The sequence below is a fragment of the Malaclemys terrapin genome, chromosome 7 (assembly GCF_027887155.1).
Source record: "Malaclemys terrapin pileata isolate rMalTer1 chromosome 7, rMalTer1.hap1, whole genome shotgun sequence".
Lineage (NCBI taxonomy): Eukaryota > Metazoa > Chordata > Testudines > Emydidae > Malaclemys > Malaclemys terrapin.
Genome location: NC_071511.1, coordinates 28,960,921 through 29,033,009, shown reverse-complemented (window position 1 = coordinate 29,033,009; position 72,089 = coordinate 28,960,921). Strand labels below are relative to the sequence as shown.

General features: G+C 42.9%; 1 protein-coding gene across 2 annotated transcripts; it reads left to right on the top strand.

Annotated features, from left to right (window-relative positions):
- Positions 1-32,032: 32,032 nt before the first annotated feature.
- On the top strand, positions 32,033-67,326 carry NINJ1 (ninjurin 1). 2 transcript variants are annotated; one of them, XM_054035409.1, is made up of 4 exons: positions 32,087-32,486; positions 50,555-50,768; positions 59,208-59,373; positions 65,144-67,326. In XM_054035409.1, the coding sequence occupies exons 1-3, from the start codon at positions 32,409-32,411 to the stop codon at positions 59,360-59,362; spliced, it is 447 nt and encodes a 148-aa protein (XP_053891384.1). In that variant the 5' UTR covers positions 32,087-32,408; the 3' UTR covers positions 59,363-59,373; positions 65,144-67,326. The 2 variants fall into 2 exon arrangements, with proteins under 2 accessions (XP_053891385.1, XP_053891384.1); XM_054035410.1 differs by lacking the exon at positions 65,144-67,326 and having other exon boundaries at positions 32,033-32,486; positions 59,212-59,300.
- The last annotated feature ends 4,763 nt before the right edge of the window (positions 67,327-72,089 follow it).

Below are 72,089 nucleotides of genomic sequence, written 5' to 3'. Positions count from 1 at the left end.
CGTATATTTAGGGCCCTACCAAATTCATGGCTGTGAAAAACGCATCACGGACAGTGAAATCTGGTCTCCCCCTGTTAAATCTGGTCGTTTGTGTGCGTTTACCCTATACTATACAGAGTTCACGGTGGAGACAAGTGTTTCTCAAACTGGGGGTCCCAACCCAAAAGGAGGCTGGAGGGTGTCACACGGTTATTGTAGGGGCTCGCGGTATTGCTACCCTTTCTTCTGCGCTGCCTTCAGAGCTGGCTCACCAGAGAGCGGCAGCTGCAAACCGAGGGCCCAGCTTTGAAGGCAGGAGCACAGACGTAAGGGTGGCAATACTGCAACCCCCTTACAATAACCTTGCGACCCCCACCCATGGCCTCCTTTTGATTCAGGACCCCTACAGTTACAACACAGTGAAATTTCAGATTTAAATATCTGAAATCATGACATTTATGATTTTTAAAATCCTATGACCAAGAAATTGACCAAAATGGACCGTAAATTTGGTAGGGCCCTACTTATATTTGTTTAGATGCTCAGCTGGTATAAAAGGAAAGGACCTCAAACCATTTGTGGGTAGTCTGCTCCAAGGACCTCAGGTTTTTATACCCCAAAAATACAAATAAAAGGGTCAGATTCTCAGTTGGTGCAATGAACTATGTGGAGGAGGTTTGGAATTACTTTAAATTAAAGTTGCAGAAGCTATCTGAAGCCTGCATCCCAAGCAAGGGGACAAATTCATAGGGAAGGGTCACAGGCCAAACATCTCAGACAGGTTATTAAGAGAAAGCAGAAAGCCTATAAGGAATAAAAAATGGGAAGGATCAGCAAGGAAAGCTACTTCGTAGAGGTCAAAGTGTAGGGAGAAGTGACAACTTGCAAAAGCCAGTGGAGTTGGACATTGCAAAGGACATTAAAACCAATAGTAGAAGGTTCAATAGCCATATAAAGAAGAAAACAAGGAAAAAAGTGATATCACTAAGCACTGAGGATAGGGTGGAGATCAATTAATCTAGGCACGGCCCAACTGCTAAATGAACACAGCCTCAGCTTTTAATAAAGGCAATCAGGAGCTTAGGGGTAGTGGTAATATGGCTAATGGAAAGGAGGCTATGGAAGTAGAAGATTGCACATCTGAGGCGTAAGTCAAAAATCAAACAGCTTAATGGAACCAAACTGGGGGGGGGGGCAGGGGCTGGATAATCTCCATCCAAAAATATTAAAGGAACTGGCATATGAAATTGTAAGCCCAATAGCAAGGATTTTTAATCTGTAAATTTAGGGAGGGGGGGGGTCGTCACGCCCCATGACTGGAGAATTGCTAATATAGTAACTATTTTTAAGAAAGAGGAAAAGGTGATCCAGGAAACTACAGGCCTGTTTGACTGCAATTGTATGCAAAGTCTTGGAACAAATTTTGAAAGAGAAAAGTAGTTAAGGACAGAGAGGTAAATGGCAACTGGAATAAAATACAACATGGCTTTACAAAAAGGTAGATCATGCCAGACCAACCCGATTTCTTTCTTTGAGAAGATAACCCGTTTTTTAGACTAAGGAAATGCAGTCGATCTAAATCTACCTGGGTTTCAGTAAGGCATTTGATTCAGCTCCACATGGGAAGTTATTAGTTAAACTGGAGAAGATAGGGATTAATACAAGAATTGAAAGGTGCACAAGGAACTAGTTAAATGGGAGACTACATTGGGTCATGCTGAAAGGTGACCTCTCAGGCTGGAGGGAGGTTACTAGTGGAGTTCCTCAGGGATCAATTTTATTTAACATTTTCATTCATGACCTTGGCACAAGAAGTGGGAATATACTAATAAAATTTGTGGATGACACAAAGTTGGGAGGTATTGCCAATATGGAGGATGACTGGAATATCCTACGAGATCTGGAGGATCTTGAAAACGGTAGTAATAGAAATGGGATGAAATTTAATAATGGAAAGTGAAAGGTCACACACTTAGGGACTAACAACATGAATTTTTGCTATAAGCTGGAAACATATCAATTGGAAGCAACAGAGGAAGAAAAAGACCTGGGTGTATTGGTTGATATCTGGATAACGATGAACCACCAATGTGGTACCACTGTGAAAAAAAAGACAAATGCAATCCTAGGATGCATCAAGTTAGGTATTTCCAGCAGAGAGAGATAAGTGTTATTGCCATTGTACAAGGCACTAGTGAAACCTCAACTGGAATACTGCGTGCAATTCTGGTCTCCCATATTTAAGAAAGATGAATTCAAACGGGAACAGGTGCAAAGAAAAGCTACTAAGATGATCAGAGGAATGGAAAACCTACCTTATGAAAGGAGACTCAAGGAGCTTGGCTTGTTTAGCCTAACCAAATGAAGGCTGAGGGGAGATATGAATATCCCTCTGATATATTTAGAGACAGCAAATGCCAGGGAGGGAGAGTTATTTAAGTTAAGCTCCGATGTTGACACAAGAACAAGTAGGTATAAACGGGCCATCAACAAGTTTAGGCTTGAAATTAGACAAAGGTTTCTAACCATCAGAAGAATGAAGCTCTGGAACAGCCTTCCACGAGGATTAGAGGGGGTAAAAAACCTAACTTGTTTTAAAACTGAGCTTCATAAGTTTATGGAGGGGATGGTATGATGAGATGTGCCACATGACATTGTAGGCAATCTGTGACTGCTAGGAGTAAATATTCCCAATGGCCGTGAGGGGACACTCGGTGGGGAGGGATGAGTTATTACAGAGAATTCTTTCCCAGGTGTCTGGCTGATGGGTCTTGCCCACATGCTCAGGGTCTAACTGCGTACCATATTTGTGGTCGGGAAAGAATTCCCCCCCCCATGTCAGATTGACACAGATCCTGGGGTGTGGGTTTTTGCTTTCCTCTGCAATGTGGGACACAGGTCACTTGCTGGCTTAAAGTGGAGTAAATGGTGGATTATCTGTAACTTGAAGTCTTTAAATCATGATTTGAGAACTTCAGTAACTCAGCCAGAGGTTATGGGCAGGGCCGGCTCCAGGGTTTTGGCCGCCCCAAGCAGCCCCCCCCCCCCCCCCCCCCCGAGCCGCGATCGCGATCTGCAGCGGCAATTCGGCGGAAGGTTCTTCGCTCGGAGCAGGAGTGAGGGACCGTCCGCCGAATTGCTGCCGAATAGCTGGACCTGCCGCCCCTCTCTGGAGTGGCCGCCCCAAGCACCTGCTTGTCAAGCTGGTGCCTGGAGCCGGCCCTGGTTATGGGTCTATTACAGGAGTGGGTGGGTGAAGTTCTGTGGCCTGTGATGTGCAGGAGGTCAGACTAGATGATCACAATGGTTCCTTCTGATCTTAAAGTCTATGAGGTGGCCCAAAGTATTCTAATACTTGCTTATGGAATCACAGGGATTTATTGGAACAGCCCAAGTGCCAACTCCAGTACACACAGGCAGGACTGAACTTGTGGCTAACCCCCCAGGTCAGATCAACTACTTAACATTAAGATAAGGATATAGCACCATCTACTGGTGGAGGTGCTGTCTACACTAAACATTACAGTATATAAACAGGGATCTTCAAACTGGGGGTCACAGGTTATTACCTGGGGGTCGTAAGCTGTCAGCCCCATGCCTGGCAGGGCTCCAGGAGTCAGTCCTGCTAGGCATGGGGTCACACTCAAAGGCTTGCTGTCTGACAGGGGTCACCAATACAAAAAAGTTTGGGAATCACTGGTATGTAGTATTATGACTAAAGGCCACCTGTGAATCCAACAGCTGGGGTGGAAGATACATACATTGGACACATGGCAAAGGTTCAGAAAAGGGCAACAAAAACGATTAGGGGTATGGAATGGCTACCGTATGAGGAGTGATTAATAAGACTGGGACTTTTCAGCTTGGAAAAGAGACGACTAACGGGGGATATGATAGAGGTCTATAAAATCATGACTGGTGTGGAGAAAGTAAATAAGGAAGTGTTGTTTACTACTTCTCATAATACAAGAACCAGGGGTCACCAAATGAAATTAATAGGCAGCTGTTTAAAACAAATAAAAGGAAGTATTTCTTCACACAACGCACAGTCAACCTGTGGAACTCCTTGCCAGAGGATGTTGTGAAGACCAAGACTATAACAGGGTTCAAAAAAGAACAAGATAAATTCATGGAGGATAGGTCCATCAATGGCTATTAGCCAGGATGGGCAGGGATGGTGTCCCTAGCCTCTGTTTGCCAGAAGTTGGGAATGAGCAGCAGGGGATGGATGACTTGATGATTACCTGTTCTGTTCATTCCCTCTGGGGCACCTGGCATTGGCCACTGTTGGAAGCCAGGATACTGGGCTAGATGGACCTTTGGTCTGACCCAATATGGCCGTTCTGATGTTCTTATGGCTTAGATCAGTGGTTCTCAACCTGCGTCCTGCAGGCTGCTTGCTGCCTGATCAGCACAGAGCTGTGGCCCATGTGACGTCCTCAGGGCCATAGAGATAGTATTGGATGCGGCCCACAATCAGGGCCGGCTCCAGGCACCAGTGAAGGAAGCAGGTGTTTGGGGCGGCCAATACAAAGGGGCGGCACTCCGTCCGCTATTGGGGCGGCACGTCCGGGTCTTCGGCAGGAATTCGGTGGTGGGTCCCTCAGTCCCTTTCTTCCTCTTTGAGCTGCCGCTGAAGTGCCGCCGAACAGGAAGAGAGGGAGTGAAGGACCCACCGCCGAACAGTCGCCGAAGAATGGAGCAGCACGATTAAGCTGCCGCCAAAGCGCTGATGATCGGCTCCCCCCAACTCCCCTGCTGCTGCCGCTTGGGGCGGCAGAAAACCTGGAGCCGGCCCTGCCCACAATGGTAAATAGGTTGAGAACCATTCACTTAAATTAAAGCAGGGCACCAAACAGGGCAGGGCAGCCTATCAACAACGTGGTACCCCAGCAACTCTAGCCAAATTGTTCATGTGAGACAGGAGTCAGTGGGGGTTGTTCAAAAAGAGAAGTATGAAATAAGGAAAAAGTAACATTTAATGCTGTCCACTCATCTACGTGTGATTCCTGGGAGCCCAACACACAGCTGAACGCATGCAACTACGGCAAATAACTTTGGCACGAGATATATCCATTAAGCAAAGAGTACAAAGCAGCAAATAATATCGTCTCAGGCATGCATAAAAATAGTACATACAGAAAAACCAACAGCACGGTGTAGATTCTTTGCCCAGCTCCCCAGGATCATCAGAGACTACTTATGTTTATTAATATATTGGGAAGGGGGAGGTCAAGATGGCTAACAAATATAGATCATGGCACCACTCGAAGTGATGTCCCTTCACGGCAGAGTATGAAACTCAGATGCTGCATGGTTATCTGGTGCAGCGTATCACTGTGTCTCACTGGTGGAACAACTCAGGAGACTGGATCAGCTTAAATCTGGAATGTGAACAATGAATGGAAAACGGAGCAAGCCTAATAGGAAGAGACTTGTAACAGAGAAAGAAGTCAAATGTGAAATGCATAATCCATAATAAGTACTGGGGCACTGTCTTGATCCCTAACTCGAAGGTGAATAGATTACTTACAAATGCATTATCATCCATCCACCAAAAACTACAGAGGATCTCCTAGCACCACCTCTAACAGCTGCATTTGGTGGTGGAAAAATAAGCCTTTCATTTCTGCCTTAGTCAGCCCTAAGTTACTCACCTTGCTTATGGAGGAAGAGATTCACACTGATCAGACCTTCTTTTCAAAATGCCACGCCCACTGTGTCTTCTAACACGCACAAGAGATGGACAACACATGCATCATTTTCTGTCCCTCCTCAATATTCTCAGTGTGGCAGCATCATGGTGAAATAGGTTTCCTGGGATTTTACTTTTTTTCTACCTGCTATGGCCCCACATGCTCACATTTTGATAAACACTACACATAATAGCTGCCAGTGAAGAAGGATGCTGTGGCATCAAACCAGGGCAGTCTAATTTAATTCCACATTGCAGGCAGAGAGGCAGATGCTCAGCTGGTGTAAGCTGTTATAGCTCCATTGACTTCAAGGGAGTTGTGTTTACACCAGCTGAGAATTTGCCCTTGTCCATTACACACTGGGAGTAGAACAGACTAATGGTCGTGCAGAACTTTTTTTCTGAAGAGTCATTTCCTAGCCGGAAGACAGTGTATAACTAAACATATTAAAATGTATGAACTATTTGGATTTTTAAAATAAACTATAGCACAGAAAAATATGGTGTCAGTGGAATTTTCTTTCCTTGCTATTTACTGGAAAATACTCATGGCTGCATTGGTTGATGGAGCAGCAGGATAGAGTATGGGTTCCTAATGACTGGAAATCTTTTTCTTAAAAAAAAAAAACCCTTCGCTTTTAAGAAGAGTTATTTCTTTAGCAGTTGCCAAACCATTCCTTGCCCTCCACCCACACAGAATCTTATGTCACACCTGCTTTTGCCAATGTCAATATTTTTACTGTACCTTTAAGAGACCAAGGTAATATCAAAACAAGTTCTCCACCCCATCTCTATTTATTTGGACAGTAACTTTTTCTTTTACGTCAACCCAGCAGTCTATCCTCTAACACATAAATAATGTAAAAAAAGGACTACATTTTCCTAGCATTCTCTTTTCATATGTGCTATTCCTACTGCTTAATGCAGCAAAATTATGCTAAAATACCCTGCCCCTAATTTCATTTAGTTCATTAAAAATGGACATCGTAGCATATAAACATGTCACAAGTATGACTGTCAAGCATCAGATACTTGCTTCAGCAGTAATATTGTGTTCAAAATTACTTGATGCCACTGAACAAAGCAAACACAAAAAGCTATGTGTAAGCCAAATGGCTCTGGAAAACACTCCTTGAAGTGTGAAAATACAAATATAGTCTCTTATACATGCACTTGTGTATACATCGTCCTCCCCTCCCACCGGCAAATAAATAAGCAGTGCTATTATCCTCGTTCTACATAGATTGTAGACTATTTCCTCCTTAGCTGCATGACTAAACAGGTTGAATCTTCGTCAACCTAAATGATATAAACATTAAAGAAATCGTCCTAAAATTGCCTAGAGATGTCAGAATTAACGTCATTTACCCTGGTCACACTTCTATGCCCAGTTTAGTTTATCTTCAAGGACAGAATTTTCTACATTAAGATTTCAACAATATTGCTGTTTGTTCTGTATTTAATTGAACTGTCTACCTGCCCAGGAGATTTATTGTCTCTTTATGTAGAATTAGACATGCTAGAGCAAGTACTGGAGTGGTCATTGCCCACACTGGCAAGAGAATAAATGTGGCTTGGTTTCCAGAAAATTCAGCCTGTACTAGAATGTCATCCACATTTTGACTTTTTTGTAAAGGAAGAAAGCATTTCCCATAAAGGTTGTCTAGTGCAGGATGATAAAATGGAGACGAGTCAGCTGGAATCACTGTGAACTGATCCCATTAAACCTCCTTTTTGAGTTCCTATTTAAGCTGCTATTTTGGTTTTATTCTCCCCCTTGACAGAGGCTGGAGGGCCAAAATGCCGGGGGTGAAATCCTGGCCCCACTAAAGTCACTGGCAATTGATTTCAATGTGGTCAGGATTTCACCCTGGGTCTTTTTTGTTGAATGGATTGAAAGAGTTAAATTCTGCATTCATGTCAAAGCAGTATGCAGGCACGTGTGGTGTTTGTGCCCACACGTATGCGGTGTGTATGTACATATCTAGACAGATTATTGATTGATTAAACATTTTCTTCCCATCACCCCCTCCCACTGTTAGCAGCATTGGAGAACAAATCCTGACACAGGAAACCTAAGAAGGAAGCACTTTCGTGATCCTTGTTGTTAATGAGACCGTCACTCTTCAGGGTATCAAGCCCCAGAAGGCTTGTTGCTAGGCAAAGGAACAAATTAGCTTTGTCACGTTGTTCCATGGATGAGTCTGAAGATCTGAGTATAAGCAAGCAGCTGAATTCCAGGCGTGTTTTAATATTTACTTCATTTAAAAACTGATATTTAGAATGAATTAAACCTTTAACTCATGTTATGTCCTACTATTGGGTTTTGGTGTTTGTTGTAGCACTGTCTCTGAAGACTTGCATTAAAATCCTTTTTATTAAAATAACGTTTGTAAAGTCTGGTTTTCTGGCTTCCATTTATATTAAATTTTACATAGTGAGTTTGCCATAGACATTATTATGCCATAATCTTTAACAGCATAAGGTATTCATTGTCTTGCATATATATAAATGTATCATCCTACCCTGAAATGGCCTTCAGACTTGCAATAGTATTGTGGTATCAAAACATCATCTCCATGGAATGAGAGCACTTTACAGTAAACTAGGAGTCTCCACAAATGCAACATCAAGTTGTGCTGCATACAGCATAATAATGTGATCTTTCTAGGCTTGTCTTGACACAGTCATGAGGAGACTGCTGTAATTTCTATTCTAGTGAATGGTGAACTAAGATTATTTTTTAAGAAAAACAAACCATGTAAAGTAGCTACTGTACAAACTTCACTGGTTTACTGTTTTGAGTTTAGGTAATTTGACGGTTTATTGCTGATAGCTGAAAAAATGGCCATCTGCGGGGCAGTGAAGCCTGGCAAAAGAGTTGTAATTGCAAAGTAGAATGAAATACCATGACCTAATACTGTGCTAAGTGATTGGCCATTTCCATTTATGTTCAGTACTCTGTTATTTCATTTCTGTTATCCAGCCAGCATAATTCTCTATAATACAAAACTTACAGTGGAAGCTATTTTTAAACAAGAGTTTTCATTTACCCACTGTTTCCAAACAGTGGTACGCAAGATACCAACTCTTAGTATAGGAAATGATTATCTGTTGGCAAAGGTTGATTTTTTAAATAGTGACCATGGCAGGTTATGGCTTTCATTAACTATAGGACTGAACTAAAAGCTTAGGTCCAAGCCTTGCCCTTGAATTGCCAAGGGTTAAATTTTAATCCACAATCCAAGTTTGCCCTAACAGATTTGTTCACGTCAAATCCAGACCTACAAGAGTCTTGTTTTCTGGATATAGTTTGCACTGACCCCAAACTCAAAATCTCTTGATAGCAGCTCTTGAGATTTTGGTTCAGCTGAATCTGAACCCCCAGTCCTAATTGGGATGAACACCAAACCTCATCCTAACCCCACTATGAATCAAAGCCTTTCATGCACATATTTGTCAAATGTGAGAGAATTGCTGGGGGTGGACGTACCCGGTCCCCTGTGCGTATCACTCCCATCACTAATCAACCCTTCCTGCATCTACTCCCCATATCACTCCTGCATGTACACACACACACACACAAGTCTGCCTAAGCTCCTGGACTCTCTCCCCACCAATGGAGTGAGAGGCAGTGAATTAGAGAGCCCTGTCAGCAGGAAATCTTTACTCCCTTTTGTCAAAACCCAGGAACCACCCTCATTGCTATAGTGGGGGTAGGGCAGGAGGGATGAAGGAAAAGGATGAAGAGGGAAGAGGCAGAATCTTCACTTCTCTTCAGCCTGGGGAGAGAGACAGGCACCACTGGAACTTAAGCTGGTAGTTCACAGTGAGTGCCTGCAGCATCAGTGGCATTACCAATTCCCATTACCAAGGCTTTTTCTCTCAAGCTCTCTAGAGACAGGTAAGTCTTCCTGTGTAGGTGCTGCCTCTTCACCTGCTTCTTGCCATCATTTCACGGAGCTGAGACCATGTGACATTGGGATGCCACTTATGACCACACATTTCCATGACTCTTCTGCAGTTTTAGATTCTATCAGCACAGACTGCATCATGCTCATTATTTAGCTGGAAGCCTGAGGTGTACGTCTACCTCCTCTGTTTGCCCCTCGATAGGTTAGCATCACTGGTTCAGAATCTGAAAGACAGCATTTCCCCCCCAGTACTTCTCTCCTGATTTTTCTATACAAATAAAGGATGCATCTCTCCTCTTTTGTCTTCCCCATTTCAGGCCAGGATATTTAAAATTTCATTTGCACCAATGCCAGTATAGAAAATTATGTCAATATTATATACCTTACACATTATTATACAGAATAAAAAATGACAAACGCTGTTGGGTTCAGAGTTATGATACTGCTTTGTGCTGTGTTTTATGACAGTTTCCCAGTGATGAAGATCAGCTGTACTTCTATTTGTCATTGGAATATTAAAGTTGGTTTACATTAGACACTGCCGAGTAAACATGATATACCTGTTGGCTGCAGTGTTTGCCATTTCTTTTCCCAGAGAGAGCCATTATTCTCTAGTTCAGTACAATGAATCCTTTTTCATAGGCCTATTTACACAACTACTCATTGTGTATGAAAGAACAGGTGATGTGTTGCTTGCCATAAAATCATGAAATAAATATTCCAGAATACAAACGGCCAAATGCAACCAAGGCTTGACAGAGAGCTATAGAACTGTCAGCACAAGTCACGTGCATGCAAAGTCGCCTTTTCATGTTAGTCCAGGGGTCATTAACCTTAAGATGACCAGCACTTTGTAAGGGATAAAGGAGTCTGTCCTCCACAGTCAGGACAGCATGTGCACGCATGCACACATGATGGAAACATTTGCACGCGGCCAACAAAAGGGAAAGTTCACTCTGCACAGCTAAAGCAGTTCAATATGCGGTACAGGATTTGGGAGTAGTTAGCACACTGGGGGCAGAAAGGGGGAGATCTCAGGAAGGCAGAACAGACAAAAGAATGAGACGTGGGGAAGAGAGATGCCAGTAGCTAGAAAGATACAATATGTAAGTGTTATCATCCTGTGACAAATGGGAGCCCTGCAATACAAAACCGAGCTCTCTTCCTTTCTAATCAATGAAAAAAATGGTAACACAGCATGGGACATGTGGCTCATATAATGTTTTTCTTTTGGCGGGGTCCTAAGACTGCCAAGAGGGAGAAGCAGCAGCAACATCTGGGTAACAGTATTTTTTTTTAAAATTATACAATAACACCCACAGATCCCAACCAGGAATGGGACCCTATGGCGCTAGACACTATAGCCCAGATTCACAAAGATAGTTAGGACCTTCCTCCAATTGATTTCCAGTGTAGTTGAGAGGCATATATAGCCCCAAGCATGTGCAGCTACTTGCTGCATAGAAGTAAATCTAGATAAGATATGAATGTTGTGGGCTGTTGGACTGTCTAGGGTCCATTTTCCTCTGTATTTCTTACTACATACATCATGGAGATAAAGGGGGGCAGAAGTAAGCATGGTTGTATGGTTTGCCTGGTTGTTTCTTATACCTGTGATTTACTAGCACCATGAGGTTATGATGAAGCAGAGAACAAATGATGTCACAGGTAGGAATTCATAATTACTCAGACCTTTCTTCTTCACTCTTGGTGCTGATATTTTCTGTATCATGTAGATATACCCGAGAGCTTATTTGAGTAGGAGCTGTCCATAGATCCCTGGGTTTGAGAGGGAAAGAAGTGGTCTTCATCTAATGGGTGCATGAAGAAGAGAAGTACTTTTATCCTCTTTTGCTTTTTTGAATTAAACAGCTGACACTGTAATAAGTACAGGGAAAACTATACAAGACACCCACAAGAAAAGAAACCTCAATGCCTTAAGAGATTACCCCAAAATACCCCCAAACTTATTGACTACAGTTATGATCCACCTTCATAACGGAAGTCCACTTCTATTAAGCAGCCAATTTTTGTCTCTTGAGTTATGAATGAAGGCACCTTTCAATGTATTCTTGATTTCAGGCTTCTCACTTATACAGGAATGATTGAGAGTGGCTTCTTGTTTCAGTGTAGCTGAAGGCTCTTCAACAGGAGAAGTTGTGTCAGAGTGTATCAGATGGCCCCTGCATAAAAACAGTGTATTGTGCTTGTTATCTATAATCCATCTGAAGCGATGGCACAAAAGGTTCTGTAGTAGGGAAAGCTTTGTATAGGATGCTGCATCTCTTGTTCCTTATTTTCCTTCTACAAAGCAGAACAGTTCTTTGTTGTGGATCTGGGCCCTGTTCTGCAGTAGCAACAGCACTCAAGCAGATGTACAAGAGAAAAAAAACCCAACAACCTCTGCTTGCAGGAAAAGCCTACTCAAATATCCTGCTTGGGCTGGCAAATCCCGCTTGAGCGATACTGGTCCCAACACCGATGGCTAAAGTGCCCAACTATTAACACAGTTTAGAGAAGCAGCATTTTAGAACGATTCTCTGTTTCCTACCACTTAACCAGTTCTTAATCCACAATAGGATTTTTGCCTCTTGCTCTGATTATTTAGGTAACTTAACTTTAACAACCAGCTTGTTAAAAGCCTTTGAAAAAAAAGATAGAATGTAGCTACATCCACCAGTAAGCTCTCAGGTGTTTTCAAATCCTTTCAATTCATTTTAATAGGTTAAAGCAGCACAATGTACCCTTAGTTACAGCATGCTGCTTTGGCTCCATCTTGTTCTACTTATTCAAGTCTTGTGTTACTTTCTCCTTAGTTACACTTTCAATCAATTGGGTCCATTCAGGAAAGACAGTCTGTAGTGATGGACACCTTTGTAAAACAATGCAAATCCAGTTCTGGGGAGATTTAGCACAACATGGTGATATACAAATGCTTCTGGACAGCATCACATCTAAGGCAGCTCTTACCACTGCAGAAAAACTGCCCTTTCCTTTTCATTTATTAGTTGATGCTTTGTTAGGGTTTTTAACGTTATATTGGCTTCATATACTGATTGGATTATATTTTGTTTACTGAAATGCAATATTTTCAATGTGGATACAGAAAAAATCACCCAAGTTTCAATAATTCCGTACATGTAATACTAATGTTAGTCTCTCCCCTACTTCACGTTTTATTCCCTTGGTGACTTGAATAAATAACCATTTGGTCACAGGCTGTTTGAGTGGCTAACATCCTAACTTCATCTTTAGAGACTTACACTAAGGTCACTGCCCGATCAGTGAAAAGCAGTTTCTGAAAGGAATTGTCTCATTTTCCACAGTGATGATGGAGGCAAATAGCTCATTTAGCTTTCTTGCAACCTTGTCGTCTTCCTCCTATGCCCCCTACCAGTGAGTTCATGAACTAAACACAATCAACTCCGGTTTGAATAAGGACTGGGAATGGCTGAGCCATTACAAACATTGACTCTATCTCCCCTTGTAAGTACTCTCACACTTATTATCAAACTGTCTGTACTGGGCTAGCTTGATTATCACTTCAAAAGTTTTTTTTCTCTTAATTAATTGGCCTCTCAGAGTTGGTAAGACAACTCCCACCTGTTTATGCTCTCTGTATGTGTGTATATATATCTCCTCAATATATGTTCCATTCTATATGCATCCGAAGAAGTGGGCTGTAGTCCACGAAAGCTTATGCTCTAATACATTTGTTAGTCTCTAAGGTGCCACAAGTACTCCTGTTCTTCTTTTTGCGGATACAGACTAACACGGCTGTTACTCTGAAACCTGAACAGATGCATGTGACTCCTTCTTGTTCTAATATATTTTAGATTATCTATCTTAGTAGTTATATAGCCTCTTTTAGGTCTCAATTCAACTTCACATTTAAGTCCATCTCTATTCAGTACGGGACATATTTGCTATTAAGCACATGTTTATTGCTTTACGCAACAGAAGTATTAATGCTCAGCTTATGTTTTGCCTCATATAGGCCTTGATCCTGCAATTGGATCTACATAGGTGCAATGGTCTCAGAGAGGAATTCAACTGCAATTTAAATTCTGATTTGTTTAAAGTATTTGGGCAGGATTCATCTTAGTGCCTGTACATTTCTAATCAAGACTAGGCCATTCTGAAAATTTAAGTGAGTTTTCTCTCTACTTTCCACATAGTAATTAGAATATTTTAGTTAGTAAGCAGAATGGGTTTTAAGTATTGGATTGCTTTTGGGCTCAGACTAGTCCTTAGAATAATGCATCTTTAAGTAGATGTATGTGCTCTTGTTGTAGCCATGTTGGTTCCAGGATATTAGAGAGACAAGGTGGGTGAGGTGAAATCTTTAATATTAATGTATTTAATATTATTTTATGAATATCTTTTATTACAGAAGTTGGCTCAATAACATATTACCTCCCCCACGCTGTCTCTTTAAATAGATGACTGGCTCAGTAACAAATAAATACTTTAGAGCAATTTAACTTCACACATTATGCATGTATCCTAGCAGCAGCTTTATATGAAACCATATAATCAAGTGAACAGAACATTTCTCCTCTCCTTGTGTACAGCCAGCTACATTGCAGAAGTGCTTGCTGGGCAGACCTGGAATGTCATTCAGTAATGAAGTGATTAATGTTTATTACCAACACTCTGAATGTCTAGAACACTTTCTAAAGAGTCTCAAAACATGTTACATGAATATTAATGAATTAAGCATCACAACACTTATGGAAAGGAAGTATTGTTACCACCCCCATCTTATGGATGGGGAAACAGACCTAGATGTCAGTTAATTTCTCATTAAACCTTATGGAATAACGTTACCCAAGTCTGTGTTAAACTGGGGTATAGAACCTAGGATTAAAGAGTCCAGATTGCAGGCTTCCTTCTCTAACCCGTAGAATACACATCCTCTTTATAGGCTACAAATTCCATGTGAAACAATGAAGCAGCATTTCCAGTTTGTGTTGAGATTATGAGTTTCCTTCTAAAAGTCAAAACCTGATCATCATCATCACTTTTTTCATTAAAATCCCATATGGTCCAGCTCTTTTCACACCTTTCTAGAAGTGCAAGTTTCTGTTCAGCACTCTGAGTGTCTGCAAGAAGTCCCTTTAAAATGGCACTGAGACTGCCCAAAGAGCTTTGGCATCAGCATTCATTATTTTTATGGCTTATTAGATTTCCTGTTCTAAAATAAGGATTGAGACCCTAGAACTACAGCAGTGCAGAAGTTTCCAAAGCAGAATCGCTGCTTTCCCAGCACTAGAGTGCTTCCTGCCTCCCATCACTATCAATTAACTCTCATTTGCATTTCAGTCACTGCAGAAAGTGAATGCAACCCTGAAAGATAAAATCCAGCCTATCCTCTGTTGACCGTATGGGGAGTAACAGAAAAAGAATTGGAGGCACTCCTCTAGGAAGTAAGGGAACTAATGACTTCCTCCTCATTCTAGCCTTCACTGGAGAGTGGACTCATAACTCTCCATCACACTGACCTACTCACAGTGGTTCTCAAACGTCATTGCATTGTGACCCCCTTCTGATGACAAAAATTACTACATGGCCCTGGGTGTGGGGGAGGAGAAGGGACGGAGCCTCAACCCCACTGGCTGGGGCTGAAGCCCTTGGGCTTTGGCTTCAGCTCCGGGCCCCAGCAAGTCTAACAATGGCCTTGGCGACCCCATGGTTGCAATCCACTTTGGGGTCTGAACCCACAGATTGAGAACCGCTGTTGGGGGATTTAGAGCTTGACAGCTCAGGCTCCTGGCAGCCAGCCACACTGCAGAAGTCATTTGCATATGGTCCTACCGGGCTAACCATAACGTTTAAATCAGTTGTTCTCAAAGTTTTGTACTGGTGACCCCTTTCACACAGCAAGCTTCTGAGTGTGACCCTCCCCCCCTTATAAATGAAAAACACTTTTGTATATTTAACGCTATTATAAATGCTGGAGGCGAAGTGGGGTTTGGGGCTGGAAGCTGACAGCTCATGACCCCCCCACATAATAACCTCGCAGCGCCCTGAGCCTGAGCGGCGCAATCGCCAGTTTGAGAACCCCTGGTTTAAATCCTACCTGCATCTGTGCAGTAATGAATTAACACAAACAGGATTCTTGGGAACCTTCTTGGGCCATGATGTTAGCATGGGACTGAGACTCAGGAAACCTGGATTCTTTTCCCAGCTCAGCCACAGACTGCCTTTCTGACTTTGTGACCATCACCAACAAATGGGGATATTGAGGCACAGAGGACAAGAGAGGATTTATACTTTTCTACATCACAGGAGGGATGTGAGGATTGAAGCAGAAATATTTATAATGCACTTGAGAGGTCCTCTGATAACAGGCACGCTGGGAAAAATTTTCAAGAGTGCCTAAGTGACCTAGGCTCCTTCGACATGTCTGAAAATTTTAACCAATAAATGCAAAGAATTACATTACTATAGCAATAACTTTCAATGGGATGTTGCACTTCTGTTATGTGACCCACTTTGTTTCACTAAATTTAGGGAAAGCCAGCAAAAGTGTATTGCAACCAACTCTTGGGGAAAGTGTTATTTCTGTATATGATATTAGGGTTTTTTTCAAGCTTTGTTGTTAGTTTTGTGACCTTTCAGTGGCTGAGTCAATTCAATTCTTGGCTTATATGCTTAGTTAGGGAACACAGTTTAGTTAGGTTTCAGAGTAGCAGCCGTGTTAGTCTGTATCCGCAAAAAGAAGAACAGGAGTACTTGTGGCACCTTAGAGACTAACAAATTTATTAGAGCATAAGCTTCCGTGGACTACAGCCCACTTCCTCGGATGCATCCGAGGAAGTGGGCTGTAGTCCACGGAAGCCGAGGAAGTGGGCTGTAGTCCACGGAAGCTTATGCTCTAATAAATTTGTTAGTCTCTAAGGTGCCACAAGTACTCCTGTTCTTCTTTTTACAGTTTAGTTAGTGCAGCCATCAATATTTAATGATAATGTAACAGACACCAAACAAATACAAGAAAACCCAAACCCAACATCTGGCAATACTTCAAAGTGTATGTACTTATAAGTGAAAATACCGTAACATAATGGTAAAAGAATAGCATTATTGGAAATGTTCCCAATATACTGTATCAAATCTTTTCAGTTTATTCAGTCAATAGAAAGTAGAAAAAGCTAGAGGGCGCTGCCTTCTTTTAGACTCTCTTACTAGGACAACAGAAGCTCTCTGTAATGTATAGCTTACACAATATATTAAAGAAGAGGGGAAAGACATTTGGTTTCTTATTCCCGAAAGAAAACTTTACTGACAGACTGCCACAAACACCTGGTGAAACACCAGGACAATGTTGCATCTTACAACTTGCCAATAACATTGGGAAAGCTTAGGCTTCAAACTGGGTTCTCGTAGCAGAGATGCAGAGGAGAATGAACAATTCATGGGGTCAGTTTCTAAACTATGTGCTCTAGTTCAACCACAAGTTACTGGGATTGATGCAGGAATCACTGGGTGAGATTCTGTGGACCTGTGGTATGCAGGAGGGTAGACTAGATGATCATAAATAGCCTTTTCAGAAACCTCTGAATCTATGTTTGGAGGGGCCAGAGACTGAATTACCCTCTCCCCACTAGAGGTAGACCTGTTAGCTTAGGGATGGATGCATAACAGCAAGGCCTAGAGCGTACTTGTTGTGTGGATAAACTGGGGGTACCATTTCATGTGGATTCCTCAAACCAAAAATGCTACTTGCATTCTAAGAATTCCTGTGAGTTTCCAGAGCCCATTTACAGCATATTACACATAAAAATCCCAGTCAAAAAGACTTGGTACAGACAGACTTATCAATTCCCAGCTGTATCTATTAATTTTATTTATTAGAATGTTATAGTTAAAAAACCCAAAGGCTTAAAAAAAGATTCTAGATATCTGAAGGTCTGGAAATACTCAGTTAAGGCTCCTCCACTCACCTTCACTCTGTCCCCTAAACAATGGGAGGACCTTCACCAGTTGCTACAGTAAAGAAATATAGTCTTCTTGGTTGTGTATATTAGTTACAATAGTATACTCTTTTATGTTATGCTATACGAATCCATTCATGGACTGTGTGCGTGTCTTGGACCCATCTTATGACCGTGTGTAGATTACTTGGCATCCATAGCCGTTAGTTCATAATGTTCTGAGATGATAAGTACCTGTGCTTCCATCCATCCATCCAAAAGTTATAAAGAAAAAATAAATAATACAAACATAGGCTCCACTCCTGCTTTGTGTGTACTATTGAGCCCCATTGCAAGATCAGGACCATAGCTATCTAGAGTTAGTGCCATAGCTCCATGATACGCAACGAGATAATACTGATAACTGCTTTCAAAATAAATTAAGTGCACAAGGATTTGGGGGCATGGGCGGCCAAGGGACAGGTTTAGGCAACCTATCGAATCCTCATATTTGGTCCTTCAGTTCTTACCTTCCTCTCTCCTTCAGTGGAAGGGATGCTTTAGGGCCTGAGGACTGCGATAGTAGCTATGGAGCAGCTATGATCCTGTGTGGAGCATTCATTCCTGTCCCCTGGGTCGCTCCTGAGCTGGGCACTACTCCTAAAAGCATCTCATGTACAAAACAATTCTTTGACCAGGTCTATTTATTTTTTATTAGATTAATAGAGTTCAGTGTTTGATTATGTTTCGGTTTTGCTCTGTACACAGAAACCTTGTCATTTAACTGATCTATTCCTTGAACTGGTACATTGTCAATGGGTTGGATTTTTAGGGCCTGATTTTTCTCTTACTTACACTAGAGATTTAAGGGGAGGTACTCCTGATTCACTGCTATGTAAGTGAGAGGATAATCAGGGCCTGGTTTATTATGCCACTGCCCTCACAGAGAACACCCTGCTAGTCACCCCCACTCTTTTATCATGAGGGGAGTTCAGCTCAGGCACTTCCACTGACCGCAGCCGTTAACTAAAGCCAGCCTACTTCTCCTGTAGTAGCCTGTTATGCAGAGGTGCTGGGAAAATTTGTATAGTGGAGGCGCTGAGAGCCATTGAACGAAACTGTAAACCCTGGATATGATGGAAACCACATCAGGCCAGGGGGTGCAGCAGCACCCTTAGATCCAGCACCTATGCTGTAATGAACTTTTTGAGGTACAGAGTATTACACAGGACAAGATGCTGCACATGTATATAACATAGGAAAACTAGATTACATTGTATTACTTGAGAAACAGAATGTGATCAACGCACTGAAGACGATCACAGTTCATATGCAAAAAGGAGCAGGGTTAAGATTGGGCTTTCTACAATAAGGGCAGTATTTCCTAATTTCTGACAGCATAACCATGGACCCACAGTTTTATCATAGCAGTTTTTTGTATGGAGAATTTAATAGTCTCCTAGTTAGTTGTTTGCAGTGTTGTGGGCAAGCGTCACAGGGTGTTCTCTACTCACCGCTGGGTGGCACCCCTTTCTAGCAATTCTGGGGATTAGATCTGCCTGGTTCAGCACCCTCTTCCTTCTCTTGCACTGTTGCAGCTTTCCTCCCACTCACAGAGTTGCAGTATGGCTGCTTTGTGACTCAAGCCTGCCGACTAGGGCAGCTGTGATTTTTCCCTTCAAGGGGAATCTTTCAAAGACTCCCTGCACAAGCAGTGGCAGGCAGTCCTCATGCCCACTGCCCTGACTATGTCACTCTCAGTGACTCAGGCTGTCTTCCCATCACTGCTCCAAGCAACAGCACTCTGCAGAGGCTAGGAGGGGAGACCAGGCCTGCCCTCTACACTGGGTTCCACTCCAGAGCTCTATAGCAAGCAGTTAAGGTTGGAGATTAAACGAACCTTACTACTCTCTTTCCTGGACTACTTCCTACCATGCTTCTTTAAGTTCCTCCTTCATCAGACTCCCTAGTCAAACCCCGCTCTCTTAGACCTACTAGGTAAACCCTTCCTCATGAGCTCCTATCTCCCCTTCCTTCTCCCTTACCCCAGAGAAAAACACTCCAGACTTCCTCCCTACTATCCCACATGTGTTGCCAGCCTCCTGGATTTACAGAAACCCTACCTGTTCCTTCACAGGTGAGCTTCCTTCTAATTAGCTCCCTGCACTCAGTATACTTCTCTCCCCTTTGCAGCTTAATTAGCTGATTGCATCCATCTAGCCTAATTCAACTCCTTCAGGGCTGGTGTGGGGACTACAACCCACCACAGTGAGGTAATATTTTTTATGGGACCGACTTTCTGTTGGTGAATGAGACAAGTTTGGGAGCCACACATAGCTGAAGAAAACCTGAAGAAGAGCTCTGTGTAGTTTACAAGCTTGTCTCTCTCACCAACAGAAGTTGGTCCCATAAAAGATATTACCTCACCCACCTTGACAGTTATTAATTTAACCAAAAGGTAAAACAGGTTGAGGAGCTCCACCTCTCAGGAGAATGCTTTGCTGGCTAGCATAAAATGGCAATGAAGTGTGGCTATTCCATAATGGGGAATTCTTTAGACACAAACAAAATTCCTAGCCCCACATCCTTTAGCAGAATGGTGCTACGGCACTCCTAAAATGAATCAGTTTCCTGCACACTTTACAAAGCCCATGCCAGCCCTCTCTATTAGTGCATGCCTTTAGCATACTCTCCACTACGCAGCTAAGATAGTCACATGTGGGCACAAACACAGCTTTCCTTAGCTCGTTACTGTATGTGCTTGGATGTGAAATGTGCTGTGCTTGTGCATTAATATTTCATATGATCGTAAGTCCATGAAGTCAATATTAAATTTCACTGGAACACTCAGTAAGGGCAATATTCATGTTGAACTTCAACTTTCTACCCTCACAGGGTTCAGCTGTAGAGTTTTTCCACAAGAAAAGGCAACATTCTTCTCTACTGGAGAAAGTGTATTAAGTTATACAATAATATTATATGTAGTCATGGTACTCAGAGAGAGAGAGAGACACGCAGCTGATATGATTTTGTTGAAACTTAAAAAAAAAAATAAGAATGAATTTTCAGAATAGAAATCATGCTTAGAAAACATCAACCTGAAAATGTGAACGCTATGAGTGTCTAAAAAATAAGGAAAGTATGGAAAGTGTTATGCTTCCTTAACAGCAGCAGTCAGTGATCTACCCTTCTAATCCAGTCATCGCCATAAAAAAGTTATTGATTGCCAGAGGATTCTCAAACCACTAGCACAGTTATTTCCTATTTTAAGTAGAGGGTTAAGATTGTGGTATCTGAGATGGCAAGGTGTGGTAACACCTAGAAAACAGTGAGTGCTATTATCTTACGGAAAGCAGGGGATGTGATGAGATGAATAGGCCTCATACAGGATTTTGCTGGGACAGGGTTAACAGAAAGCCCTGCTGTACACAGCCAGATGCCCGTATGAAATCTGTACCAGGAATAAAGTGGAACCATCTGACAACCTGGCTGCCTGGAATCAGCTAACAGAAGGTTGTGGAGTAGCAGGCTCTCTGGAGAGGAATATGAATAATCTCTATAAAGTAGAACTGTAGTTTGGACTAAGAGGCTGGTTGTTTGTGTCTTTGTCTATTGTTTATAACTAAACAGCACCATCAGTGTGTGAAATGTAGTCCCGTTGTACAGATTCCTTTGTCTGATTTCCAGCATTGCTCACAGTGGCGTTTTGTTTTAGATTCTCTTTTACTGGTATGGCGTGCTGTTGGCAGGATTCTGAAAGAGTTCTCTGTTTTAAGACTAACTAACTCGATCCCTCCCCTCTCCTTCCATGGGAGGAGGGGGCAAAGTAACCTCAGGCCTTGGCTACACTGGCGCTGAACAGCGCTACAACTTGCTGCGCTCATGGGTGTGAAAACGCCCCCCCCCCCCCGAGCGCAGCGAGTGCAGCGCTGTAAAGCACCAGTGTAATCAGAGCCTGCACTGCTGCATGCTCACTCGCAGCGCTGCAAGCTATTCCCCTCGGAGAGGTGGAGTACATACAGCGCTGCGAGAGAGCTCTTGCAGCGCTGGCGGTGCGACTACAGTCGCGCTTCACAGCGCTGAATTCCCAAGTGTAGCCAAGGCCTTAGCTGATGCAGGGTGTCTCCAGCTAACATTGATTTCTTGTCTCTGAAACACTGCTATATTAGATGCCTGTATATATATATACACACACAGAAAACTTCTTAGCAATATCAAGTGTTTTTTTCCAGTGTGCATACCTGCCTGTAAAAAAGAAAGACAAGGTGGATGAGGTAATATCTTTTATTGGACCAACTTCTGTTGGTGAGAGAGACAAGCTTTCGATCTTATATTGAGCTCTTCTAAGCTCGAAAGCTTGTCTCTCTTCAACAAAAGTTGGCCTAATAAAGATATTACCTCACTCACCTTCTCTCTCTTATATCTTGGGAACAACACGGCTACAACAACGCTCGGTGAAAAACAGAACACAGTGCAGTCAAGAGAGTTGCTCTGGATGTATGGCTGTTTTGATGTGTACTGTGAACAGGATGCAATATAGAGAAATGTGTTACTGCTTAAAGGGCAGCAAGCCCAAGGGAAAGGGACTAGCCATGCAAGCACTACAGTCTGGAAGAGTGGTTTATGTAAGGACAACTTCCTAGGGTAATGCCAGCTACTCTCTGGGAAAACTAACTGCATTACAGTGCCTTGTTAAATAAATCAAATAAAATATTCTTAAGCTGCAATTGCTGGGGTCAGCTGACTGTCAGGAGTTCCAGACATCCATGTGTCAATGCTGGAGAATTCATCTAGATGTAGGTCTAAAAATATGCCACTCTATTTGTTTGGTTTCAGCATGTATGATAGATAAGTTTGGCAGAGGCCCAAGCCTGTCTGAAAGGCTAGTCTTGGTGGGTATTGATGAAAGAAAGCGGAGAGGGGGAAGCCAAGAGCTTTCTCCCCTATTTTCTTTAAAGACTTTACTGGGAGTTTTTCTGCCTTGAGTGAGAGAACAATATTCTTTCCTAAATAAAAATGACTGATTTTTAACCTACATAAATTTTCATAGATATTAAAGCCATAAGAGACCTTTATGATTATCTAGTGACTCTAGTCTGACCTCTTGAGTAATACAGGCCATCAAATTTCACCAAGTATTTCCTGCATCAAGCCTATAGCTACTTTTATATTGGTCTCTGAACAGGCAAAATATTTGAATTCTTTTCAGAATATACTGACTGCAAAGGTGGGACAAACTAATCCTCCTCCCCACCTTCTGAGTGTGTCTGTTGTATTTAAAGGCACATAGAGATAATTTAGATAGAACACTGGCCTGACCCTGAGAGCATTAAGGCTTAACAACCCTCCATATGTATCCTCAGTAGGGTTTGATCCCAGGCCCTTCAATACAGCAGCACAGGTTTAACAATTCAAAGTAAAGGAATAACTCCAGTAACTGGTAACTGTCATATGCAGTTATCTAGTGGACCAGAGAGAGTGGCATGTGACACACTCTTCACCAATGTGTTACACAGCAATAATTGTTTGCTAATTGGTTTGGTTCTAAACAAGAAGTAGGAAATTAATTTTAACTGATTAGGACATAGGATTTCTAACCTTAGTTCACACAGAAATGTAACCCTTTCTCTGCAGCAGTATAAATGAAGTCCTGTAACGACTGCATTCTTCGTAAAGCTCCATAATTGCTAGACTGGGCCCCTGCTGAAATCAGTGACAAAACTCCCATTGACCATGACCTCCAGAATAGGATGGGGGTGTTTAATCCATCAGCAAAGCTTGTCTCTTAGCAGCCGGTGTAATAGTAGAAGGGAAGCTTGTTGCCAGAGAATAATCACCACTTTACAGTTTTTAATGGCACAGAGTCTCATTAAGACCTTTAAGGATAAAACCAAATCTTATAATGGCATTAGTTTGGGATTTTTTTTCTTTTAAAGAAGGCATCATGTGGTTAATTATAACTGAGGGGGAAAAATACTCATTTGAAAATTCTTTTAAGCTAATATTGGAGAATATTTATAGAAAACAACTTTTATATTTGTAAACTGCAGTAATTGCTCCAGAAACCTTATTCTAAGAGTTCTTCATTCAAGTGTCAAAAACATAGCAGAGCCCCAATCCTACAAACACTCATACACACTTAATTTTACTACCACAAGTAGTCTCAGTAAAATCAATAGGGCCACTCACAGTAGTAAAGTTATGCATGCAAGTGTTTGGAGGATCACAGCCAAGGTGACCTATGTGAGCAGTCAAAATAACCAAGTATTTTGAATACTCAATTAATGGCTTGTGAACTAATCTATACTGCAAAAGTTTCAACTATATTGCAAACATTTCAGCTAATCTGAGGAAAATCATGACCTGCTCAGACAAATCATAGACAGAAGAACATGCAAACTTTGTCGAATATATTTTGTTATTATTTGAGCTGTAACCCTACTCCAGTGGAATAGTAGTTTCGTGTTCACAGGTATACTCCAAATCCCAAATTAGAAAATGAGACATTTTGCATTATAAAAGATACACAAGTGGTGGCAGGTCTAGCATCTTGCCTCTTTGCAACACAGCTGACTGAAAGAAGAACAGGAGTACTTGTGGCACCTTAGAGACTAACAAATTTATTAGAGCATAAGCTTTCGTGGACTACAGCCCACTTCTTTGGATGCATTTATTATTTAAAAGATGGCTTTGGCTGGCCAATACATTCTGAGCAAAAAATGCATCCGAAGAAGTGGGCTGTAGTCCACGAAAGCTTATGCTCTAATAAATTTGTTAGTCTCTAAGGTGCCACAAGTACTCCTGTTCTTTTTGCGGATACAGACTAACACGGCTTCTACTCTGACAGCTGACTGACTTTCTGCCACTTGCTATATAAAGTATGCAACTAATTTTTGGACTCTATAAGGAGTCTATATTTTCCTAGGCATTGTTTTATGATCTGAATCTTTAACCGTGCTGCTTATATTAGGAGGGCTGATCCAATTTCTTTCCAAATCTCAAATCATTTTGGTTTCAATGATTTGCTTACCTAAAGCTTTTCTGAATTGCACCCATATTACTCCTCTGCATATACTCATCTATGGTATTTGGGGGTGGGGTGGGACTATTTTCAATCCAGAGTAAAAAAGGACAGGTATTTGGAACAACAAAGTCTCCTGAAGCAATGTGAAGCAATTCTGAGTCTCTCATTTAAGGTGAAAATACACTTGTTGGAAGGTACAATGCATGGCTGGGAGGAGTAGCAGGAAACCCAAAAAGGAAGGCACAGAGTGTGAACAACATGGTTTGAACATTTTAAAAGGAGGTACAGTGGTAAAATGTAGACCTAAAAAAAAAAACAAGTGAACAAACTGTGCACACACCTTACCACTGAGGTGCTGAAAATTTTTTGCTCAGTATGTATTGGCCAGCCAAAGCCATCTTTTAAATAATAAATGTAGGAGCAAATACAATAAAGAAGGATGTGCTGTGGGGACAGGAGATTATAAACAGGATTACAGCTATTACTGACACCAAGTGTTGGTTTTGGAATTGCAGCCTCTATTCCCAGGTACAATAACTCTATCAGACATTCATATTTCAATCCCTCCCTCCCCATTTGGGTCTTTTCTTAAATAAAACTTTCCCTATTTTATTCTTTGGCAGGAATGAGTGACGCCCTCCTTTCCCACACAGAGATTATAGTGTATCATGTTCTATTGCTTTAAATTTGTGCTCTGGCTAGGAAGCACCAGACTCTTGTACTGACCACAAATGTCAGCCTTTACCACATACTTTTTATTTTGGGAATCTCTTCAGACATGCTCTGTATCCCCATAAACTGCACTGTGTTAAAGAAAATGAATTGCTAGATACAAAGAAATCTGAAACTTGAGATTTTAGCAAAAAAATGATGATAATTCCTCAGTCAGATCATTCATTTTCCATAACTAAGAAACCAGTGCTGTTTTATGCTCGCCAAATAAGCATCTTGGGAGAACTGGTTAATTATGATCCACTGCTGGCTTGGGAGACCAGTGCAATCTGAAAGTGAATTTCACTCAGATGCCAGGATGTAGGGCAATGGGGTCAGCGCCTCTTGAAGGCTGCAACTGAGGTTTCATTGGCTGATCTGAGTGGTAGTCCTAACAACATTCACCATCCTTCTTCATAACACTCGCTCACTCACATGCTCTCTCCTTAGACTGGTGATCTCATGTAAGGAAATCCAGACACCACACAGGTTCTCATTACTTTGTAATGACTGTACTTTCAGTTCCTAAACAAAACGGAATGACTTCCAGTACAGTATTAAGTGACTAGTTCATTACTAGTTTTCCTATTGATCATGTCTAGGTATACAGTATTTGGGTTTTGTCTCAGTGCTGGAGGTTGGACTAGATGACCTCTTCAGGTCCTTTTGAGCCCTGTATTTCTATAATTCCGTGTCACAGCTTGATAACCTCTCCTCCCATCACGGGCAGTCATGACTAATGGTTTGTAAATATTACATTAAAGGGAGCACTGGGTATTTTCTTTATTGTTAGAAATTAAGCAGTCAACTAGAATTTTTTTTTTTTTTAATTTACTCAGAATAACTCTCAACTCAGATGCTCCTTTTTGGGTAAGAAGTAAAAGTTCTGCTTTTACACACTAACAGTTGGACTGACTGAAGCATGAGAAGAGAATGTGCTTTGCCCCAGGTCACACGCTGCACTGAGTGTTTCAGCCTGCATTTGAATCCTGGCTCCCAGCCCTTTTATGTCAAACACCAGAGACCAAAGTGCTTCTTAATATGTACTCTTTCCCCATAAAACTACAAAAACAGGCTACATCCCACAAATCTGTTTGTATGGCAGCTCCATGCAAACATCATAGGCAGCATAATGCCAGAACCATCTAGAACTGCTGTACCTCACACACACAGAGCTCAAGTATCAGAGGGGTAGCCGTGTTAGTCTGAATCTGTAAAAAGCAACAGAGGGTCCTGTGGCACCTTTGAGACTAACAGAAGTACTGGGAGCATAAGCTTTCGTGGGTAAGAACCTCACTTCTTCAGATGCAAGACGCTTGCATCTGAAGAAGTGAGGGTCTTACCCACGAAAGCTTATGCTCCCAGTACTTCCGTTAGTCTCAAAGGTGCCACAGGATCCTCTGTTGCTCTTTACACACAGAGCTGAAGTTCACCTCCCCAAATCTTTTAGACTTACAGCCAGAATGCTGGACATCATTAATACTTGTTGACCCCTGATATTTTCAACAAATCTATCAAAAAGAGTGTGTAGGGGAAAGGAGAGGGGGGGATACATGGGCAATCAAAAACAGAATTTTTGATAAAAGTATCACAGAAAAATTTAAATTCAGAGAATTTTGACCAGTTCTACTCACCAGTGTTACTCCTTAAGGCTGCTCTAGCTATTACAGGCCAAGAAAATTGGGGTTTTAATCAGGCATTATCGTGATGACTGATAAAGCAATTGACGGAGTGGTTGACCGCGTGCTCAGCTAGGCTGGCCTCTACCAGCAGAGGCCACTAGCGCACAGCCCAGTACAGGGTCCAAGACGGGAAGCAATATGCCTCTCCTGTGTCCTGGAGCTGCCTCAGCCTGTGATGTAGTTTGCAGCAAACTGCCCCAATAATTACCCTGTTGCAGTGGCCCCTATTGCAACACTGTAGGCAGAATGGCCAGGCCCACCCCTGACAAACCACCACAATACCCCTTGCACAATTTCTTCCCATTGTCCTGATAAATGCTTCAGTCATGTCCCTTTGTCACCTTGGATATGGTGGTCCAAAGCAGCAGCAGTATGTGCGTGGGTTTTTTTTTTTTAAGCTCTTTTACTCTCTCCTCCTCTTGTTGTATATTTCCACTACATAACCAGGGGAGTTGTGGGTACACCTTTGTTTTCAAAATGTTATTCCAAATATTATTCTATGGTGTTTTCTCACTTTTCTGAGAGTCCATAATGCTGTAAATGTCTTCTCTAAATACAGACTTTCCACCCAGCTGTGTTTTTTTTTTAAAGTCCACAATGAATCCGTATAGATTTGTAGATTATGGGAATTTTCTTTAAGTCATCCAAGATATTCCACTAAAACAAATGGCTGCTGGTTTTTATCATGAGAAGCTGTATAATGTTTTTTCTTTTTTCTGATGTACATTACACTTTTTATAGACAGGAAGTTAATGACCAATTGGATTGGACTCATCTGTAAAGTTTTTTCTTCAGTAACGTTTAGCAGTAAATATGGAAGCCTAACCTGTGCTTGTTTGCATTCAGACATGTTTGACAGTTCACACACTTTTATCTGCAATGTAGCAAACCTAAAAGTTTAGTGACTTGCTGATAGTTGGTTGAGTAATCAATCAGTTTTGTATAAAATACTGTAAAGTCCAATAGAAAATGATTAGCAGCAATGACTCAGTGTAATCCTATATTGAAATGCATACTGATTTGTACATAATAAACCATGTTACAGGAAGTGTAAAGGCTCCGCCAAATCACAACACGCCATGAAATTCAAAGAGAACATCAGAATTCCACTCTTAAACTGACACCCAAACCTTGCAGCACATTTGCTGGATAAGATCATATACTGTTTGGAATTGGCTACAATAATCTGGTGCAGAGGAATGAGTTTAATTTCGTGATTAATACTACTACACCTCTACCCCACTATAACACGACCCGATATAACACGGGTTCGCATATAGCGTGGTAGCAGCGGGGCTCTGGAGGCGCTTTAAAGGGTCCGGGGCTTCGGCTGCTGCGGGGAGCCCCGGGCCCTTTAAATCACCGCTGGAACCCTGCTGCCGCTACCCCGGGGCTGCGGTAGTGGGGCTTGCCGGCGCTTTAAAGGGCCTGGGACTCCAGCTGCTGTGGGGAGCCCCAGGCCCTTTAAATCACTGCTGGAGCCCTGCCGCCGCTACTCCGGGGCTGTGGCACCAGGGCTCCACCAGCAATTTAAAGGGCCTGGGGCTCCCCGCAGTGGCTGGAGCCCGGAGCTCTTTAAATCACTGTCGGAGCCCTGCTGCTGCTACCCCGATATAACGGGGTTTCAGCTATAACGCGGTAGGGATTTTTGACTCCCCACGACCGCGTTATAGCGGGGTAGTGGTGTATATAGCTAGCACTTTAAGAACATAAGAACGGCTATACTGGGTCAGACCAACGGTCCATCTAGCCCAGTATCCTGGCTTCCGACAGTGGCCAATGCCAGGTGCCCCAGAGGGAATGAACAGAACATGTAATCATCAAGAAATCCATGCCCTGTCGCCCATTCCCAGCTTCTGGCAAACAAAGAGAGGCTAGAGACACCATCCCTGCCCATCCTGGCTAATAGCCATTGATGGACCTATCCTCCATGAACTTATCTAGTTCTTTTTTTAACCCTGTTATAGTCTTGGCCTTCACACCATCCTCTGGCAAAGAGCCAAGTTCTCCATTCTGCCAGCCTTTTAGTGATTGTCTGTTGGTGCAAAGAAGCCATGAAGCTGCTGGAGATCGTTAGGTGTGATGAAGGAATCCCTTGGTAGTGTAGCAGTTCTAGCCCACAGCTCTTCATAAGGAGCAAAGCCTAAAAGGTGAAAGTTGGAGTGTCTCTATGCTGTGGATAATCTCAGTTGCTCTAACTTAAATTGGAGGATGAATGAGTCCCAGCCAGAGCCAACATTTTTAATAATGGAAATGTATAGGATTATATACTAAGGAATTATTCTATGTTTAGATACAATTACTCAGATCTAAACGGCATAAGAATAGAGCTACTGAACAATCAACCTGTAACTGTGTAAAGCCTTTTCACTGTTGGAAAGCAATTTCAGTTGTAGCTATGATGCTATTTGAGAGTAGATTATGTGTGTGTATGTTAAAGGAAGAGTCCATGTAATTTTTAATCTATACTCTTTCAATCTTAGGTAATCATAGATGTTACTTGTAACAGTAGTAAATTAAAAAAAAATCAGGAAAAAAGTGATTGAAATTATTTTCCTCTATTTCTTTTCACATTGTTTACTTTTTGCAGTTGTAGTCAGTCACTTTGTGTAGTCAGTTTCACTGTTTCTACCTATTTTAAGGATCTGTGCTGGTGTCCTTTACCATAAAATCTGTACACTGTACAGTCAGTCATTCCTTTTTATGTGGGTCATTCACACAGTAATAGAGAAGAGAAATATTTCTAGAAAAATAGGACAAGGAGATTGCAAGCCCACAAACATTGGAAGGAGGATACAGATTAGTATTTAGGTTGTAAATGTCCTTTATATTCATGGCCTACAAAGATCTTCAGATAAATGTCTGAAAAAATTGCATTTTAGAAAAAAAATGTAATGAACCAATAACACTGAGATTAAAAAGTCACCAATTTGAAATTTATTTTATTTTTTTAAGAGAATAAATTTCAAATTGGTGACTTTTTAATCTTCCCAGTGTTATTGGTTCATTAAATATTTTTTCTAAAATGCAATTTTTTCAGACATTTATCTGAAGGTCTTTGTAGGCCATGAATAAAAAGGATATTTACAACCTAAATAACTATTCTACTGTTGAGATATATAAAGTCTAAGGTCAAGCACCTTCATCCACCCAAAAAGTACAAGTTCCCGTATAGCCCCATTCCTTGATGTATATTAGGTTAGTCATATTTGGCTGTGTTTGACCCATTGAATTATAACAACTATTTCTACACGGCCCAACCTGAAAGGAATGGCTTATCTGCCAAAGCCCTCCATTAACCAGCAGGATCAACAAAGCCTCCTAGTAAGGAAGATAATTGGATTTACTTACTATGTAAGGGGTTAAACATCTTAAACAGAGCTCTTATCTGCTCTGCATGGACATTAAAGATTCCTTGGTGTTTTTTGTCAGAGTAGGGGGTTTGCCTTCATCTCCTTGGTGAAAATGGCTCATCCCTGATTGTTCTATAGTATGCTACATGCTGGCTGCCATCTCCTTGCATGCCAGTGATAGATATCACAAGCAATTCAGGTCCTGACATAAGACCCAACCTTGCACATATTTATGCCTGTGGATAGTCCCCCTGAAACTATTCACTTGTGTGCAGTTCCTCATGTCTGCACATCTTTGCCCTATTTTGTAAAGTGTTTTGAATGCAAGCACTATGCAAGATTATTTTCATTTAAAAATCATCATACAGTGAACTTCAAGGAAGTGCATAGTCCTTGTACTAAAAGACCGATAAGATTTTGTATATTACAATGGCCACTTATCTAAAAGATGTTTGGAGAGTGTGGTCCCCTGGTTAGTGCAGTGGGCTAGGAATCAAGATTTGTGGGTTCCATTACCATCTACTTCTAACTTGCAGTGTGACCAACTCTTGTTATTTTACTGAGAGTCTTACATTTGGTGTTTTTCTTCATGCACCAGCCTCTGGAGTCATGTTATTTTATGAGAATGTCAGCTTTCTTTTTTTAATTAAATGTTTAGCCCTCCCAGTTCCAGAGAAAAGCTTGAAAACCTGTCCTGAGTGTGTTCTAAAGGTTTGTAAACCAGAAAGCAAGAACTAAAAATATATTTAAAGAAAACCCATCTCATTTTGAAAACCAATCTCAGGATTTTTGAATATTTGGGATTAGGAATACTAAATTTACTTTGTGATCGTGAATAAGTGGCTCCTCAACAATCTGTAAAATGGGGGTAACTCTTACCTACCTCTGAAGAGTGTTGAGAGATTTAGACCTTGTTTAGACCTAGAAAAGATTTGCTGGTATTGCTATACTGGCAAACCCCTCCTAGTGTAGACACACTTCCTTTATACCAGCACTTTTTTGCTGGGATAAGCTGTGTCTACACTAGGAGGGTATGAACAACCAGTTATACGAACAATTTTTCCTGAAAGGAAAAAAAAAGTCACATCATGAAAATGATGTCACTGAAGCACAAGTTGACATCCCTTCACATTCTGATGTATTGGAAATGGCTTTGCAATGGTTTGCAGGACAAGAAGAAAATGAAGCAATGCTCCATACTGCAATTTATGCTCTGCACCTATTGTGAATTTGAGATATTCCATTTTATGAACTTCCTGACTTTATGAAGTCCTCAATCCCCAATGAGTTTGTCAGATAGGGGTTCTACTTGTAAGTTTTTGCCAGCAGAACTGTGTCTAGACTAGGGCTTTTGGGGGAAATGGGTGGTTTGGTTGTTTTTAATTCTTTGCCCTACCACAATGCTATAGGATAAAAGTTCCTAGAGTAGTCCTGGCCATAGATTATTATTCTCCCCATCTTCCAGGAAGACTGACAAGAACGGCCACACTGGGTCAGAGCAATGGTCCATCCAGCCCATTACCCTGTCTTCCAACAGGGGCTGGCACCAGATGCTTCAGAGGGAATACCAGAATAGGGCAATTTATTCTGACAGTAAGAGGTTTAGGGACACCTGCAGCATGCATGGGGCTGCATCCCTGGGCATGGCCAGTAGCCATCGCTGGACCTATCCTCCAGGAATGTTATCTAATGCTTTTTTTGAAGCCAGTGATACTTTTAGCCCTCACAGCATCCCGAGCAAGGAGTGCCTGGGTCGGGTGAAGAAATAGTTCCTGTTGCTTGTTTCAAACCTGCTGCCTCTAGAGTTAATCCGGACGCCCGCTTCTTCTTCTGGTCTGGCTCCTTGCCCGGCAGAGCCGCCAACGTTTTATAACATCCTCTGGCCACTCACCCAGACACTTGCAGCTCTGCCCGTGCAGCCGCACCGCGATCCGGCCGGGACGAAGGGGAATCCCGGGCGGAAAGGGAAGCAGCCCCTGCGGAGCGAGCTCCAAGGCGGGACTCTCCGGACCGGCCGCCGCATGTGTGTGTGCAGCGCGCTGGGAGGGCACATACCGGGCGCGGCTGGGCTGGCGGATAAGCGGCCCCTGCGGGCAAGCGAGCTGCGGCCGAGCAGCCGGCCGGCCACGGCACCATGGCCTCGGCCTCCGAGATGCTCGAGCTGAACGGGCAAACCGGCAGCGGCGGCGGCGAGGGCCCGCGTCCCGACGCGGTAAGGAGCAGCGCCGGGCGCCGCAGACCCGGGCAGGCGCATCCTGCGCTGCGGGGCACAGAGGCGCTGCGGCCCGGCGGGGCTGTGCCAGCTCCCGGCCTGGGCTGAGGCCTGGTGGGTGAGGGGCGCTGTCCGGCCCGGCCAAGGCGGGGGTCCCCGCGCTGCCAGGGGCTCTGGTCGGACCGCCGCAGGGCTGGGCCCCGCGCTCCGCGCCGGGAGATGGGTCAGTGGCTGACAAGCCAGAGGGCAAAGCGCTGGCCCCAGAGAGGGGAGAGCGAGCCAGGGGCCTTGCCCTTCACCCAGCAGCGAGACGGGGGCTGAGCGAGCCCCTGCCACCACTGGCCTGGTGTGCTTCAGGCTGTAGGAGGAAACCCATCACCTGCGGGGAGAGCGGGAGCAATCTCTGCCCCGCAAAACTATGCCTTAGGTTTTAATCCTGAAAGCCATTAGATGGGCTGGGTTAAGTTTAGGAATGATATCAAAATTATTCTACTTAACTGCCAGGGGGCAAATGTGTCACGTACACATGGGAGAAAGAAGAAGGACAAAATGCAGGGTCAGGAAGTTCCCTCAAGAGGAAATGTAGCCAAACTCCAAACCTGGAGACAATGGACCTTTCTGTGCCTGCGTCCTGTAGATAGCTAGCTAACCGCTTAGTTTGCAAAATAAGCAAGGAGAAGGGGGCAAATAGATGAACAATAAGGGGTCACAAGAGCGACAAATACATGTAGCTTGCTAATTATGTATGGTAATGATGGCAAATTTTGGCCAATCATAGAGCGATAGATTATCATAAGCAACTGCATATAATGCTTTGGTGTAAGTGTTTTCTTTGTTCTTGCTAACTTATGAGCTTGAACCCAATTGCAGTTGAAATAAAATGATCGCCCCTCCCGGGGCTCCTTGCTTGGCTAACTGTGTCCGTCGCTCCTTATTCCTCAGCTGGAACGGACAAAAATTTCTATGACAGGAAGATCATCCAAAATTTGAGGTGCAAACGCCTCCCTCCCCCTGCCCCTGTACATTTCCATGTACTTCAGTCAGTCCCCCAATGGAATGGAGACTCTCATTTCCATTTATCACACTAAAACAGACTGCATAAGCCATGCAAGACTTTTTTCAATTTCTACTTTGCTATTAATTTACCTAGAAGCAGGATTACACATGTGCTTTCCCTTCATATATATGAAATAAAACTATGACTAACAAAGTGCTTTCTGTTAGAATATATACAGCATGTTCCTGTAAGGGTTCCATTCAGACTTCCAGTTTGCCTATGGAAGGGTAGTAGAGAATCGTTCTTCCTCTCTCTATACACTGGCCTGCCGCTTCCCGCAGCTCCCGTTGGCCAGGAATGGCGAACCGCGGCCACTGGGAGCTGCGGGAGGCTGTACCTGCCGACTGTCAATGTGAGCAAAATGTCTTGGGGCCCGCAATCAGATTACACTGATGGGCTGCATACGGCCCACGGGCCTCAGGTTGCCCACCACTGCTGTAGCTGCTACCTTCCTTTGCCGACTGCTGTTTTAGCACACTTGTTCATCCCTTGACATTGTCATTAAATTAGAATATAAGCTTTTCGCGGCTGGAACCATATCTTTCTACATATTTATACAGTACTTAGGCCAATGGGGCTCCAAACCAGAATGTGGCCTTTAGGTATTACAAATAATAAATAATGTAGTTCTGTTAAGTTTGAGGGGAGGTTTTAGGAAATGTGTGTGCTATAGCTTGGTATGTACATAGGAAGGATGACATTTGCAAATGAATGTATAACTGACTCATAGCAGTATATCACCAAGGAGGAATTCTACAGAATTTAAGGGAGATACGAGCTCCAGTAACTAGTGGAATTTGAGTAAGGACAGCTGTTTTAAACCAAAGTCAAGACTCGAATATTTAGTGGATAGTGCTTACTACAAATGTCAGTTGTTCCTATCCCCTTTGGAAATCTGATTGTGAGACTATTTTGAATGTCTTGAATCTCAAATATACTATAGTTGAAGAGAAAAAAAATGTAATCTATTCCTTCCAAGATTGGGAGAACATTTCTCTAGTAGACTTTTTCTGTCTTTCCTGCTTGAGAGCACAGCTTTTAAAACAACAACCCCTATTTTCTAATTTTCTTACAATCACACTTGTATAAGCTATTTTTGAATCGACTGCTCACTCAGCTTGATGGGAGAATCTCTCTTTTGACCTGAAATCTCCCACTTTGCCTATTCAAAATCTATGTTTTAAAGTACTGAGACGTTCAGTATCCACTGACAGCAGCACAAAGGAGCATAGGAAAGTTGATTTTACTGTCTGCTTTTGTTTGCCCTTCGCCTTGAGGCTGTTCAGCTCCTAGCTCCGGACATCAAGTCCTGTTGGCCAAAAGGTGTATTACCGCTCATCATACAGCCCTCCACTCAAGCCTGTGCTCACTCCTCCACCTCCTCTTAGGTAGAGCTGCTGTGAGCAGCAACAGGACTGAGTGCATTCTTCCTTTCCTACAGAGCAGCTCTAGCAACTCAAGGAGAAGCAGAGAGGTCCTCTTTCTGCATCTGATCAGTGAGGAGGATAGAGAAGAGACCAAAAGAGGTTCAGGAAAAGACTGGATGAATAGTTGACAAACTTCTAAATAACAACACCTGTCTGTAAAATATTGAATCCTCAACTTGAAAAAGGCTTGTCTCCATGCAAATGTTTTTTCTTGGTGTAACTGAAGGTGCAAATTTAAACTGATCTAGTTATACCAGCATAACTCCAGTGTGGACACTTATTCTGGTATAAGAGGACCTTTCTTATGGTTTAGCTTAAGTTGCTTGTGAAGCGGGTTAAGCTAACCTGGAAAAAGCTGCTCCTATGCCTGAATAAGTGTCCATATAGAACAAAATATCAGTATAACTGTAGCTGTATAATTGGTAAAACTTTTTCATGCAGCCAGGACACAGGCACATCTGTGTAAGATTCCTGTTCCCACCCTGATGAGCCCTGTGTGTGATGTCATACAGTCTTACTGGCATAAGTTCTAAAGTAGATTGTCAAATACTGGAAAAGTACTGCAATAAAAAAAAATAGTTTCACTTTGGCATTACTCATGTCTTACCCCAAGTCAAGCTTGATGTACTTGAGTCAGAATGCATCCGAAGAAGTGGGCTATAGCCCACGAAAGCTTATGCTCTAATAAATTTGTTAGTCTCTAAGGTGCCACAAGTACTCCTGTTCTTTTTGAGTCAGAATGGTGAACTGAAAAATTCTCTTTAGAACGGCCAGTTCCTCATTCATCTCATTTTAACAGAAAGGAATAGCTTTGACTAGGTCATGTTAACTCAAATTTTTCCCCTTCAGTTTCTATTCTTTCTGTATACTTCAGTGGGTTTTCTGATCTTGCTTTATATTCTGCCATCTGTAGTTACTGTTCCATTTGTGGCAAACCTTTCCCAAAGAAACTGAGACACAATCAGTCAATTAAGATATCATAAGCAGCTGTAAATTAACCGCCAAGCATATTTAAAACCAAATAATTCTATAAAGTAATGTTGTAGAGGTATTTACAAACTTTAATCCTCCCATTACACCTGAAATAGGCAGGTGTTACTTTTGTCTTGGCCTGGGCGGGGGGGGGAGGAGAGGGGGGAAATGAGGCAGAGGCTCAGATTTTCCAAAAGAACTCATATCCCTTTAAGGGTATGTCTACACAGCAAAGAAAAACTCGCAGCTTCCTGTGCCAGTGAACTCAAGAATTGCGGGGCTTGGGCGGCGGGGCTGTTTCATTGTTGTGTAGACTTCTGGGCTCAGCTGGAGCCCAGGCTCTAAGCCCCTGTGGGGTGGAGGTTTCCAGAGCTCAGGCTCCAGCCTGAGACTGGAAGTTTACACAGCAATAAAACAGCCCCAGCCCAAGCCTGTGTCAGCTGGCACAGGCCAACCACGTGTTTTTCTTTGCTGTGTAGACCAGGGCCGGCTCCAGGGTTTTTGCCGCCCCAAGCAGAAAAAAAAAAAAAAAAAGCCGCGATCACTATCTGCAGCACTTCGGCGGCCGCTCTGCCGCTGCTGCTTCATTTTTCGGCGGCAATTCGGTGGTAGGTCCTTCCCCCCCTGAGGGAGTGAGGGACCCGCCGCCGAAAAGCCAGACGTGCCGCCCCCCTCCGTTGGCCGCCCCAAGCACCTGCTTGCTGAGCTGGTGCATGGAGCTGGCCCTGGTGTAGACATACCGTTAGATACCTAAAAAAGGTGGAAGCACTCAGCACCCAATAGATCCCCCTGTGATATCTATGATCAGATTTTAAGAAGAGCTCAGCATGGTGGATAATTGGGAGCTAAGCTCTTCTGAAAAATCAAGCCTCCATTTTCGATGCTAAGAGCTATTGAAAATCTGGCCTTTATTGACTTGCCCAAGACCCCAAGGGATCTATATGAGAGGGATATTAAGAGCCAGAAATTCCTAGCTTCTACTGTTAGACTAGATTGTCATGCCTTTGCTCACACTGAGTCGTTCCTTTCTCACTTTTAGTAGAGCCTATTCTTCATTATTCCAATTAAAGTCAATGATGCTGCCTGAGAGATTGTGAAGAGAGTTTTTCATGCTAGTGCTGCTGGCAATAGCTAGTGAGGACAAGAAATAGAAAAATATGGAAGCTGTCTCAAAAGTTTTCTTATAGCTGGTGTGCTATCTCACTGTATCAATCCACACAGCGTATTCTGTCAGATGAATAAGCTACCAAAGAGAGGAAAGATAAACCCAAACGTGGTACAGCAAAGCAAGGGATATTAATGTCACATTGTAGCCATTCGTACATTTATGTTTTTTTTCTGGCTAGAAACCTATGCAAAGCAGGTAGTATATTTTCACTCTTTGTAAAGTGAAACCATAACCATAAGTAAATGTTAATAAAGAATATTGAGGTGTCCTGGCAGTCTAAAACTATAAATGAACAAATTTCAATACATGTGGGAACTTGAAATAATTATTCTTTTCTTCACTAGAATGAAATGTGTCCTGAAGCATTGCATATTTCAAATGGAAACTCGGTCTCATCTAATGGCTAGTAGTAATTATTTATAGCAAATAGAACTTGTCAACAGAGCTTTACAAACACACAACACAAACAAACAGTCAGCTTACAATGTAATTCTGACAAATGCTGTAAGACCAAATAGCAGTGGAGTGGAGAGATAGAAGGTGAAAGCCAGCAGTCTAAAGATGCTCTTGGGTTAAAAATAATTTTTAAAACAAGTTCTCATTGCCTTAAATTATTAAAATTGATTTTTAGAGTTGGTTTTTTCATCATTTTTGTTGGTTTACTTTTTGCATAGTCCGTCAGTTTGGGTAATAAGAATATTCCAAACAGGATTTGAGAAAAGAAAGGCGACTTGGCATACGTGAAAGATGAAGCTGTTCTAAACGTAGTGAACAGAACGTAAAGAAGTACAGAGTCAAAAGCAGGATGATGAACCAAGAGAATACTTAAAAACCTGGAACCTCTAGGGAGAGAGTCTGCCCTTATCTGCTCAGTGCCCAGACTTAAGCTACTCATTTAGGGCCCAATCCTGCATACCCAAAACTCATTAGTTTTACCATATTAAAGTCTGCATGGAACAAAGATGCACATGTCAGTGATGCTTATTGGCAAGGAAACAGTTACACTGAGGACTATAAAAGAAAAGGACCAGAACAATGAAGATTTGAATCTGGGCAGAATCTGATATTGCTCCACACAAAGCAAAACCCATTGGAGAACATGTGATGTGCCATATGATTACATGAGTCAGACCCCTAGTACCCTGCATTTATCATTTCGATCAAGTTTAGTTCTCAGTTGCAGTAGTACTTTTGAAACTTATTTTGAAGCTATCAAAATGTCTGCAAGCCACAGCATGGCTCTGTGAAAACCTGCCACATTAGTCATCTTGTCTTCCAGAATGGTATTCCTGGCTTTCAAGAGCTTTGTAGTTAGAACTCTCATGTGCGATTTAGTGTCATTAAATAATCATATTGGCTCGGAATATTCATTTTCTTCTATAGAGTGTGTGTCATGCAGAGAAAATATTAGTTTGTATTAACGGAGAAACCTTTGCTGTTTCACCGCATAGGGTGGTAATTATACTGCCTCACGGCATAATCTTGCTCTCGGTTAATTCATTGACAAGACTCCCGCTGATTTAAAATAGAGCAGGATCAGTCCCTCCCTTCCCTTTCAATTTAAGTCTGAAAGCTAAACGCAGCCCTGGCATGGGCTTCAGTGGAGTTGCTCCTGCTTAGAGTGGATTTGAATTTGGTCCAATATCTTTGGCATTTAATTTCAAAAAGGGGAACTGTGCAAAAACGAGGGGGTTAGTTAAACAGAAATTAAAAGGTACAGTGACTAAAGTGAAATCCCTGCAAGCTACATGGACGCTTTTTAAAGACACCATAATAGAGGCCCAACTTAAATATATACCCCAAATTAAGAAACACAGTAGAAGAACTAAAAAAGAGCCACCGTGGCTTGGCTTAACCATGTAAAAGAAGCAGTGAGAGATAAAAAGGCATCTTTTAAAAAGTGGAAGTCAAATCCTAGTGAGGTAAATAGAAAGGAGCATAAACACTGCCAAATTAAGTATAAAAATGTAATGAGAAAAGCCAAAGAGGAGTTTGAAGAACGGCTAGCCAAAAACTCAAAGGGTAATAACAAAATGTTTTTTAAGTACATCAGAAGCAGGAAGCCTGCTAAACAACCAGTGGGGCCCCTGAATGATCGAGATACAAAAGGAGCGCTTAAAGACGATAAAGTCATTGTGGAGAAACTAAATGGATTCTTTGCTTCAGTCTTCACGGCTGAGGATGTTAGGGAGATTCCCAAACCTGAGCCGGCTTTTGTAGGTGACAAATCTGAGGAACTGTCACAGATTGAAGTGTCACTAGAGGAGGTTTTGGAATTAAGTGATAAACTTAACATTAACAAGTCACTAGGACCAGATGGCATTCACCCAAGAGTTCTGAAAGAACTCAAATGTAAAGTTGCGGAATTATTAACTATGGTTTGTAGCCTGTCCTTTAAATTGGCTTCTGTACCCAATGACTGGAAGATAGCTAATGTAACGCCAATATTTAAAAAGGGCTCTAGAGGTGATCCCGGCAATTACAGACCGATAAGTCTAACGTCAGTACCGGGCAAATTAGTTGAAACAAATAGTAAAGAATAAAATTGTCAGACACATAGAAGAACATAAATTGTTGAGCAAAAGTCAACATGGTTTCTGTAAAGGGAAATCGTATCTTACTAATCTATTAGAGTTCTTTGAAGGGGTTAACAAACATGTGGACAAGGGGGATCCAGTGGACATAGTATACTTAGATTTCCAGAAAGCCTTTGACAAGGTCCCTCACCAAAGGCTCTTATGTAAATTAAGTTGTCATGGGATAAAAGGGGGAAGGTCCTTTCATGGATTGAGAACTGGTTAAGACAGGGAACAAAGGGTAGGAATAAATGGTAAATTCTCAAAATGGAGAGGGGTAACTAGTGGTGTTCCCCAAGGGTCAGTCCTAGGACCAATCCTATTCAACTTATTCATAAATGATCTGGAGAAAGGGGTAAAAAGTGAGGTGGCAAAGCTGGCAGCTGATACTAAACTGCTCAAGATAGTTAAGACCAAAGCAGACTGTGAAGAACTTCAAAAAGATCTCACAAAACTAAGTGATTGGGCAACAAAATGGAAATGAAATTTAATGTGGATAAATGTAAAGTAATGCACATTGGAAAAAATAACCCCAACTATACATATAATATGATGGGGGGCTAATTTAGCTAGAACGAATCAGGAAAAAGATCTTGGAGTCATCGTGGATAGTTCTCTGAAGACGTCCACGCAGTGTGCAGAGGCAGTCAAAAAAGCAAACAGGATGTTAGGAATTATTAAACGGGATAAAGAATAAGACTGAGAATTTATTATTGCCCTTATATAAATCAATGGTACGCCGACATCTTGAATACTGCATACAGATGTGGTTTCCTCATCTCAAAAAAGATATACTGGCACTAGAAGAGGTTCAAAGAAGAGCAACTAGAAGAGGAGAGATTAAAGAGGCTAGGACTTTTCAGCTTGGAAAAGAGGAGACTAAGGGGGGATATGATAGAGGTATATAAAATCATGAGTGATGTGGAGAAAGTAGATAAGGAAAAGTTATTTACTTATTTCCATAATACAAGAACTAGGGGCCACCAAATGAAATTAATGGGCAGCAGGTTTAAAACAAATAAAAGGACGTTCTTTTTCACACAGCGCACAGTCAACTTGTGGAACTCCTTACCTGAGGAGGTTGTGAAGGCTAGGACTATAACAGGGTTTAAAAGAGAACTGGATAAATTCATGGAGATTAAGTCCATTAATGGCTATTAGCCAGGATGGGTAAGGAATGATGTCCCTAGCCTCTGTTTGTCAGAGGGTGGAGATGGATGGCAGGAGAGAGATTACTTGATCATTACCTGTTAGGTTCACTCCCTCTGGGGCACCTGGAATTGGCCACTGTTGGTAGACAGGATACTGGGCTAGATGGACCTTTGGTTTGACCCAATACGGCCGTTGTTATGTTTTGTAAGAGACAATAGTATATAGTTATACACATTCTTTGGAACAAGTTCTACACAAGCATTAACGCAATACATTAACATGCAGGGACTGCATTCTTGTCTAATCTGGGAATGATGGCAGATTGGGATGCTTTCCTGAATCTGGTCCTATTTAAGCATGTTCTTACATACTGCCCTTAGTGCAGTCTTGAATAGGGATGCACTTAAGTTCATGTGTACACACTTTCCTGCATCAAAGCCTTAATGCAGAAATGAAAAGAAAACATGATGCAGGGAAAACGAAATCTAGCATGAATGGTTTTGTCTTGATTAAATAAGTTGGATTTGTTTTCCTTTTAAAACACTTTACTACTTGATTTGCATTGTCATCTTGATTGCTTTCTAAGGAATTCTGTATTGTCTTTTTTATCTGAATATATTATTAATCCTACTTTCTCCTTTTCTTTTTAAATAATGTTGCTATAATACTACTCTTGATTTTAGACCTGTGAAAAACATCTCAGTTTATAGAGGTCCCCTGTTCTGTAGTGATAATGGACTGCAGCCATGCCATCTCAAGATGTGATCTCACCAGCTCTCACAAGCTAGTATTGTTGAGCTGGATTAGCACTTGAATGCCAGACCTCTAGGGAAAATGGAGGCAGGAAGGGGTGTTGATGATTGCTTGTCTACACTGGCAAGTTTCTGCACAGTAAAGCAGCTTATTGTCCCATAATGCCTCAAGTGATCGCTCTGCTCATTGTTTTGAACTCGGTTGCCCTGAGACATGCACCCATCCCCTTTCAAAGTGGGGCTGATGTTGGGAGTTTCCCCCTCCCCCTGCCTCAGGACTGGTTGCTTCCTGCCACTGTCTGAACTTACAAGACAGCATGCTGACACACAGTCTCTGTCCCCCAAAACACACTCTCTCCTCCTCTCCATACACACACTCACTCCCTGTCAAATTCTCCCCCACCCCCTTCAGTTGAAAAGCAGCTGGCAATGTAGTAGGATGCCCATGGAACAATGGGATTGGGAAACCTGCATCGTGTGATGCTGTGCCTGCCCCATGAGGCATTGCACATCCTTCCCAAAGCACCCTGTGGCCAGTTGCACAGAGGGATAGCTACCACAATGCACTGCTGTCTTTGCCGTGGCAAGAGCTGCTAATGTGGATGCGCTCCAACGTCAAAAGGAGCACAGTGTGGACACGCAACAGCGTTTTAATAAAAGTGGTATAACTTGTGGCGCAGAAACTTGCCAGTGTAGACATACCCTCAGTTCTGTATGTGGTATTCTTCTGTCTGAGTCAGTACTTAACTAGTGGTTGAGTGTGGTGTCGTGGGCAGGGTCCTTGGGAGGTTTTATCTTTGTGGAGATAGAAAAACAAGAAGGTCCTAACCATCTGTTGCATAGCTGCCACCATTCCAAAGATTTTCCTAGGCATAATACTGAAAAGCAGCAAGGGCTCTGGAGTCTTTTCAGGAGAGAATTCCTAAAACAAGATATTTCTGGTTGCTGAGTGACAGCATAGTTATCCATCATATTTCTGATTTGTGAATGATAGAGAACTGGGGAAGCTGCGATTGACAAACAATTATGTAATCAGCTTAATGGTGTAGTTACAGGAATAACATTTCCACTTAGACACTGGGAAACTAATGGTTTATGTTAAAAAAAAAAAATCCAGAAGTTGTCCTCCTTACTCACTTTTCCTCTATTGGGATCTGGTGCTTTGCAGACAAAGTATTGTCTATAATACACATGCAATGGGTGAAGTTTTCTGAGTTGGCCAGTGCTTTTGGATACTTTAGTTTCTGGAAGCCCAACTTGAGACATGGGGCCTGATATTCAGAAGCACTGAGCACTCACAGCCCCAGTTGAAACCCACAGGAGCTGTGAATGCTCAACGATTCTGAATCAGGGTCAAAGCGTCCCAAATTTGTATCGTGTGCACACAAATCAAAGATTGCAGTACCCACAGAGAAGCTGGAAATGGAAAGTTTAGTTTAAGAACTCTAAACTGTTGGTTTTCCAGTAGAGTCTGTTAAGGATGGATTAAGAGTTGTAGAGCTTGATCTTGCAAACCCCAATTCATGTATGTGAGTAAGTTCATTCATGTTAACAGCCCTATAGCCCTCAATATGCACAAGCATTTGCAAAATCTGGCTCATAACTTTTAAGTTTCAGGCCTCTGTTGGTTATGGGCATGTTCTAAAACAAACACTATTTAATTCTATCCTCTTAGAAAGCATGTGTATGATGGGAGAAATAAAATAAATAAATAAATTAATGGAGATATCCCATCTCCTAGAACTGAAATGGACCTTGAAAGGTTATTGAGTCCAGCCCCCTGCCTTCACTAGGAGGACCAAGTACTGATTTTGCCCAAGATCCCCAAGTGGCCCCCTCAAGGATTGAACTCACAATCCTGGGTTTAGCAGGCCAATGTTCAAACCACTGAGCTATCCTTCCCCCCTCTTAGTAAGAGGCTAACTAGAACAATAGCTGCATGTAAGCCAGAAGCAAAAGGGCATGCATTAAAATCTCCAGCGCGTGAAGTCAAGTGCATTTTCTTTCATACATGCAAGGGCACAAGAAAGTCACAGAAGTGAACTTTAACATAGTTATGGAGCTAATGAAAGAAAGCAGTGCTCAGTGGTGCTGGTGTTTGCAGTCTAATTTTCAGCATGGAGAGGTATCCACATCAAAAACCAGAACGCGAATTGGTACTGACACTTTTACCTCTCCTGATAGTCCTCTTTTGGGGACTCTCAGCAGAGGCCAAAGTTTGAATAACGAGACTAAATTCCTCTCTCCCCCCCATAAGCCATTCCTCTTTGTCAGACTTTAGGCATGTTAGTGTGGTAGTGTGTGGAAGCTTAAGTAGAGAGCATCGTTTAGTGAATGAACAGGGGACTTTGGTCTTCAGGCTTTTCAATGAGGTAACTTTCACCACTGAGTCAATAAAGAGCATAAACGCTTGAGCCTTACTATAATGCACACAAGACCTGTATGTTTAGCAAACTGCCTTGATATTTGTTTTCAAACTTTACCTAAAGTGGGTACCGTCACTGAGTTGCAACTGAAAGCCCGAGAATTTTTGTTGTTGAGTCATCGGGTATAAAGAATAAGGCTTTTCTTTATAAAGGAAATCCCCATGAACTGGAAGTCACAGGGTCAGAATGGTCAGTAAAAACAAGTAGCTACAAAAGATTCTCTTTTACCCATACAGTTCCCAGTAAAATATTACTAAATATAACCATAGTGTGGGGAAATAAGCATTGGGTTACCCGGGTTACCCTTTTAATCTTTCGGTAAAGGTTTAAGAGAAGGAAAACAATGCAACTATTCTGATGTTGTGTCTTAATTAGTTGGCTCCCCACAGATGGGATTAAACACTGCTGGTGAAGATAGCAGTCCCACAAACCTTGAAAAGGGGCTGTAAGATGCTGGGCGGGTGGGAAAGTTCGGTCAATGAAAAACTAAGCTGTTCAGCAAACTGTTCTCACTGCTCTCAGAAGAGCCACAGAGACTGGAGATGGGGAAAGCTTTTCACAGCTCCCCTTTTCAGAGAAAGCTAAAGAACACACTGCACAGACAAATATGGTTTATGCCCAGAACTAGGGTGACCAGATGTCCCAATTTTATAGGGACTGTCCCGGTATTCGGGGCTTTGTCTTATATGAGCGCCTATTACCCCCCCCACCCCCTGTCCCACTTGCTATCTGGTCACCCTACCCAGAGCTCAGATACCAGCTCTGCTGTGGCAAACCTGCATGCATGCAGGTTGTTAACATGGAAGTGAATACACTAAGATCTTGTTCACATGAGCGATTCTTTGAAACCATTCTCAGACACTTCTGAGCCCCCTCCCCCGCGGCCCCCTCCCCCAATATAGTCAGTAACTTGTGTCTGTACTAGATAATTCTGGTGGTAGGAGCATGGCACGGGATTGCATCACACCGCTCTGTGACCAAAGATGCAAAGTGTTTGCAATGGTGCAGAAACATGCCGGCACTATTGATATTTTAGTTGCTTGGGTCAAGACTCGCCATCATCACATCCAGCACTGGCTCACCACGGTAGTGCTCATGTAAACCAAGACCACATCTACATTAGGCAGATCGCCCAAAGTTACACATCCACTGGTGTAGCCCCACAAGTGGTAGCAACAGTGCTAGCATTAGTGTAGTGCTGAGAGCTGCTGACATTTTTTATTGCACGTCATCTAGACCTACTCCAAGTAAGGTTAGCTGCATATTGCAGGGATGCAATTCTCGGGGGTGTGCAAGGCTATTAAGGTACGGCACTGATGGTGAGGCAGGTAAACAGCTTTATCCCAGCCACATTTACCCAGAGAGCTCCAGGAAAAAAGGATGGGGAATAGATTTCTTCATAGAATTGTCTCCCCATTACTCTGTAAGCTGTCTGGCAGCAGGTGTCCTCTCACTGCTCCTTATGGATCTTTACACAGTTTGGGTAAAAAAAGCATGTTGGAAAAAACAGTAAGGGAGACAGACCCTAGACATGTGTATGGAAAGAACCTTCTGTAGCTGGATCTTATCCTTCCTGTATACATTTGTAGGGAGGGGGGAAAATAGAGTTGCCCCATCACTCCTGCCACAAATACCAGAGGGCCTTCTGAAGATCCAGCCTTCCACTGACTGGGGGAAGGTCTCTCTGTAGTGGAAACACAATCTTTATCTTGCACTCACTGGAAAAGGTTACTATAGTTGGAATCTGTAGCAATGTATTTATAGTCTTCCCTCTGTGTGGGAAACGCTCCTTAAAAAGGGTCAGGCACTGGCTGAGGGAGTGCCACCAGTATTAGCAGTATGTCCAGACTGCAAGTGAAGGGGTAATTGTAGCACGGATAGGCATAGACATGCTAGCTTTAATCTAGCTAGCATTGGTAACAGTAGAGATGTGGCAGCACAGGCTAGCATCCAGAGTGCAAGCCCTGCAGGAAGCCTACGTACACACACTGGTTGCTAGCTTGTAGTGAAATCTGTGCCACCACATCTACACGACTATTGTCATCCCCGCTAGCTAGATTAAAGTTAGCATAGGCATGCCTATCCATGCTATAGTCACACCTTCACTTCGCAGTGTAGACATAGCATAAAGCTCCATTAGAACTGGACAGAGCCACAGGGTGCCAGGAGCCACTGCAGAAGAGAGCAATCCCAGCTCTTCTGGAGGGGGCAAATGTTGCCCTTGTGGAGGGGAAAAGGTAGATACCCTGCGGTTTTTGAACAGTGCTTATAAAATGGAAAGCACTGGTTAAATACATGGCACTGTTACAGTGCCGTGGTAGCAAGCACTGGGTGGCATTTTACAGTCACATAGTAGCAACAAGCATTTTGGACAGTTATTGTAAGCCCAGTTCAAGCTTTAGCATAGACCTTGCTTCTGTATCTCACTTTGCTTCAGGCTTAAATCTTCTAAAGCCAAGAAGCTGCAGCACAAAGACTTAATTTCTGGTACCTGCCAGCTATTTGCATGTTGTTCTCGTAACCACAGTATGAAATCATTTCCTGCTTTCCCCCAACGTAGATTTTAAACACAGAGATTGCTATATAATATGCCTTTTTTTCTGATTCTCACTGCCATAGACTGCAAAGCCTCTGCAGTAGTACTGGCTAAATCTGTATGTTCAGCAGTTGCCTTAAACTGATCTTCCAGCATGTCAGATCTTCAATTCTGACATATTAATCCATGCACTGTTCCTTTCCTCTTCTCTTGCCAGATGGGAAGTACCACTGCCTAATGAGGGTGTGGAAGTTCCTGGAACTTTTCTGGTTACGTTCCCCCTCTCCCCAAATAAAAAGCGATAAACGTCACCATTTCCTCAGCTAAAGGGTGTTTGGAAATACTTGCATACAGTAGAGGATTGCCATTTTTCAGTGGTGAATTTGTTAGAACAGCTGCATCTGAATTTCCGAGACTGTGAGTCACCATATAAAACGTCAATAGTAAACTTAACAAATGGGACATGAATTCAGTGGAGTGGGCAGGCACTAGAATATCAAGTGTAGGTATTCTCTCTGTGCCTAGCTAGAACAGTCTTACTTTCCCTGCTATTTAAAGTAGTTATTGTTGAAAAGCAACTCAAACCCAAATTACTGTACTTGCTTGCTCTATGAGCCACAAAAGCCCAAACCACAGTGCTGAACAGAGGTGTTCCGCAGTAGTTCAGAACAGGAGGTCAGTGACTAAGGATATCTATTAACCATAACCCTTACATGGGGCTGGAACGCAGCGGCCACTACAATAGACCATTTAATGAATCAGGATATTAACCCTTCATATCCCTCCATCCTCCCCCCCTTTGTTTTTTTAAATGCAAAGAACCAGATTGTCTACTCAGCTAATATGGTGTGACTCCATTTATGAGCTACTCCAGTGTAATCCAGTGCCCATGCACTGGTCCACTGTGTCTGCACAACGAAGGAAGTCTTTTGGAATGGCAGGATGTTTAAAAACATGGGAGTGCTTTTCCTAGTATAAGGACTAGGCCAAGTTTCACTCTGACACATGAGCACCCCATTGTATCCACAGGTGGAAATTAAAGCAGAATGAGCCCCAGTCCATTTACATGTACTTAATTAAGAGTTGTGTATTAAAGTAAATTATTTAAGGCCATGTTCCCACTCCCATTGAAGCCAAAGGGAAAACAAAGAGAGCTCCAAGACTGGGCCCTAAAATTTTTATCGTAATATGGATAGGGAAGCAATCTGCTTGCTTCGTTTAGAATTGGAGCCTGGGTCAAACCAATCTGCTATTTACCGATATGTCAAATATTGCACCAAGTCAGTTTCTTTGGCAGGAAGAAGCAAACAGTTAGCCAGCAGATACCTCAACAGATATCGGTATGCTTCCTCAGTTATGAACTTATTGCAAAACCCCACAAATGATATCAGTTTGATAGTCCATAAAATTTTTTTAAAGTTATTTTCAATAGAAAAACACTGGCCAAATTCTGCTGTTACACTTGTGCAACTTTTTGATGTTATTGACATTACATGTTTGTAGCCACAGGCAGAATATGGCCTCTACTGTACAATTAATAGGTGATATTAATCTAAGTTTTTTTGCTCAATAGCTCCAACATTTATTTTGGGCTACTTTTCCTTGAAGGTAATGGGAACACAGCCACACAGGTTCTCACTGCTGTTCGGGAGATGGTATCATTCGAGGAACTGCAATGTAGCTTGTGTCCATGTCCTCCCCTCCCTCTCCCCCGGAAACTGAGGCAAATAGGGTTTTTTTTTTTTAAATATCATGGGTCCCAAACAAAGCAAAACAAATAGCTAGTTCTTCCTAACTGAAGTTTGGATCTGAAAAATTAACACTGCCTCTTTTCACCATGAGCAAAGTCTCAGTAATCAAGCCCTCTGTGTGAGGCTAAGATTACATGGCTTCATTCCCATTGCTGCTGTTTCATGACATTTTTCTCTCAGTACATTATTTAAATTGTGTCCAGAGAAATGAGGTCAAATTTTTCAGTTTGTTCTCTTGGAAGGAACTGGGAAGTTACGTGGTGTAGCATACACATTTAATGCGCTGAAATTTTTCTAGCTTCAAAGACGACAAGCACGGGATGGACAGTGGCTGAACTGGCTTTGAAATTGGAAGTTTGGCTGTTTTGATCACAGCCACTGACCAGTTTAATTAGAGAGTGTCTTCTGCATTTGAAGTAACCTTTAAATAGAGATTTTTCCCACAGTGCTTAACCTTTCCAAAGAAAACGTTTATATAGTAAAAAATATCCCTAACAAATAGGAGTTAAAAAACCCAAAACCATAAAACCCAGCCACGACACTTCTTATAATCTTTCAAAAGAAATTATATTGAAGTAGTTAGAAACCAAACATACGGACAAGAGGGAAGCTCATATATAGTCAGTCACACAAGAGAAAAGGAAGTTGTTTGTATAATTAAACATTCAGTAAGGAAGAAGAGTTATTAAATCAGACATTGAAGGTCTATATTCTGCTCCCTCTTATGCCTGTGCAACTTCATGGAGGTGAGGAGAGGTGCCTGGGTGTATAGTTGTACTATGGGTGTAACAGAAGGCATAATTTGGTTCATGGTTTCAAGTGTGTACCAAGGGCCAGGTTTTTTAAAGCGGTCAAAGGGAGGTAGGCACCTAACCTGCTTTGAGAGAGACAAGGTGGGTGAGTTAATATCTTTTATTGGACCAACTTCTGTTGGTGGGAGAAACAAACTTTTGAGCTTCTGAAGAAGAGCTCTGTGTAAGCTCAAGAGCTTTTTGCTCTCACCAACAGAAGCTGGTCCAAATAAAAGATATTAACTCATCCTCCTTGTCTCTCTAATATCCTCGGACCAACACAGCTACAACATAAGCTGCTTTTAGGCAGTTTTGAAAATCTCACCAAGTGCCTAATTCCTTTAGAAATCTGGTGCCAATGACAGAGTTTTACTGATCTCCTAAAGGAAGAGGAAAGAAAAAGAGCAAGAGAGAACAGACCTGCTATGTCTACTGCTTTTTTGGCATTTGGTGTTGGAAATCCCCTGTGTCTTAACCATCTCCTATCACATGAGATCAGAAATGGAATATCCACATACGTATGGTTGGGCGGGGGCAGCATGGGAATATCCACCAGTGTATCTGGGGGGGAAAAAGATTTATGCAGCAGTTTAATCCAACAAATACTCAAATAGGATTATTGAATGACTCAGGTGGTGCATAGGCCTTGTCCCACATCCCATACAGGGAGGAGTTTCATCCAGTGTAGTGGGTGTTTAAAGCAGTGGCTCTCAACCTTTCCAGACTACTGTACCCCTTTCAGGAGTCTGATTTGTTTTGCGTACCCCCAGGTTTTACCTCACTTAAAAACTACTTGCTTACAAAATCAGACCTAAAAATAGAAAAAAGTGTCACAGCACACTCTTACTGAAAAATTGCTTAGGGTCTCATTTTTACCATACAATTATAAAATAAATCAATTGGAGTACAGATATTGTACTTACATTTCAGTGTATAGCATATAGAACAGTATAAACAAGTCATTGTATGAAATTTTAGTTTGTACTGACTTTGCTAGTGTTTTTTATGTAGCCTATTGTAAAACTAGGTAAATATCTAGATATGTTGATGTACCCCCTGGAAGACTTGAGTGTACCCGCAGGGGTACACGTACCCCTTGTTGAGAATTGCTGGTTTAAAGTATAGCCCTGGTTTTAAAAATGTTTAAAAGCAATCCCATTTATACACTTCTCAGCCTTTAGATTATCCAGATTACCCAAACTTTCTGTCTCTTGTGACATGGAAATTGTGATGCACATGCTTCTAACGGTTAATACATTTGTATATATCTGCCTTAAGTCCAGGCACAATCTATTGCTCCTTGGTTAGAGGATCTTCGTAGGTGTGAGCACACAGAAACATATGAAAGCAGTACAGAGATGAGCAGATTAGGGAAATCAGTCCCTGGACCAAAATCTGTTTCTTAGCTCGCTAACCCATTAAACTTGATGTATCCATAATTGAAATATTTTCACTTTCAGCCTAGAACACGACGCATTAATATGAACCACTACGCCAATAAGAAAAGTGCTGCAGAGAGCATGCTGGATGTTGCTCTTCTGATGGCCAATGCATCCCAGTTGAAAGCAGTAATGGATCAAGGACCTTCTTTCTCATTCTACATCCCACTTATTGTTCTCATCAGCATATCCCTCATACTTCAAATTGGCGTGGGCATGCTCCTGATATTCCTTGGTACGTATTAAGAACATTACCATTTATTTTTCCCTATAGGATTAACCCTGTTTTTGCATTTTCCTTTTGGAAAGAAAGCTATTTGAATGACTGTCTCAGAACAGGTTAAAATTCAGCCACAGAATACAGGAAATGTTTTCAGTGTATTGGCTTCCTTTTCACTAGGGAAAAGTGGATTGCCGATAAGCTTCCTCATTTTTAATTGCTGACTGCAGGAAAATGAACGATTATTTCAGTGAGGCTGGAGGAGCAAGGAACATAGTTAAATACAGTGCACATTAAACAAACAAACAAACAAACAACAAAATCTTTATAGGGCAGGCTCTTTATGCACTGTAGCCTCATGCAATTAGAGAGGGATAGCTCAGTGGTTTGAGCATTGGCCTGCTAACCCAGGGTTGTGAGTTCAATCCTTGAGGGGGCCACTTGGGGATCTGGGGCAAAATAAGTACTTGGTCCTGTTAGTGAAGGCAGGGGGCTGGACTCGATGACCTTTCAAGGTCCCTTCCAGTTCTAGGAGATGGGGTATCTTCCATTAACAGAGTGTTAAGGAATGACCAAAAAGTTATTCTGTAGCAACAGCAGTATAAGAGTAGATTACACCTCCTCCCCAACATCTTTATTACCAATGACACTACAGTCCTCCACCCCCACATTACCAATGCCACAGACTAATGGTTGTATCCTAGATGTTTTCTTTAGTTTATCACTATATTACCCCCCTCCCCCCACAGAATTTCTTTTACATTGATGCTGTACATTGGCTTTAACGGCTTTAAAGCAGTGTGAGTGAAAGCAAAATTTGGGCCTGAGTACTAGACATCAGCATAAGGCTTGGTAGGAATAAAATTGACTTCTTTGAAAACTCCCAGTCTTCTGGGGTAAATAAGGGAACTGATATTACTGCATGTACCATAAATGGTATTAAGGAGTATTTTAGAATACTGACATTCTGGTTACCACACACATCGTACAAAGAACAATGGAAATATATAGTCAAGGATGCCAAAGTCATTACAGGTTTTGACACTAGTGATTTATAGAAGTATTAACTGGACTTAAAGCTAAGAAGAAGAGATTCACCCTTTCTAGCATTTCTTATTGGTATATAATCCCTTGAAAGAAATGGATTGACAGCCATAAGCTATTAGAGAATTGTTCAAAGGCAAGATCCTGGATTCTATTTGAAGAATGGTCTAGCTAACAAACAGCTAAGGTAGAATTTCTTCACACCAAAGACATGTCTAATCCATCATCAAGCCACCATTACTTCATCTTGACTTTTTGGCCAACAGGACATAAAACATCAGAGTAAAAGCTGATATGTCTATGCCTGGGGACCGTCTTCTGGACTGGCTAGGAGATTCTAGCACGAGCATCAAGATTACTTTGATTTCTAACTTATTTGTCACTATTAATATTAATTATTACCAGTGTCTGATTACTGATAAGACTAAAGAAAACATCTAGAACATAAGAACGGCCGTACCAGCTCAGACCAAATGTCCGTCTAGCCCAGTATCCTGTCTACCGACAGTGGCCAATGCCAGGTTCCCAAGAGGGAGTGAACCTAACAGGTAATGATCAAGTAATCTCTCTCCTGCCATCCATCTCCACCCTCTGACAAACAGAGGCTAGGGACACCATTCCTTACCCATCCTGACTAATAGCCATTAATGGACTTAACCTCCATGAATTTATCCAGTTCTCTTTTAAACCCTGTTATAGTCCTAGCCTTCACAACCTCCTCAGGTAAGGAGTTCCACAAGTTGACTGTGCGCTGCGTGAAGAAGAACTTCCTTGTATTTGTTTTAAACCTGCTGCCTATTAATTTCATTTGGTGACCCCTAGTTCTTGTATTAGGAGAATAAGTAAATAACTTTTCCTTATCCACTTTCTGCACATCACTCATGATTTTATATACCTCCATCATATCCCCCCTTAGTCTCCTCTTTTCCAAGCTGAAAAGTCCTAGCCTCTTTAATCTCTCCTCATATGGGACCCGTTCCAAACTCCTAATCATTTTAGTTGCCCTTTTCTGAACCTTTTCTAGTGCCAGTATATCTTTTTTTAGATGAGGAGACCACATCTGTACGCAGTATTCGAGATGTGGGTGTACCATCGATTTATATAAGGGCAATAATATATTCTCAGTCTTATTTTCTATCCCCTTTTTAATGATTCCTAACATCCTGTTTGCTTTTTTGACCGCCGCTGCACACTGCATGGATGTCTTCAGAGAACTATTCACGATGACTCCAAGATCTTTTTCCAGATTCGTTCTAGCTAAATTAGCCCCCATCATATTGTATGTATAGTTGGGGTTATTTTTTTCTGATGTTCATTACTTTACATATATCCACATTAAATTTTGTTTGCCATTTTGTTGCCCAATCACTTAGTTTTGTGAGATCTTTTTGAAGTTCTTCACAGTCTTCTTTGGTCTTAACTATCTTGAGCAGTTTAGTATCATCTGCCAACTTTGCCACCTCACTTTTCACCCCTTTCTCCAGATCATTTATGAATAAGTTGAATAGGATTGGTCCTAGAACTGACCCTTGGGGAACACCACTAGTTACCCCTCTCCATTTTGAGAATTTACCATTTATTCCTACCCTTTGTTCCCTGTTTTAACCAGTTCTCAATCCATGAAAGGACCTTCCCTCTTTTATCCCATGACAACTTAATGTATGTAAGAGCCTTTGGTGAGGAACCTTGTCAAAGGCTTTCTGGAAATCTAAGTATACTATGTCCACTGGTTCCCCCTTGTCCACATGTTTGTTGACCCCTTCAAAGAACTCTAATAGATTAGTAAGACACGATTTCCCTTTACAGAAACCATGTTGACTTTTGCCCAACAATTTTATGTTCTTCTATGTGTCTGACAATTTTATTCTTTACTATTTGTTTCAACTAATTTGCCCGGTACGGACATTAGACTTACTGGTCTGTAATTGCCGGGATCACCTCTAGAGCCCTTTTTAAATATTGGCGTTACATTAGCTATCTTCCAGTCATTGGGTACAGAAGCCGATTTAAAGGACAGGTTACAAACCATAGTTAATAGTTCTGCAACTTCACATTTGAGTTCTTTCAGAACTCTTGGGTGAATGCCATCTGGTCTCGGTGACTTGTTACTGTTGAGTTGATCAATTAATTCCAAAATCTCCTCTAGTGACACTTCAATCTGTGACAATTCCTCAGATTTGTCACCTACAAAAGCCAGCTCAGGTTTTGGAATCTCCCTAACATCCTCAGCCTTGAAGACTGAAGTAAAGAATCCATTTAGTTTCTCCGCAATGACTTTATCGTCTTTAAGCGCTCCTTTTGTATCTCGATCATTCAGGAGCCCCACTGGTTGTTTAGCATGCCAAGGGATTATTCAGCCTTCTTCCAAAACATTTTTGAAAGTAGAATCATTTGCATTGTCACTATCAGAATCTTTTGCTAGTCTTTGCATATACTTTGCCATCACAGGAGTGAGATGTGTAGTGAGATTCCAGCATCACTTTGCAAAGTTTTTATACAAGGCCTGTATCTGGAGCTGTAGCATTCATAAGAATCACCTAGTCAAAAGGAAACAGACACCCAAAATATCTGCAGTGGAAGTTTCAAGAGTTGACTTGAGATGCTTATGCAAGTTGCCAGAAGAGAGGCTTAGGTTTTCACCCACAGCCCCTCAATAAGGGTCTGCACCACAGCCCATTGAAATAAGTGGGAGTTCTACTGACTTCAGAAGGCATTAGATCAACCCTTTGCTACTGACAACCATATACATATAAACATTGCTCATGTAGATTTTAAAGGCTCTTCTTTTGAAATTTGAAACTCCCCCCCCCCACCCCGATTTCTCATTGGCTACTATTTTGCTTAATTAGCTTTCTGTGAAGCACAACTGAGGAGGCAGTGTCCTGTTCCAAGGGTGAAGTTCCCAGCTAGCGAGGATGCATGGGCTGTGGTGTCTTCAACACGCTGATGGCACCCAGCTTTGTGTTTCTCTCTTCTCATCCAGCCAGGAGAGTTGAGTGCCTTTGCCAGTGTCTGGAGGAGATTGGGGACTAGAGATCTAACCGGCTGTGACTCAATTCAGATAAGACAGGAGTGATGATGGGTTCTATTTGGGGGCTACACCCAAACTCTGTTCAGAAGCTAGAGATAAGGCAGCTGTGCAGCAGCCCACTTGGTAAACAGAGTGGTGTACAGCCAGCACATTTAGCTGGTGCTTTAAGATCAGCACTGGCTGCTTGTGTCAAGTGTTGGCATGACTAATAGAGTTCTGAATTGCTTAGGGTGTTCCTATCTGAGAGGCTCTTCCCCAGTGACACACTGCCACATAGGTGCTGGAACTAGGGATGCTGGGGGTGCTGCTGCACCCCCCAGCTTGAAGTGGTTTCCATTTTATACTGGGTTTATAGTTTGGTTCAATTGCTCTCAGCACCCCCACTATGCAAATTGTTCCAGCACCCCTGCACTAACCATTGTGGAGATCAAAAGCAGTCAAGTGGGACCCCTCCTTGGTATAAATGGAATGAAGGCATGAGCCACTGTAAAGGTAGCTTGCCTTTCACATGCAGATATGGCTGCTGCCTCAGTGTGTGGTTGTTGGACAGATAAGTTAGCTCTCTGGCTAACCAAAAACTTCCCCATTCCCCTCTTGCAGGGTAATGGAAGTCGAACCATTATTCAGTCTCTTTCCCTTTGTTATAGTTCAGGCCCAGAGTGTGCCAGTTTTCACCCTTCTCTAGGGAAGATCAGCAACTCTTCTCCCTCTTTCTCCCATCCTCTCCCAGAAACTCCAACCCTGGGCTTCGAAAGAGGTGGCAGCAAGTGCTCAGTCCAACACCCAGCCGCCCTCCCCTGAATACGTCCTTGCTCAAGGCCTCTCTTGCTCCCAGGGTTCTCTTCTCCAGATATCTAGCTTTTTAGGCAGCTTCCTCCAATTGCTCAGGTGAGGCCCAGCGTGGTCTCACTGGGCTCTGAGGCAAAGGCATGACTTATATATCTTGGCACTCCTTCCCATCATGCCTTGCTGTGAGCCTCCAACTCCCATCAGAAGTGGGAACGAGAACTCTGAAGAATTCCCCTGTTTTGGGTTGAACCAGCAGCTGGGCCATGAACCTGCTGTAAAGGGCCAGTATTCCCTGCCACAAACACAAAGCAAGTGCAGAATGGGTCTGCTATTTGAGAAAGAAGTTCACTGTTTCCTTCTGGTGCTAAACTGCATGGAAGGTTACACATGGCCTGTCCTTTGGAGAGACTGGTTTTCTGCACACTTTTCCTTGAAGGTGCCATGGCAGCATTAACAACTTTTTTGAATGGGGAAAAATAGAGTGTTTTGAAATAGTTTAGGCTGCCTGAAATGATAGTGGGATTGGATTACTAGGACAAAAGGTTTAAGAATAACTGTACTAAAGAACGGTTGAGGTTAGCTGCATGCTTAGTACTGTAATAATGAAATAGGATTACTATAATTCCATCTGAAATCTCAGAGTTCTACTTTAATAGATGGAGCTGTATTTTACCTACTTCCTCGCCCCCAATTTTGATGAATCATCAAAATGACATTTCTCTGCAACCTGATGTCTAACACATGAGATCCTCTAGGAACATATACATTGTTGTCTTTTTCCCCCCCCACCAGCAGCCAGCCTTAAGAAACCCTATTCTTAAATACTACAAGAAAGGAGTTGTAGTTCATTTGTCTGGAACTGCCATGCATTACAGTGATCCAGGAGATGTTAGAAGACACACCTCCACACACACAAAATGACTACAAGCATGTTACCAGCGACGCTACATAACCTGTTTATTCAGGTTGCATACAGGGTTAACTCTCAACAGTTTTAGTGTCCGTGTAGGTGCAGAATAGCTGAAATGGTCAAACAGTCCCCCCACTACTGCCCCACAGTGCTCTGGCTGGCTTGGGATGTCTCTCACCACACGCTGCTTCTGGGAACAGAGCTGAGAACCATGGGACAGATCCCCAGAAGCCATTTGAATCGAGAGAGTTTATAGGGCAGCACTAGCATGGACGCAGGGCAAACCTGCAATGGGTCATAAACTAATTCAGCATGGCTAGCTGGGATTCACGGAACCATTTGTACTTAAACTAACTCAGTTACAAATGGGGTCAGTAGTTCTTCAGTGTTCACAATGCCCACATGTAGGGCCCTACCAAATTCATAGTCCATTTTGGTCAATTTCACGGCCATCAGATTTTAAAAAAAATGATATATTTCATGATTTCAGCTATTTAAATCTGAAATTTCATCGTGTTGTAATTGTAGGGGTCCTGACCCCAAAACGAGTTGTGGAACTGCTACCCTTACTTCTGTGCTGCTGGTGGTGGTGTAGCCGCCTTCAAAGCTGGGCACCTGGACAACAGCTGCCACTCTCTGGCCGCCGAGGTCTGAAGACAGCAGTGCAGAAGTAAAGGTGGCATGGTATGGTATCGCTACCCTTACTTCAGCACTGCTTCTGGTGGGGTGCTGCCTACAGCCATCGCTGCTCTCTGCTGCCCAAGCTCTGAATGCAGTGCAGAAGTAAAGGTGGCAATACCACGACCCCCCCTAAAATAACCTTGCAACCCTCCTGCAACTCTCCTTTGGGTCAGGACCACCAATTTGAGAAATGCTGGTCTCCCCTGTAAAATCTGTACAGTATAGGGTAAAAGCACACAAAAGACCAGATATCATGGTCCATGACTCATTTGTCATGGCTGTGAATTTGGTAGGGCCCTACCCATATGCTAAATAAACCCCACCCTGATTTGTATAACAGAGTTCGCAAACTACACATCAAGGGGCTTTGGTAACACTGTTTATGATACTGTTGCTGCCACAGCCTGCATGGTACTTAACATCTTATTCAGATTTTTCTTTCTTTTGTTTATATAATTTATGTATCTTACTACCAACCAAAGTTAGAGTAAGATGTCCTTTCATTAGTTCTCTTTAAGGGCCTGATCCAAAGCCTACTGAAATCAATGACTGTCTGCCCACCAACTTCAATGATATTTGGATCAGGCCATAAATTACAGAACCCCCGTTTAGAGAGAAAGTGGTCAGAGGAGATTTTTGGCTTGCCATAATGCTGAACAGTCCTGCCTGATTTCACACAATCCTACACAAGCATATGCATATTTAATATTAGTCATATATACATTTTACAAGATCTGGAATGAGGCCTACACCAATCTAATTTTATCTTCTCTTATTTGTCCTCCCCTCAGCAGTTCAAGCAAGGAAAAGTGCAAGCAAACAAAAGAAAACAATGTTTACACAGCTGATGCTCAAAATAAGACTGACTGCAAGCTGTGATGCTTTGAAATTTCACTCTCTGTTAAACAGATGTAATGCTCCTGCTTTCTAAAAATAAGAACTAGAAGCTGTAGGAATAGCCATCAGTGGCTAGGTATGGGGAAGAGGGCAGGTACAGAAATCTCATACTGGATCAGATGGAAGAGAGAGATATGATTGGGCTATCTAGAAAGGATGTACAACCCATTCTGTCATAAGAAGCTAGACTTTATTGGCTCTCATTGGTAGATCTTCTGATAAATGAGTAAAGACAAGTTTTCTAGAGGTAAAGTAATAAATATTTAAAAATTGCATTATGATAGTTTTCCTTTTGGAAGGAAAGAAATTAAATGTACTGTAAGAAATGTTACTGCTTCAAGTGTTGGGGATATCTTTTCTGAAGGACACCATTCTGCATCTAGCTACACGTAGAAAGTCTGGGAGCTGCACAAATGTATCTAAGAGCAGAATTTGGCTCTTACACTATAAGAGGATAAAAAGCAACAGAGGGTCCTGTGGCACCTTTGAGACTAACAGAAGTACTGGGAGCATAAGCTTTCGTGGGTAAGAACCTCACTTCTTCAGATGCAAGTAATGGAAATCTCCAGAGGCAGGTATACCTGTGAGGTTCTTACCCACGAAAGCTTATGCTCCCAGTACTTCTGTTTGTCTCAAAGGTGCCACAGGACCCTCTGTTGCTTTTTACAGATTCAGACTAACACGGCTACCCCTCTGATATAAGAGGATATTACATATTCATCACAAATGAAAATTGTTCCCTTAGATTTTGTAACATTGGCTGCAATGCTAACTTCCCTTTTTGCAGGACGGATGTGTCTGGCATCTGGCATCTAGCGAGGGGGAAAGAGACATATCAGGGGGGAGGGATAGCTCAGTGGTTTGAGCATTGGCCTGCTAAACCCAGGGTTGTGAGTTTAGTCCTTGAGGGGGGTCACTTAAGGATCTGGGGTAAAATCAGTACTTGGTCCTGCTAGTGAAGGTAGGGGGCTGGACTCAATGACCTTTCAAGGTCCCTTCCAGCTCTATGAGATATATTTACATAAGATAAATAAAAAGCTTTTTACCGTGTGTGTAAATGTGTTTTGATAGTAAAATACCACTTTTCTTTTTTCCTTTGAAGTAAGATATGACCTTAATGACCCTGCAAAACATGCCAGGCTGGATTTCCTCAATAACCTTGCAACTGGACTGGTGTTCATTATAGTAGTTGTGAATATTTTGATCACTGCCTTTGGAGTGCAGAAACCAGTGGCTGAGACAGCTTCAAGACAGTAGGTAACAAGAAGGTGAGTTATGATCCTTTCAAATTTTTTCCTATTGCCTTCCACCCGACTGACAGTGCACACTCAAACAGCCTCCCCACTCCACATCAGGGCCTGAAAATCATGTTTTTTTAGAAAGTGACCATTTCCCCCTTTAAAGATTATCTGTATGAGCTCTGTAGAGAACAAGTGTATTCTTCACACTGTTCTTGAATCAGATTATAAATATTAGGGATTATCGATGAATTTGATACTGGATTTTAACTGCAAAGTGCAAAAAACGACTTAGGCATATAGAAGACAGTTTTGTATTCCAAGAGGGGCCCCTTGTATGTTCCCTCTGTGAAGTCATAGAGAGCATGCCTCAGGAAAAGCCACTCCCTCTTCTCAGTGCTCACAAAGCCAGTCAAGGGACTGAAGACTGTACTTTTACCCTTCTACTGCAAAAGCTTTTTTACTAGGCAGGTTTGCATCTGCAGTATACTGCTATGCCAGTCAGTTATTAACACATGGAAGACTTTATCCAAGCTTTTGGTATGGTTTATTTTTAACCCAATACAGTGTTAGGTGGTAGCAGAGATGTTAGACTTCATTTAATGTGCCCTGTGGTTTTCCCAGGATGCACTTCTTCCTGTTTGTAGGAAGCCCAACCCAGGCAATTCTGCACTACAGGTTGCTTTGATAAATGTGGTAGAACTGCATTATTCCCCTACCCAAGCAGTGTAAGGCTACTCCTCAATGTGGAAGGTACCTGAAAATAAGAGGCTTTGATTTACCCTTCTACGTAAGAGTAGAAGAGCTTGTGAAAGATCAAAATGTATGTCTCAGCAGCATTGAGAGGCTGCATTCTGGCTGAAATTCACCACAGTGCAGAAGGCAAGCCCAAGAGCAGGGTACCACTACCATCACACTTATGCCCTCAACATAGGATTTAAATTATATACCATGTACCTTGCTCTGGCCCTCTGCACAGGGGGGCATGTCCTCTTAATCCCAAATCCCTTTTCAAGAAGACCTGTGGACGAAACCATTGCATGGAACTGCCAGTAGTAATCCCATAATATGCCAGATCCCCATGCTAATCCCACATGACACTGCACAACCTCATACACATCCCCCTATCAGATGGGCAAGCTCTAGAAGCAGCAGCAAAGACAGTTACATTTTTTTAAAATGAATGTAACGTTAAAAAGGCATCCATATACTTGCTCTGAGTGCCCTGCCCCCTATTCAAAATTACAAAGTCAGAACAACCATCTCAGTCAGCCTCATCCCTTCTACAGAGTAGCATTCCCTGGTATTACATACAAAAAAACCCCACTATGAACACTACGGCTGCAAAGTCAAGCACTCAGAAGTGAGGGAATTCTGGAATTGCAAAACCCTGTGCGACCTTAGTTCAGCCCTCAGGAGTCTGGCCTAAATTCCCACAAGAAGCCTGTGCAAGAGCCAGCAATGGAAGCCAAGAGGAGACTACTAGGTCCCAGCTCTCATATCTAAGGCACTACAAACATTCCTTCACTTCTTACAACCCTTTTCCTCATTCACACCCCATACTGTGCAATGGTGAGGCAAGGGAACTGTTGAACTAGTATTAGGTAATTCTGTATTTACCCAGTATAATGCATACATACAAGGGGGCCAAATTAAGGTTCCTTAAGTAACTTTAATTCTCACATTTCCCTAGCTTTTGAGAGCTCCACTCCGCAACCTCAACTGCCTTTTAAGGTAGGGTGTTTGTACGTGGCTTCCTGGGGTTTTAAAAAGGAAAATTGAGAAAAAACCCAAATTCCATCATTTAGAATCATATCTAATGTCTGCTAGGGTCACCAGCAGAATTGGAACCAAAGTCCATTAGCTAAAGTGAGAGAGATCTGTGCTGTGGATCTAAAGGAGTCACTTCTTGTTTTGAACTTGCCACTTGAAGGGGCATTGTCATGGGGCATGACTGCCCTGTAGCACTGCAGGCACTCCCTGTCTCCATTTCCTCCTCCCAGGCGTTCACGTGGCTCCGCCGTGCAGCTGGGTCACTCTGAGTTCAATCCTTTTTCAGGGGTAACAAGTTCAAACAAACATCCCAAACAAATAAGCCCCAAAGACCAGAAGAACCTTTATCTGGGAGAATGTGAAGGGAGGGGCAAACTAATAGTTGCAGGCTTTTTAAGGTAGGGGGTCTGAGGGCTTTTGCTGAGAAGTTAGGGCTATGAAGTGCATAATAAAATCATTAACACCAGTCAGCGGAGAGTTGAGACCAGAAAGCGTGGATTCCTCCTCCCTAGGGTTACCATATTTCAACAAGCAAAAAAGAGGACGGGAGGAGCCCCACCCTAGCCCCGCCCCTGCCCCTCCCACTTCCCGCCCCCCCAGAACCCCCAACCCTCCCCCCGTTCCTTGTCCCCTGACTGCCCCCTCCTGGGACCCCTGCCCCTAACTGCCCCCCAGGACTCCACTCCCTATCTAAGCCTCCCTGCCTCTTGTCCCCTGACTGCCCCAACCCTTATCCACACCCCCACCCCCAGACAGACCCCTGGGACTCCCACGCCCCATCCAACCACTCCCCACCCCCTGACAGCCCCCCCCAGAACTCCCAACCCATCTAAACCCCTCTGCTCCCTGTCCCCTGACTGCTCCGATCCCTCTCCCCACTCCTGCCCCCTGACAGCCCCCCCGAGAACTCCCAACCCATCTAAACCTCTCTGCTCCCTGTCCCCTGACTGCTCCGATCCCTCTCCCCACTCCTGCCCCCTGACAGCCCCCCCCAGAACTCCCAACCCATCTAAACCTCTCTGCTCCCTGTCCCCTGACTGCTCCGATCCCTCTCCCCACTCCTGCCCCCTGACAGCCCCCCCGAGAACTCCCAACCCATCTAAACCTCTCTGCTCCCTGTCCCCTGACTGCTCCAATCCCTCTCCGCACTCCTGCCCCCTGACAGCCCCCCCCAGAACTCCCAACCCATCTAAACCCCTCTGCTCCCTGTCCCCTGACTGCTCCGATCCCTCTCCCCACTCCTGCCCCCTGACAGCCCCCCCAGAACTCCCAACCCATCTAAACCCCTCTGCTCCCTGTCCCCTGACTGCTCCGATCCCTCTCCCCACTCCTGCCCCCTGACAGCCCCCCCCAGAACTCCCAGCCCCCTACCCCCCCGCTCCTTGTCCCCTGACTGCCCCCTCCTGGGACCCCTGCTCCTAACTGCCCTCCAGAACCCCACCCCCTACCTAAGACTCCCTGTTCCTTGTCCCCTAACTGCCCCCTCCTAAGACCCCCCCCAACTGCCCCCCAGGACCCTACCCCCTACCTGTACCCTGACTGCCCAAAACTTTCTCCACTCCCCTCCAAAAGCCCCCACCCGTTTCTTGACTGCCCCATCCAGAACCTCCCTGTCCCTTCTCCTGCCCCCCCTTACCCTGCTGCTCAGAACAGGGTGTTGGGCTCTGTGCCAGCCGGACACATGGCTGAGCTCCCCAGCACAACACAAAACCCGGTCCCTGGCCCTGCACAGGGCTGCCGGAGCGGGCTGCAGGAGGAGGAGCTGCCGGCCGGCTCAGAATGCAGGGAGGGGGGGGTGGGAGGAGGAAGCTGCTCCGGAGTCCAGCCCGGGACTTTCCTGCAGCCCTCCCAGCTGCTCGCTCTGCTCTGCCAGGGGAGGGGGAAATCCCGGACATTGTGAGTGCTTTACAAATTCCCCCCGGACGCTATTTTTAGCACACAAAAGGAGGACATGTCCGGGGAAATCCGGACGAATGGTAACCCTACTCCTCCCAGTCCAGCACACCTTTCCCTTTGCAGCGTACTGTGAGATGCTTAGTCGAGTCTTGAAGCATGCTCAGGGCAATTGCTTTTGTTAGGGAGCTGTGTGTAGCCGGAGCATACTCTGTGCACAAGAAACGTTCAGAGATTTTACCAGCTAGCTTCTAATCAGCTATACAGAGTGTGCAGATAGCAATTTTCAGGGACTTGTAACTTCATCAAATCTAGGTGAGTTTTCACGGGGACAGCAAAAGGCACTTTGTGCCCCAGGACTATACCTTTGCCAAACATCAAATCCCTCCTTCAGGATGGAGGCACACAGCTGCAGGACTCAGCAATGAACATCTTAATGGGTGTTGCAGCTGTTACATGTGATCTACAAGTCATCTGTTTCCGAGCTTCACAAGCCAATTGTGCTTTGGGCAGAATTAACATGCCATGCTGGTTTCAGTGTCAGTTATTGTACATCATCCCTCTAAACATGCACAAGTGATTCCTCCTGCAGATTTTTACTACCTGCCCATTGACTTTGCTTCTCTTCCCCACCACTCCTCCGCCCCATGTGTGGGAGAGTTGTAGGCATTTTGTGGACACAGTTGTTTTTCAGTTGCTGTAGTTTTGTGAAATATCATGTTACTTAGAATCCTCTATGCCCGATGGAGACAGCTATGTGGCATTTATGTAGGAGTTTCTTTGTTTCAGTGCCCTGGGCAGTGAACATGCCAGAAAAAACACATGACCCAAATGTTTTGGGTTTTTTCTCCCTTTACATCATGTTTGGGATTTGGGGTCTCTAGCTCACAGCAACCATCTTCCTGAAAAGTCAGAGTCTGAATATTCCTTCTTAGTGATCCCAATGGGAACCTTTAACACCTTGCATTCTGCCCAATGGATGCCTCTCTTTATAAGCAGAGTGTACATAGGTATATGTTTCATTAGTCATCCACAACATTTGTACGCACACAGGGTTACGTACCTACCACAAAGGCTGTCTGACTGAAATTGTAATAGAGATTTCATTTCCCCATTCTGCAGTGAAGACAAAACAGCGACTAATTTAATTTACCTTGGTGGTAAGAGGTCAGGTAGAGAAGTAGGCCCTATCACCTGCACAAGACTGTCATTATGCTCCGGCCTATAAACTGTACGTGAGGCTAACTCACTCAACTTGAATGGCTAACTCAGAGTTGTGCCTGGGTCCTTTACCTTTTTTATCCTTACTTGGTCTATGTTTGAGGTTTCTGAAAAATGCACTTTGGATCTGTTCATATTTTAATTTAACAAAGAGAAGATTAAGGGGTGACTTCATTACAGTCTGTAAGTGTCTACATGGGGAACTGATATTTAATAATAATCTCTTAAATCTAGCTGAGAAAAATCTAACATGATCCAATGGGTAGAAGTTGAATCTAGACAAATTCAGACTGGAAATAAGGTGCAAGTTTTTTAAGGGTGAGAGTAATTGACCATTGGAACAATTTAGCAAAGGTTGTGCAATCAGTCCATCACTGACCATTTTTAAATCAAGATTGGATGATTTTCTCAAAGGTCTGCTCTAGGAATTATTTTGGGGAAATTCTATGGCCTGTTGTATCAGAAGATCAAACTGGATGATCATGGTGGTACCTCCTGGCCTCAGAATCTATGAATTATTTGCCCACTGGCACATGCAACTTTTGCTAAAAATAAAAAAATCGGCCCATTCACTCATATACAGTCTTTACAGATCTTTGAAAATAAATCTCTTTTTCCTCTCTGGGATTTTGGCAAAAATACAGCCCCTGGTAGCCAAACGCAGAGTGGCAGCTAGAAGTGAGGCCCTCATTGGACAGCTCCCAGAGTCTAACAGGTGCTGGTCTGCTCACGAAGGACTGTGTTGGCATGCTACCCGTGAAGGACCATGCTGGGTGGAAGTGGGCACTTTCCAGCTTTGCCCTGTGTTAGGCCAACATGGCAGAAGCTTTTGATTCCATTGCAGAGGGAACTTGTAGTTACTGTAATTATTACATAATCAAGCTTAATTTTTTTGCTTTTCATTTTATTGCAGAGATCTGAACCATTGACCCCTCCTCTAAGTACTTCTGCACTTGAGCCAGTTAAACTTGGACACAAAAAGGAGAAGCTGAAGTTATTCAAGCCAGCATTTTTCTGTTTCCTTCAAATGACTTGTTTTCTGTGCCTGGGATTTTCATCCTATTAAATATGTAATATTCAGTTTCTAGTGGAAAGGTTGAGCGTTTTAACTGCTAGTTCATTGACTCTGCCTTCGAAGAGTCTGGCATCTCAATTTCTATAGAAACTGGAGTTCTTCAGAGAAATATGCAATGTGAATGAATTCATCAGGAAACAAAGCGATGGAATCAGCTCCAGAGGCATCCTGGACTCCTCACTTTTTGTGCCTTCTGTTTTCTTGATGGATGAGAAGTTTCCCAACAAAAATTGCTGTCATTTCCACTATGGAAACCAAGGGTCTTAATTTCTGGCACAGTCACACTGTCCTAACCTCTCAGTTGTAGCTAGGTATTTGTATTCCATATTGCTGTAGTGGAATGTCTTTATGTTGTGTGAAGATGGCCATGCCTAATTTTCCCTCTTCCTAGGGAGCAGTTTGTCTCTTCAGCTAAACCAAAAACTCCACCTCTTCCAAGGTGACAGGAATCGAGTAGGAACAAACATTAACAAGCTTTCCTTTGCCCAATTTTTCTCTGACAAGTATTCATTGGCCCAGTTTCTCTGTCGCTGGATCACAAGGGCCTGCATAAACCTTCCCTCCCCTTGGTGCAGGGTCCCACAAGAAGTCCCTTTGCCTAGTTTCTCACTCTCAGTCGCTACTCTCCTCCAGTCCATACAGGATGATTATTATCCACAGCTCTAGCACATCCTGAAAAGGCTTGTAAAAATGCTGCCATAGCTAGGTGCCACTGAGTAACTTAAGGATGGAGGGTGACGTTCATCCCTGCACAGAGGGCAAGGCAAGGCCTGTAAGTTATTAAGTCACATATAACCCATCAAATTAGGATACAGAGGGGCAAATTTTCCTCTGAGAAAAGGCCTGATCTCTGCACTTATTTGCTTTTGTGAGTTTGACTGATTCTAAAAAAAAAAATTTTAAGTAATAGATTTAAAGAGATAGCAAGAAAAAGATCCTCAAGGGCTCATGTTCCCTGCTGGCACAGGAAGCAAAAAAATTTTGGAGGGCATACTGTTGCTGGCAATGTTGTATATTGCGAGTTTTGCTGCTTAAAGTATTTTAATCATTTTACTTCTAATTGATCATACTTGCAATTAGAAGGATTTTAGTGTCCTTGCATTTTAACTTTCTTGTCGATAAAAATTGATACTAATGTATTTCTTGTGTTATCACATTATTTTGCACATTTGTGGCCCAACGTGTACGCTTTTAGGAGAGTTAGCAGCAGCACTCATGTACAGTTTTAAATTGATAATCCTCTCTTCTAGTTATGAATACATGAATAACTGGGTTTAGAGACTTCCCTTGTTTACTGTAGGTTACATAAGAATTATCCTTTAACCAGAAACAAAGCAACAAAGTTACTATTTTTCTGTATTGCTAGTAGCAAAATATAGACATACAAGCAACATAGAAGAATATTAAGCTTTTCTTGCTTTGTTTCTGGTCAAAGTTTTTCTGCAAGATTTCTGGCAAATACTGCTTTGAATGACTTCTTGTATATATTCAAATGTAGGTTGGAGCAGCTGTGAGATGAGGCACTTAGCACAAGTTTTCCCAACAGTTAATTTGTCTTCTGTTAAAATTAATGAAGGAATATCAGATTGTACCTGCATTATAAAATATTCTCAATATTGTATTGCAATGTGTTGATTGGTAAAATATCATTGCTTGACTGCTTAAAATAAAGACTTTCTTCCATTAAACAAAATAAAAAAAACTCCACAACAAAAAACACAGTAAAACTGCAGGTGAAACCCTTCTGAACATGTAATTACCATAAATAAATATCAGAGTGGCTTGGATATATGCACCTTGAGTGTATCGCATGTGCGAAAGGTAGCAAAATATAGTACTATGCAATATAGTACATCCTCATGGTGTAACCCTAACTAAATAGTCATTGCAGTGGGCAGACAAATGATTCTGACCCTTTAACTCAGGTTGGGATCCTAATTATTTCTGATTGCAGAATAGCATGAATTTTTCTAAGTGCAACTTTCCTTTTGTTATTGGTAAATAAATAATTCTTACTTTTGTTTCTGGTTCTCATTTACTCTCCACCTTCAGACATTTATTACCCCCACAGCGCACACCTGATGTAAATGACTCCATTGACCTCACTGGAGTTTCTGCTGCTTGCACCAGGTTGGAATTTGGCCCGGGCTATTTCTAATTCCTTCCTCCCTCCCTCCCCTCCCCCCTTCCCCCATCCTTACAGACACGGAAAGCCAAACAGGGCTCATTTCACACTTAAATACCTTTCACTGGCTAACAGTTGTGGTCGAGAAGTACAAGGGACTCAATTTCTTACTACCTACAGACTCATGCTGCTGCCTTTGCTGCATTAAGCAGCCTCTGGGGACCTAGGTTTTTTACTCACGAACACAGAACGCTTATCTCTAGAGCAATCCTTGGGGCTTCTATGGGACTTGACCAATTCAATTTCCCTTCCCTTTATTTACTCTAAATTCTCACAGCGTTTTCTAGATTTCTGTGTTTGCTTCATTTGTCTCCTCCATTCCGTCTGTTTCTCTTCCCTTTTCACGGTCTGCCAATTTTTCTATATTTGCTCTTGGTTTCTTCTTGCTACTTGACCTTCATTCTCACTGTCACGCAAGGGAACCAGCTGTTTCCGTGATTTTTCCTTGAAAACGTCATAGGAACAGCTGTTCTCATGGTACTTTCCACCAGAAAGATATCCCACCCTCCAGCTGCTTATGTTATATCAGGGGGAAGAGAATCTACTGGATCCAAAACACCAAGTAGTGAAATTATGGCTGGATACAGTCTGTTCTCAGTGGATTCTGGGGAGAATGTACCCTAACTAAAAAACATTCTCTCTTGGCTATCGAGAGCTAGGCACGTGTATCTAGAAATTAAGGGCCAGATTTTCAAGACAGCTGAGGACCTACCGCAGCAACCAGATTTTCTAGAGAGCTCAGCTCCCATTTACCCAGCATGCTGAGCTCTAGAAAATCTGGACACCAAGTGTCACAATGGGAGCTGCTGCTCAACTCTGAAAACTTGGCCTCAACTGTGGGTTCTGAGCACATGAAAAATCAGACCATGAGTAAATAGCTTGATTTTCAAAAGCTACCAAGCACCCTCACCATTGTCCTTAGATTTGAATAATTTTGCCAGATGAAAAGGGTGATGTTTTATTGCCATGTTTTTACTGAAATTAAACTAGAATTGCAAAATGTCTTCAGTCATGCAATCTATGTTTTTAAGACATGGAGGCCTTTAAAAATCATGTATTTTTTATCAGGCAAAAGCTCCAAGTTGGTTTCACCTATAAATAATTTAATTACATTAAAAAAATGCTTATCGGGCACCTATTTAAAATCCTAAATGACCATCTCCTTAGTGGTATCAGATAAATGCGTCATTTTCTGCAGCTTCTTGGTCTATTAAGCTTTCCCCATTATGTTCCCACAGTCAAAAACTGCTTGTTTCTAGGCAAAAGTTTCAGTTAAAAACAAATCATCAATAATGAAGCAAGATGAGCTTTTATTGGCCATCTTGGTTCATATCAGTTCATCTCGTTCTGTATTCAGCAAAATAGAAGTAGGGCAAGAATTACACATGCTGTTTAGGTTATGTTATCAGGACCTCCAGATCTAGGGCTGTTTAATGTTGCAGCTCTCTTGGTTTCATTTTAATTCACTTCAGCAAGTTACAATGACCAAATGTACTGGTCTGCAAAGTTATTCTAGGGTGTATGCTCTAAAACTCATCATCCGCTGGAAGCTGTTCTCCAGCAGAATGTGGCTATAAAATGGACTGAAGTGGTAAATGTATCTCTGGTTAATTTCAACCTTTACTCAGAAACAGTAAATAAATAATAATAAAGCCCCTAAAATGCTAACCCTGCATACTGCTAAGAGCTGCACAGCTTAGTGTATGCCAGACCTGTATTCACTTGTTTTGCTAGGTCTGTGTGTAGATTTGCTTTTGAACTCAGTTCTTTCACATATGGCCACTGTTCTGTGCCCAGGAAAAGTTCTCCATGGACGTCCTTTTCTTGGTCTCTTTGCCTTGTGATGGCTGTGTCACAGGGTGGCTGCACCCTGCCAATGAGGGAGCCCCCGTGCTAGAACAGATGCTCTGAGTTTGGCCAAATAATAGGGTCGAGCAGCACCTGGGGTTAAGGGATCATGGACAAATCAGAGAGGAGACAGGCTGATGAATCAGAGCTGGATGAGTGGGAGTCAGGGGCAGGTGAGAGCTACCAGAGGACTGTGGAAGGTGTTTCCTGGGGCAAGGTTGAAGGCAGGGAGAGCAGCAAGAGGGGTTTGCTGGCTGACCTCCCCCCAAGCTAGAGTCAGGGGGCCAGACAAGACTGAAGGCAAGGGAGCAGCAGAACAGAATACCCGCTGATATCTCCACAGTGGAGAGCTGGATCTAGGGGAACAGCGAGAGGAGCAGGGGGAGAGAGGGATGGTCCCTGGGCAAGGTTGATCTCCCAGTAGGGTGTGTGGGGCTTCCTGCTGGGAAGCGTGGGGTTCTAATCCAGCTGGGAGGCTGGGGTGGCTGTCCTGGCAGAGGGAGAGAAGAGGGTGGAAGACACTGGAGTATGGTGAGGGTGCACTCCCAGCAGAGAGGCTGGAGGCATTCTTGCCGGGAAGAGCAGTCTTTTAAGAACTAGATTCCTGGGGAATGGGGGAGATATGGACTATGTTTTGTAATAAACTGGCCCCAAGGAGGGGTGTTATTTAATCAAGAGCCTGGTGTAGAGGCACATGGGTTGTGCTGTGGCCTGTCATGGGAGGGCACTTCAGGCAGGGTTGCCCGATGACAGGTTGTCAAACCCAGAAAACTAAGTGATTTCATACAGTTTGTAATGTACAGTTCTGTAATCTGAATAATAATTGAGATTATTTGGGAAACAATCATCAGGTGAAATTGTAGATTCCAGGCAGTTGGTCTAACTCACGTTACCAGGAAATTGTGTGGAAAATCTGGCCCCCCATTTCATCCATGACTGCTGCTGTCACAAGTTACGTCTACCCCAGTAATATTATATTACTAGCTGAAAGCCCCTGCTGCCACATGGATGTGGCAATTGGGCCCAGTAATCCACCATCTGTGCAGTCTCTGTGATACTACCAATGAAATTGTTGCATGTAAGTTACCTGTAGGGTAAGGGAGGTGATTGGTTGAGTTACCTCTGATATCACAGTGATGTAGGATTCTTGGCGAGGCATAGATACAGCTGTGCAACAGGAAGGCATGTAATATTGTAGAGAACTTAAAAGTGAGATAACAAGCGGCAAATCCCAGTGATGATCGAACCTGTTGATATTCTGAACCAAAAGAGCTCACAGCCATGCTTGTAACTGCTTCCATCACTTCACACTGACCTCACAGACAGTCTAGGCTTCAGAGTAACATTCCTGGAATCTTATTATACAGCTACTGTACCAGTAGTTGCGCCATTTTATAGCAGGTCTCTCAGTAAAATAAAGGTATATCAAGCAAATAATTCTGCTACATTATAGTGAAAAAGCCTGACAAAACAGGCTGGTTTACTGCAGGCCAATGGGAGCAGTTACTAGTGAACAACTAATACTATCATTCAGTGACTTGTATTGACTGGATTGTTTGGTAATTCAGGATTACCAATATTACATCTGACTCCAGTAAAAACGTTCTACACGGGTGAATAATCCATTTGTTGGTTTATGATCCTGCCGTTCCTCATGTGATGTTCCTGAAATGCTACAGTTTTGCTCTGATTTCTCATGTGCATGCAGCAGAGGACAGCTACTCAGGGTATGTCTACACTGTATTGTAAGCCCAGGGTTTGAACTCAGCCTCAAGCCTACCCCCCAACCCAATTTCCAGCTATACACAAGTCACGCTAGCCCAGGGCTTGGACCCCACAGGGATGGAAAGTCCAAGGCTGGGTCAAGCCAGGACCCAGGATTCAAGTTCTAGCACTTTGCAGTGTAGATGCAGCCCCACTGGACCTGTGCTCTGGGAATCCACCAAAAGTACCCACAATCCCACCAGCTGACTATCTTTGTCCTCTAGAGCAGGGGTCGGCAACCTTTCAGAAGTGGTGTGCCGAGTCTTCATTAATTCACTCTAATTTAAGATTTCGCGTGCCGGTAATACATTTTAACATTTTTAGAAGGTCTCTTTCTATAAGTCTATAATATATAACTAAATTATTGTATGTAAAGTAAACAAGGTTTTCAAAATGTTTAAGAAGCGTCATTTAAAATTAAATTAAAATGCTGATCTTAGGCCACCAGCCTGCTCAGCTCGCTGCCAGCCTGGGGTTCTGTTCACCTAGGCCGGCAGCGGGCTGAGCAGGGCCTATGGCCGGGACCCCAGACCTGGTTGCGGCGGTATTTCAGGGGTTCAGGGCAGAAGGCTCGGGGGGGGGGTTCAGGCATCAAGGCAGAGGGCTGAGGGCGTGGGGGGGGGTTAAAGGGTCAGGGCAGAAGGCTGAGTGTGGAGGGGGGTTCAGGGCAGAGGGCTGGGGCTGTGGGGGTGCAGGGCAGAAGGCTGGGTGTGTGTTGGGGTGTGGGGTGTTCAGGGCAGAGGTCCTGGGGGGTGTGGGGGGGTACAGGGCAGAAGGCTGGGGTGCTCGGCTCATGGGGGTGCTCCCAGCCCCCTGCCCTGAGCAGCTCATGCAGGGGGCTGGAAGGGATATGCCCTTTTCCACCCCCTTCCCCCAGGCTCCGTCCCTACCTCTCTCTGTGTCCTCTACGGAGCTGTGTGCACGCTGCCGCTCTTCCCCCTCTCCCCCGCTAGGGCCATCAGCTGATTGACGCAGGGAAGGAGAGGA

Bases quoted from the DNA above. Each gene is read 5' to 3' on its own strand.
- NINJ1 (XM_054035409.1), top strand. From the start codon at position 32,409: ATGGCCTCGGCCTCCGAGATGCTCGAGCTGAACGGGCAAACCGGCAGC. The intron at 32,487-50,554 runs GTAAGGAGCAGC...TTTCACTTTCAG, and splicing joins AGGGCCCGCGTCCCGACGCG to CCTAGAACACGACGCATTAA. The intron at 50,769-59,207 runs GTACGTATTAAG...TTTCCTTTGAAG, and splicing joins CATGCTCCTGATATTCCTTG to TAAGATATGACCTTAATGAC.